This window comes from Rhinopithecus roxellana, chromosome 7 (genome assembly GCF_007565055.1).
Source record: "Rhinopithecus roxellana isolate Shanxi Qingling chromosome 7, ASM756505v1, whole genome shotgun sequence".
Lineage (NCBI taxonomy): Eukaryota > Metazoa > Chordata > Mammalia > Primates > Cercopithecidae > Rhinopithecus > Rhinopithecus roxellana.
The window spans coordinates 58006821-58073615 of record NC_044555.1 but is presented as its reverse complement, the minus strand read 5'-3'; the positions used below and the strand labels follow the sequence as shown (position 1 = coordinate 58073615).

The following is a 66795-nucleotide window of genomic DNA, read 5'->3' as shown; positions in this document are numbered from 1 at the left end:
TCAAGTGATCTGCCCACCTCGGCCTCCCAAACTGCTGGGATTACAGGCGTGAGCCACCACGCCCAGCCTCATTATGATATTTTTAATTTGCAACATATGGAGAGTGCGTGTGTGTGTGTGTGACTGACTCTAGTTCAGTAGCTTGTGCTCTGAAAATGTGATCTGTCTGACTCCAAGTCTTAGAACTGAGTTGCTTCTTGCTTTGTAGCTCAGATACCACCACTGCCTCTAGATGCCACTTGTGGACATGGGGAGGTGTGTTTTGCACCCATGCAGGGTACAGACTGCCACACTTGTCCGTCAAGGTGCCTTTAATCATGGGCCTGCTCACACTGTCTGTGTCTTCATGGAACTGTTTTTTTGTTTTTGTTTTTGTTTTGAGACGGAGTCTTGCTCTGTTGCCCAGGCTGGAGTGCAGTGGCCGGATCTCAGCTCACTGCAAGCTCCGCCTCCTGGGTTCACGCCATTCTCCTGCCTCAGCCTCCCGAGTAGCTAGGACTACAGGTGCCGCCACCTTGCCCGGCTAGTTTTTTGTATTTTTTTTAATAGAGACGGGGTTTCACTGTGTTAGCCAGGATGGTCTCGATCTCCTGACCTCGTGATCCACCCGTCTCGGCCTCCCAAAGTGCCGGGATTACAGGCTTGAGCCACCGCGCCCAGCCGATGGAACTGTTTTTGGTTTGCCCTAAATCTCTTCCAGGAAAGCCTTGTAGAAACCTTCCTCTATGGGCCGGGTGCGGTGGCTCACGCCTGTAATCCCAGCACTTTAGGAAGCCAAGGTGGGTGGATTACCTGAGGTCAGGAGTTCAAGACCAGCCTGACCAACATGGCGAAACCCTGTCTCTACCAAAAATACAAAAATTAGCTGGGCGTGGTGGTGCGTGCCTGTAATCCCAGTTACTCGGGAGGCTGAGGCAGAATTGCTTGAACCAGGGAGGCGGAGGTTGCAGTGAGCCCAGATTGTGCCACTGCACTCCAGTCTGGGCGACAGAGCCAGACTGTCTCAAAAAAAAAAAAAAAGAGAAACCTCCCTCTATGATGCTTCATGTGCCTATTTCTCCCTAGAGTTCTGTCAACTTTTGCTTAAGATATATAGAGCCTATTTTAACATCATTCCTAAACTGTTTTTGTTTTATCCCAAAGCCTATTTTGTCTGATGTTAATATAGCCACGGCAGCTTGATTTTGGTAGTAACTGCCTAGCATTCATTCTTTCACATGTAATATTTCCATGGACATATGTTTGAGGTGTGTCTCTAGTAAACAGCATATGCTGGAAGTGGGGGTTTCCATCCAATCTGACAATCTCTGGAATCTCTGACAATTCCTGATCTGAAGTCCTCAGAGGGGGCTACATCTGCTGTTTGTTGTGTCTGTCCCAGCAGAAGCCCCGCAGCGGGGCCGGCTGGGCAACCTGCACATCTCAGCTCCGTGTGGGAGCTGCAGGCTCAGCTTCTCCACCTGTTGGGGCTGCACTCTATACAGAGCCAGTGGGGAAGACAGCCCATCTGGACAGCGAGATGGAGAGCTTCAGGCAGCAGGGGCGGGGAAGTCCCTGGGGAAGCTCAGATGCAGGGGCCGGGTGCAATGGCCTCCCTGTGTCCACATTTGACCTGTGGTGCAAATGAAGGGTGGTTTCCAGGGGCTGCAGGAGGGGGACTGGGGAGTTAGCATTTAATGGGGACAGGGTTTCAGGTTGGAAGGATGAAAAGAGTTCTGGAGATGGTTGATGGGGTTGGTTGCACCATATTATGAATGTCTGTAATACCACTGAACTAACCACAAAACTGGTTAACATGGTACATTTTACGTTATTATGTATTTTACCCCAATAAAAAACATCGGGCCAGGCATGGTGGCCTGTAATCTCAGCAACTCGGGAGGCTGAGGTGGGAGGATGGCTTGAGCCCAGGACAACTGGACAACATAGCAAGACCGCATCTCTACAAAAAAAAAAAAAAAAAAAAAAAGAAAAGAAAGAAAAAAAGAAAAAGAAAATTTCACTGTGTTAGTCAGGATGGTCTCGATCTCCTGACCTCGTGATCTGCCCGCCTCAGCCTTCCAAAGTGCTAGGATTACAGGCGTGAGCCACCACGCCCAGCCTCTAAAAAATTTTTAAAAATGAAAAAAATATATTTTCAAATGAAATTTGGATTCCAAGTCACAGTGGTCATGGTGGAAGGGCTCCCTGGAATGAGCGAGGAGCAGCTCCAGGCAAAGTCCAAAGCCCCAGGGCAAAGCCCACCGCAGCCACTGTGAACTTGGCTATTCAATTTCTCTCAACTGACTTTTCTCGACAGTAAGCCCTCGACCGCTGCTAGCCAGCGTGGCCTCCGTCTAGTCATCTATGAGACAGCAGTGGTGAGGGAGTGGCCCTGCAGAATTACCCGTACGAGATTTTATGGTGTCGACCTAAAGGAACACACTGAGGCAATATTAATATAAGGAGAGTGTATTTGGGCCAAATTTGAGGATTGCAACCTGGGAAACACATCCAAACTAAGTTTTGGTATGTATTCTGAGTTGAGGTGGTTACAAGCAGATATTAAGGACAAAATGAGGAGGCTGGGCCCAGTGGCTCATGTGTGCTATCCCAGCAACTGGGGATGAGGCATGAAACTGAGGCATGAGGATCACTCGAGCCCAGGGGTTCAAGACCAGCCTGGGCAACATGGTGAGACCCCATCTCTACAAGAAATAAATAAGTAGAGACCAGGCGCGGTGGCTCACGCCTGTAATTCCAACACTTTGGGAGGCCGAGGCGAGTGGATCACTTGATGTCAGTAGTTTGAGACCAGCCTGGCCGACTTGGTGAAACCCCGTCTCTACTAAAAATACAAAATTAGCTGGGCGTGGTGGTGCAGGCCTGTAGTCCCAGCTAATTGGGAGGCTGAGGCAGGAGAATCACCTGAACCCAGGAGATGGAGGTTGCAGTGAGCCAATAGCATGCATTGCACTCCAGCCTGGGCGACAAGAGTGAAACTGTCTCTAAAATAAAATAAAATATAAAAAATTAGCTGGGCATGGTGGTGCAGGTGCCTGTAGTCCCAGCTACTCCAGAGGCTGAGGCAGGAGAATCACTTGAACCAGGGAGGCAGAGGTCGCAGTGAGCAGAGATCGCACTAACCATTGCACCTCAGCCTGGGTGACAGAGTGAGTCTCTGAAAAGAAAGAAAGAAAGAAAGAGAGAAAGAGAGAAAGAGAGAGAGAGAGAGAGAGAGAGGGAGGGAGGGAGGGAGGGAGGGAGGGAGGGAGGGAAGGAAAGGGGAAAGGAAAGCGGAAAGGAAAGCGGAAAGGAAAAAGGAAAGGAAAAGAAAAAAAGAAAAGAAAGAAAGAAAGACTAACTCCAGGCCGAACACAGTGGCTCAGGCCTGTAATCCTAGCACTTTGGGAGGCCGAGGCAGGCGGATCACGAAGTCAGGAGATCGAGACCATCCTGGCTAAAACGGTGAAACCCCATCTGTACTAAAAATACAAGAAAAATTAGCCGGGCATGGTGGCAGGCGCCTGTAGTCCCAGTACTCGGGAGGCTGAGGCAGGAGGAATGGCGTGAACCCGGGAGGTGGAGGTTGCAGTGAGCCAAGATGGCACCACTGCACTCCAGCCTGGGCAACAGAGCAAGACTCCATCTCAAAAAGAAAGAAAGAAAGAAAGAAAGAAAGAAAGAAAAAGACTAACTCCCCACCACTCTTCCCGCCCTGGCGACCATCATCCTGCAGTGTGTCTCTGAGTCTGACACACGTCCCTCCCAAAAGTGGAATCAGGTACTTTCTGTCCTGGCTTCTTTCACTGATTATGATGTCCTCCAGGTTCATCCATGTGGTAGCCTGTGTAAGGATTCCCTTCCTTTTCATGGCTGAATAATATTCCATTGTGTGGATAAAGCAGATTGTGTTTATCTATGTATTCATCCATGGACACTCGGCCGGCTCCCACATCTTGGCTGCTGTGAATTGCATCCCTTCAAGCTCCTGCTTTCAACTCCTTTGTGCCTATATCCAGCAGTAGAACTGCTGGACCCTATGGGAAATCTATGTTTAATATTTTGAGGCAACCTCGATTTTAAGCTGAAAAAGGCAAAAGAGGACAAAATGAAACTGTCACTCCTGTCAGATCAGCAGATCACCCTGGTGAGCACATCAAGTGCTGTTGAGGCTGTGGTGCAGTGGGAGCTCTGCCCCCACTGGCAAGGGATTTGGCAAATTCTACTTGAGTTGAAGTGCGAAGCTCTCACACTTGGTGCGAAGCTCTCACACTTGGTGCGAAGCTCGCACCAAGAGGCGTGCGCAGGAGTGTGAGACTGGGGACATGTGCCATCGGTCACGTCCTGCAGCCGGGTGGGGAGGCTCTGCAGAATGTGCATGTAGAGAAACACAAGGAGGCCGGGCGCAGGGGCTCAGGCCTGTAATCCCAGCACTGTGGGAGGCCGAGGCGGGCGGGTCAGCTGAGTTCAGGAGTTCGAGACCAGCCTGGCCAACATGCTGAAACCCCATCTCTACTAAAGATACAAAAATTAGCCGGGCGTGGTGTCGGGCGCCTGTAATCCCAGCTACTCAGGAGGCTGAGGCAGGAGAATCACTTGAACCCGGGAGGAGAAGGAGGCTGTGGTGAGTCGCGATTGCGCCATTGCACTCCAGCCTGGGCGACAGAGCAAGACTCCATCTCAAACAAACAAACAAACAAACCACCACCAACAACAAAAACCACCCGCAAGGGCAGCCACACACTACTGTGCATGGGCCACACGCAGGAGAGGCATGGGAGGACCACAGAATCTCCCAAAGAAACAGACCTGAGCTGGCCAAGATGGCGGTGGCGCACGCACGCTAGCCCCGGCCCCGGTGGAGGTCAAGTGGGGCCAAGAAGAGGAAAGACAGAACCAGAAGTCAGTGGTTCTGAAGAGAAACAGACAGCAAAGATCAAAGTGAAAGGCCGGCAATGGAAGGAAAGGCTGGGAAACCACAGAAGCAAACCACCCATCGGGTGTGAGGCTTACTATTGAATACTTGGGTGATCAAATCATCTGTACACAAAACCCACACAACATGCAATTTGTCTATGGAACCAACCTGCACATGTAGCCCCGAAACTAAAATACAATTTAAAATAATAATAAAATAGGGCAGGTGTGGTGGCGCATGCCTGTCATCCCAGCTACTCGGGAGGCTGAGGCAGGAGAATCCCTTGAACATGGGAGGCAGAGATTTGCAGTGAGCTGAGACTGCGCGATGCACTCCAGCCTGGGCAACAGAGTGAGACTCTATCTCAAAAAAAAAAAAAAAGAAAGAATAATAAAATAAAAACATGAAAGGTTTGAAGGACCTGGCGTGCCACCACAGCAATCAGGCTCTAGTGACCCTGGGAACAAGATGGTCACGCACCGGGCCAAGGCAGTGCCCTCCAGTCACAGGGTCACTGAACGGAGAAGCAGCCCCCAGGACCAAGGCAGAGGAGGGCTCCATAAACCCGGGTCCCCAAAGACCCCCTTTGAATGGGAAGAAGTGCTCCTCAATCACATGATGGCGTGGGGACCCACTGGAGGACACGAACTGGTCAGTGGACATTTACCCGGTATTTCTATTCCTGAAGGACTTCGGCATGGGAGGGAAATGCCTTGCCCACCTTTGTTCTCCCAGGCTGCAATGAGGCACCTTGCGCAAGTGTGCTGGCATTTCCCTCCCTCACCAAGTGCACCACTTCACTATAGTTACATGAACCGTCATGTTGGCAATGTGACAGCTGCATTTTTTTCTTTATAAACATAATTTTTAACTATCTAATAATTTTATAATGAAAATTTTATAATAAAAAGATCTGAAGCATCTACAGGAGATGCTAAGATTCACATCTGTAATCCCAAAGTGGGAGGACTGTTTTAGCCCAGGAGTCCGAGAACAAAATGAGGAGGCTGGGTACAGTGGCTTATGCCTGTCATCCCAGTGCTTTGAGGGCAAGGCGGGAGTGTGGTCCTGGGCAATACAGAGAGACCCCGTCTCTAGAAAAAACTTTTAAGAATTAGGCTGGGCTCTGGCTAGGCATGGTGGCTCATGCCTGTAATCCCAGCACTTTGGGAGGCTGAGGCAGACGGATCACGAGGTCAGGAGTTTGAGACCAGCCTGGCCAGCATGGTGAAACCCCATCTCTACTAAAAATACAAAAAAATTAGCCGGGCTGGCCAGGCGCAGTGGCTTACGCCTGTAATGCCAGCATTTTGGGAGGCCAAGACAGGCGGATCACGAGGTCAGGAGATCGAGACCATCCTGGCTAACACAGTGAAACCCCGTCTCTACTAAAAATACAAAAAAAAAATTAGCCGGGCGTGGTGGCGGGCGCCTGTAGTCCCAGCTCCTCCAGAGGCTGAGTCAGGAGAATGGCGTGAACCCGGGGGGCGGAGCTTGCAGTGAGCAGAGATCATGCCATTGCACTCCAGCCTGGGCGACAGAGCGAGACTCCGTTTCAAAAAAAAAAGGAAATTTTTATTTTTAAGAATTAACCAGGGAGGCTGGGCGCGGTGGCTCACGCCTGTAATCCCAGCACTTTGGGAGGCCGAGGCGGGCAGATCCCCCGAGGTCGGGAGTTCAAGACCAGCCTGACCAACATGGAGAAACCCCGTCTCTACTACAAATACAAAAATTAGTCAGGCGTGGTAGCGCATGCCCGTAATCCCAGCTACTCGGGAGGCTGACCCAGGAGAATTGCTTGAACTCGGGAGGCAGAGGTTGCAGTGAGCCGAGATTGCGCCATTGCACTCCAGCCTGGGCAACAAGAGCAAAACTCTGTCTAAACAAAAACGAAAAGAAAAACAAGAATTAGCTAGGTCCCAGTTACTTGGGAGGCTGAGGTGGGAGGATCTCTTGAGCCTGGGAGTTGAAGGCTGCAGTGAGCCATGATTGTGCCACTGCACTCCAGCCTGGGAGACACAGGGAGACCCTGTCTCAAAAATGCACACACATTACTTTTGGGGGGGTCAGAGAGAGGGGAGGGGGTCTGAGTTAGTCACAGTGAAATCTCACATCGCCCCCATCAGATTGGCACGCCATGCAAAAGCACCCACTCTGACATTGCTGGTAGAACTGTGAATCATGAACACCTCTGGGAAAAGCACTCCAAGGATTTGACACTGAAGTTCCCTTCAGCCCTACAGTCCCACTCCTGGGACCTAACTGGAAACGGGCCTGCTCCAGGGTGCAGAGGCCAGTGTGTGCAGTTTCTAGCAGACCTTGGCATGTCACCAAGCCAAAATGGGGCCCAGAAAAGTGAATGCATGACAGGGTGTGCCCTATGCTGTCATTTTTTTTTTTTTTTTTTTTTTTTTTGAGATGGGGTCTTGCTCTGTCACCCAGGCTGGAGTGCAGTGATGCTATCTCATTACAGCTAACTGTGTCACTGCAGCCTGGATCTCCTGGGTTCAAGCGATCCTCCCCACCTCAGCTTCCTAAGTAGCTGAGACTGCAAATACGCACCATCATGCCCAGCTAATTTTTTTTATTTTTGGTAGAGATGAGGTCTCCCTATGTTGTCCAGGGCGGTCTTAAACTCCTGAGGTCAAGCAATCCTTCCTTCTCGGCCTCCCAAAGTGCTGGGATTGCAGGCATGAGCCACTGCGCCTGGCCTAAAACTATTTTTGTTGTTGTTGTTATTTTTGACATGGAGTTTCACTCTTGTTGCCCAGGCTGGAGTGCAATGGCACGATCTCAGCTCACTGCAACCTCCACCTCCTGGGTTCAAGCGATTCTCCTGCCTCAGTCTCCCAAGTAGCTGGGACTACAGGCACCCGCCACCATGCCTGGCTAATTTTTTTGTATTTTTAGTAGAGACGGGGTTTCACTATGTTGGCCAGGCTGGTCTCAAACTTCTGACCTCAGATGATCTACCCACCTTGGCCTCCCAAAGTGCTGGGATTACAGGCGTGAGTCACCATGCCCGGCCCTAAAACTATTTTATATGGGGAGAAAACACCCAGGCCATGGCACCAGAAAGCAAGGAAGAAGCCACGTGGAAGCCCTCCTGGTGCTTCTTCAGGGAGGCCAGCAGAGAGCACCTGGGGCCAGGAGGCGGCATGCCTGGGTTTCTGCTCCTCCTCACTGTAACTTTCAGCCAAGTCAAACTTCTAGAGTTTCAGTTTATCTGTGAAATGACGGGGCTGGCACAGATGGTTTCTAAGATCCCTCCCAGGCCTGGAACTTCTAAACCGTTAGGTCAAAGGTGGGGGAGAGGCCCCATCTGGCAACCATTGGCTCCCCAGCTGTGGTGGGGACACGGTGGAGCAGCGACACTGAGACCAAGACCAGTAACAACAACGGCTGCCCTGACAGCCAGTCCCCCTGGGCGAGGCCGAGCTCCTCTGCGGGCTGCAGAGCTGGAGGGAGGCACAGCCACCAGCCTCCTTCCTCCGGTGGCTCAGGGGTCGCTGGCACTCGCAAACTCCGGGCCAGGGCTGAGGTATTCTGAGGTCCCGGCCCCAGAAAGGGGCAGGAAGGGATGCAGGAAGCTGTGTGACTAATGGCAGCTGGCCACACTTTGAGAAACGCTAATTTAAAAAAGGGCCTGGGGAGTGCAGGTTCCAGGCCGGGGCCTGCCTGGAGCCTTCCGGGCCACCTGCTCTGCCTTGCACAGGTTCTGGGGCTTCTGGCTCTGCTTGGGCTGGCTCAGTGCATGCTTGTTGGATTTAGCAAATAACAAACAGAATGCCCAGTTACATCTGAATTTCAGGTAAACAATACTTTTTAATGTAGGAGAAATGTCTCGTGCAACATTTGAGACACACTTGTGCAAAACCATTGTTCATCACCTGGTGTATAACCTGGTGACTCTGGGTGGTACCTGGCAGGAGAGGGGACCGTGGAGCCAGGCTCCCTGCAGTCTCTGCCCCTCTGGAGGTGTCCCCTCCACATAAGCCTCTCCTTTGGGTGGGGTCCACTCTTCCAGGGGTTCCACGAAACCGCCCTGAATCACCCCAATCTAAGTACACCACCTGTTTCCTGTGGGACCCCGCCTGACCCAGGAGGCTCCCAGGGCTGTTTATTACACAGGTATTGGTAGGAAGAAAAAGTAAAATCGTGATGAGTGCTTGTAGCTGTGAGATGTGGCATGAACAAAAGGGGGTTCCCACACTGCTGGATGAAGAGCCTGTCCCCACCCTGTCTCTGAGCCCACATGGAAGCCTGCCTTCTCTTCGCCCTCCCTCCAGCCTCTGTGAAGTAAAGGTGGCCTCTCTGGTGATGTGTGCAGCCTCTTCCCTCTTCTAGGGCACGTGGTGCTTTCGAGACAACCTCAAATGGAACCAGGCTGTTTTCCAAGCAGGTGCTGTCCTTGCTCTCCCCTGCCAACCACATGCCCTGCCCCCAGGCCCCAAGCCCTGGGTCAGGCCCTGCCATTTGCCCCAGGTCCTTAACTGGTGGCGACGTGCTCAGCCAGCCAGGACAGAACATCCAGCCCAGGTGCCCAGTTCCAGAAACATATCAGTCATCACAGCCATGGGCCAAATGCCAACCTTGAGGGCACTGAGCAGGTGCACACGGGTGGCCCATGCTGAGATGCCATTTGGCAGGGACAGGGCATGCTCTCTCCTCTGCCCTCACCTTTGGAGCTGATCACTTCTCCATTTAATTTGTGGGATTAAAGCAGACCCTCCTCAGTACTTAAGGCTCCAGGGACAAGACTATGGAGTCTGGGATGAAGAGCCCATGAGTTAAATGACATTAGCTTTCTTCAGGAGTCCCCTTTACAGGCCAGGCGCAGGGGCTCATGCCTGTAATCCCAGTACTGGGAGGCCAAGGCAGGTGGATCACCTGAGGTCAGGAGTTAGAGACCAGCCTGGCCAACATGATGAAACCCCGTCTCTACCAAAAATACAAAAATTAGCCGGGCATGGTGGTGGGTGCCTGTAATCCCAGCTACTCGGGCAGCTGAGGTAGGAGAATCGCTTGAACCCAGGAGGCAGAGGTTGCAGTGAGCCAAGATCACACCACTGCACTCCAGCCTGGGTGACAGAGCAAGACTCTGTCTCAAAAAAAGGAAGTCCCCTTTACAGACCAGATGCCTTCAGATGAAAGGAGGTGAGGCAGGCCTCTAAGTAACATAGTGACCGGCAGGAAGAAGGACTGCCCTGGGAGTAGAGAGGGTGGCATGGAGTCCTCAGTGCTTCTCTGGCTGCGGCCAAGGATGACCCAGCATCCTCACCACAAACTAGAGTCTGGGCCTTGGGCTAGAGGGCTCAAAAACTGTTGCTTGCATGAGAAGCACGTGCCCCCTCTAGCACCCTGCCTGGCGATACTGTCAGCAGATCGGTTCACAAGGACCTGGGTGATGGGCACATGGGGACTGTTCAGACTGTAGCCACTAAGGACATCTAAGCCACACCCCGACTCCGAGGGGAGACCCACAAAGCAACTTTCTGTTGAGAGTTCAACTTTTGACATTCGTGTGTTTCCTCATCTGGACACACCCTGCCTGGTTCCACAGATGATCTGAGGTGATGTGGCTCTCACGTGACCTGCCTACAGTTAACAGTCACAGATGTCATGGAGGTAACTAAGTGATTTCCCCGTCAGTCTGCTGGGCACGTATTTAGTGTGACTCAGTCTCCCTGAATTCAGCCACCTCTAAGGACACTCACTGGTACCCCACTGACTGGCCTGCCTCGCTGCGGCCAGTCCACACCCACAGCTGACACCCCAAAGATACTCCAGACGGTCGCTCTGTCCACCCACGAGCACGAGGGGCCTCTTGGTGTCATTTCCACTCCCCTTGCCAATATTTATTTGGAAACATTTCAAACTACAGAAAAGTTATGAGAATTACATCAGGAACACCCACATCCCTTGTGCCAAGATCTTTGCTTTATGTCTTTGAAAGTAAGTTGTCGAGATCACAGCACTCCATCCCTCCACACCAAAGCCCGTAGCTTCTCAGGAAAGGGCAGTCTTGTGTGATCAGTTCGTATCATCACACGTAGGATGCCCAACACTGGCACCACGCTGCCATCTCAGAGTCCGTTTCAATGCCGGGGGTCGTCGGTTTTCAGCAGGTTCTTCCCACAGTTCAATGCGTCTTCCCGCCAGAGGGACAGAATCTTGGGTGAGTGTTGAAATGCGTCAGAAACAAAAACGCAAAGTGGAACTGGAGCACGTCACAGACCTTGGACCAGAAGTGGCCTGTGAGGCGCTGGAAGAGATGCCACCGTGCGAGCTGATGGTCACACAGCTTGAGGACCACAAAGCCCAGGCAAGAGAGCACCCCCAAAGCTAAGTAGGTGGCCGAGGTGGTGCTGCCATAGTGCCTGTGGGTGCGCAGCGCCTGCCCCACAGCGGCCACCACGTGAGCACCCAGTGCAACCTCGAAGCCCTGGGGATGCAGCAGAGCGAGCCCGTAACTGGCCAGGGAGATGCACTCAAGGGAGAGGAACAGCCAGGGCCGCCAGCCGCGGTCTAGGTAGAGGCACCATGCGACGGGCCACGCAAAGATGGGCAGGGTGAGCCACTGGTCCAGCACGGCGGTGCGGTGCCACTGCGTCCACAGGCGCAGCCACTGCACGGGGCCGTAGAGCAGGGCCATGGCTGCGAACACGTCCTTCAGGTAGCGGGGACCCGGCCCCACCGCGCCGCCCCTGTGCAGCCAGAATAGCCCTAGTAGCATGTAGGCCACATTCACCAGTGAGTTGAACGGCATGGCCAGGAAGGCAGGGAGACCAGCCACCGGCGCTTCGGCATAGTCCTCATAGCCCACTTGCACGGAGACACTGTCAAAAATGCCTGTGAACACGGCCACAGCACAGAGGCCGCCGGCCACGGCCACGTGCATGAAGGCCTGCCCCCACTCCGGATTCATCTGGAACTGGCGGCGTGACCTGGGGCAGGGAGCTTCAGAGAGCGGCCTTCGATACGCAGCCTCTGCAGAACACTCTGGGCCTCCAAGCTGAGCCAGCAGGAAGAAGCCCCGTGATTTCCGAGGCAGATGCTGCGACCTTGCCCCGAAGGAAGGCAGGAGTCCTGCTGATTGGCTGGCGCCAGCGGAGGAACGTTCTGCCTTTTTCCTTTGTGGTTACAAAAGGAGTGTGGTTAGAAAACAAACCGTCCCCAGCACCGCCTCCATGTTCCTGACCCCCGGCCTCAGGAGCTACCAACCATATTCACGGTAAGAAGCAAATCAGAGTGAAACCACCACACACCGGCTCTCTCATGCCGGGCCTCTACTATCCTCTATCGCCCCTTTCTCCTGGCACCTAAGAAAATCCTGCCCCTCGTCCTAGTTTCCTTAAAGCCACTGCATCTACAGACAAGACCCTGCCTAGCTCTGTCATTACAACTTAGAACGTGCCTTCCCATGCCGGTGTGTTATAAAAGTGGACGTCTCCAGCCCGGAAGCCCTTTTCACCAAATACCCAGTTGAACCAGAGACCATTAGATGGAGCCCGAGCTCTGGCCTCTGACACGAGCTGGGGGAGGGAGGAGGAGAAGAATTCACCATCTGCCACTCAAGCACCAGGCCGGGAGGCAAGGGGGTGACCTGTAGGCCTCCCAGGCCAGCTTCCCTGGCTCACTCACCTGCCGTCTCCTCAAGTGCCAAGCCCCAAATCACCTGCTTTCCTCAGGCCACCATAAAGCCTTCCGTCTCCTTCAGTCACAGAACCAGAGAGACAATTTAATTATCACTGACTGTCAACTGCTTTGGGGCCAGTGGTGCTGTGAGTGAGCCTAGTAGCTGAGAAACACATTAATATGGAAGGGGAGAACAGCTTTAATGCTCTGAAAATGACTCCAATCATTAAAGCTCTTCTCCCTTCCATATTAATAAATTTCGCACTCAAGAGGGTGGGCAGGCAGGCGGGCTCAGGGAGAAAGAAGGGTGGGCTCCAGTTCCTGGTCAGCTGATGCCAGACTGTTCAAACCTTGGCTCTCCCACCGACTAACCATGTGATCTTGTACCTTAACTGTCTTGGGCCTCGGTTTGCGCACCTTTTGTTTTTTTGTTTTTTTTTGAGACGGAGTCTCACTCTGTTGCCCAGGCTAGAGTGCAGTGGCACAATCTTGGCTCCCTGCAACCTTCGCCTCCCAGGTTCAGGTGATTCTCCTGCCTCAGCCTCCCTAGTAGCTGTGGTTACAGGCACGCACCACCATGCCCAGCTAACTTTCCTATTTTTAGTAGAGATGGGGTTTCACGACGTTGGCCAGGCTGGTCTTGAACTCCTGACCTCAAGTGATCCACCCGCCTCAGTCTCCCAAAGTGCTGGGATTCACAGCCATGAGCACCGTGCCCAGCACGGTTAGCTCATCTTTGACCTAATGGTTTAGAAGTTCCAGGCCTGGGAGGGATCTTAGAAACCATCTGTGCCAGCCCCGTCATTTCACAGATAAAGAAACTGAAACTCTAGAAGTTTGACTTGGCTGAAAGTTACAGTGAGGAGGAGCAGAAACCCAGGCATGCCGCCTCCTGGCCCCAGGTGCTCTCTGCTGGCCTCCCTGAAGAAGCACCAGGAGGGCTTCCACGTGGCTTCTTCCTTGCTTTCTGGTGCCATTGCCTGGGTATTTTTATTTAGACATGGAGGTCTTGCTCTGTTGCCCAGGTTGGAGTGCAGTGGCACAATCATAGCTCACTGCAGCCTCTACCTCCTGGGCCCAAGCTATCCTCCTGCCTCAGCCTCCCAAGTAGTTGGGACCAGGGGTATACCACCACCTTGCCCTGCTAATTTTTGTGAAAAAATGTTTGGGGCCAGGCATGGTGGCTCACGCCTGTAATCCCAGCACTTTGGGAGGCTGAGGCGGGCAGATCACGAGGTCAGGAGATCAAGACCATCCTGGCTAACACGATGAAACCCCATCTCTACTAAAAATACAAAAAATTAGCCGGGTGTGACGGCGGGCGCCTGTAGTCCCAGGTACTCGGGAGGCTGAGGCAGGAGAATGGCGTGAACCCAGGAGGTGGAGCTTGCAGTGAGCCGAGATCTCGCCACTGCACTCCAGCCTGGGCGACAGAGCGTGACTCCATCTCAAAATAATAATAATAATAATAAATAAAAATTTAAAAATTTGTAGACAGGGTCTCACTATGTTGCCCAGCCTGGTGTCGAACTCTTGGCCTCAAGTGATCCTCCTGCCTCAGCCTCCCAAAGTCCTGAGATTACAGGAGTGAGCCACTGCACCCAGCTAAACCCCTCTTAAGTTGAAAGTCCAGTTCCAATATTTTCAACTTATGATGGGTTTATCTGGACATTACCCTGTTATACGCCAAAAAGCATATGTAGCTGGGCATGGTGGCTCACATCTGTAATCCTAGCAATTTGGAAGGCCAAGGTGAGAGGATTGCTTGAGTCCAGGAGTTCGAGACCAGCCTGGGCAACAAAGTGAGACCCTGTCTCTACACAAAATACATAAAATTAAATTTAAAAAATAAAATAAAAATTAGCCAGGCATGGTGGTGCACCTATAGTCCCAGCTCCTCAGGAGGCTGAGGCAGGAAGATCTCTTAAGCCCAGGAGGTGGAGGTTGCAGTGAGCTATGATCATGCCACTGCACTCTAGCCTGGGCCACAGAGCAAGACCCTATCTCAGAAAAAAAAAAAAAAAAAAGGCCAGGCGTAGTGGCTCACACGTATAATCCTATAATTCTAGCACTTTGGGAGGTCGAGGTGGGTGGATCATCTGAGGTCAGGAGTTTGAGACCAGCCTAGCCAACGTGGTGAAACCCTGTCTCTACCAAAAATACAAAAAAATAAGCCAGGCACAGTGGCTCATGCCTGTAACCCTAACACTTTGGGAGGCTGAGGCAGGCAGATCACTTGAGATCAGGAGTTCCAGACCAGTCTGGCCAACATGATGAAACCCTGTCTCTACAAAAATACAGAAAAAGTAACCAGGCGTGGTGGCGCACGCCTGTAATCCCCGCTACTTGGGAGACTGAGACGGGAGAATCACTTGAACCCAGGAGGCAGAGGTTACAGTGAGCCAAGATTGTGCCATTGCACTCCAGCCTGGGTGACACCGCGAGACTTCATCTCAAAAAAACAAAACAAAACAAAACAAAAAATTTGCCAGGCGTGGTGGCACACGCCTGTAATCCCAGCTACTCGGGAGGCTGAGACAGGAGAATCGTTTGAACCCAGGAGGCGGAGGTTGCAGTGAGCCGAGATCGTGCCACTGCACTCCAGCCTGGGCGACAGAGCAAGACTTCATCTCAAAAAATAAAAAAATTAGCTGGGCGTGGTGGCACACGCCTGTAATCCCAGGTACTCGGGAGGCTGAGGCAGGAGAATTGCTTGAGCCCGGGAGGCAGAGGTTGCAGTGAGCCAAGATCGTGCCACTGCACTCCAGCCTGGGCAACAAAAGTGAAACTCCTTCTCCAAAAAAAAAAAAAAGGGGGGCCAGGCACGGTGGCTCACGCCTGTAATCCCAGCACTTTGGCTGAGGTGGATCAATCAGTTGAGGTCAGGAGTTCAAGACCACCCTGGCCAATATGGCAAACCCCATCTCTATTAAAATACAAAAATTAGCCAGGCATGATGGCTTGCACCTGTAGTTCCAGCTACTTGGGAGGCTGAGGCAGAAGAATAGCTCAAACCCCGGGAGGCAGAGGTTGCAGTGAGCTGAGATCATGCCACTACACTCCAGCCTGGACCACAGAATGAGGCTCCGTTTCCCAAAAAAAAAAAAAAAAAAAAAAAAAAGTATCTGTATATGTAGACCACTTAGCACTATTTTATTATTATATTTTGTTTTGGTTTTTTGAGACAGACTCTTGCTCTGTTGCCCAGGCTGGAGTGCAGTGGTGTGGTCTTGGCTCAGTGCAACCTCCGCCTCCTGGGTTCAAGTGATTCTCCTGCCTCAGCCTCCTGAGTAGCTGGGATTACAGCTAAAATTGGCCTGGCTAATGTTTGTATTTTTAGTAGAGACGGGGTTTCACCATCTTGGTCAGGCTGGTCTTCAACTCCTGACCTCATGATCTACCTGCCTTGGCCTCCCAAAGTGCTGGGATCACAGGCATGAGCCACTGTGCCTGGCCTATTTTATTTTTTATTCAGACGCAGTCTTGCACTGTCTGCACTGTTGCCCAGGCTGGAGTGGCGTGATCTCGCCTCACTGCAACCTCCGCCTCCCGTTTTCAAGGGATTCTCCTGCCTCAGCCTCCTGAGTAGCTGGGATTACAGGCACCCGCCACCACACCCAGCTAACTTTTTGTATTTTTTTTTTTAGTAGAGACATGGTTTCACCATGTTGGCCAGGCTGGTCTCGAACTCCTGACCTTGTGATTCACCTGCCTCGGCCTCCCTAAGTGCTGGGATGACAGGTATGAGCCACCACACCTGGCCTATTTTATTTATTTTTTGGGATAGAGTCTCGCTCTGTGGGGCAGGCTGGAGTGCAGTGACAGGATCTCGACTCACTGCAACCTCTGCCTCCCGGGTTCAAGTGATTTTCCTGCCTCAGCCTCCCAAGTAACTGGAACTACAGGCGGGAGTCATCAGACCCAGCTAATTTTTGTATTTTAGTAGAGATGAGATTTCGCCATATTGGCTGGGGTGGTCTTGAACTCCTGACCTCAACTGATCCACCCACCTCAGCCTCCCAAAGTGCTGGGATTACAGGCACGAACCACTGTACCCAGCCTATTTTATTATTTTTAATAGCATATAGAGTGACATTTTGATACATGTATATAATGTATAATGATCAAACAAGGTACTTAGCATATCCATCACCTGGAACATTTATCATTTCTTTGTGTTGGGAACATTCCAAATCCTTTCTTATAGTCTTTTGAAAATACACAAGAAATTATAGTTAACAGGGCTCACCCTACAGTGCAGAACAGCAGGATCCATTCATGCTACGAAGCTGGAATTTTGTATTTGTTATCCGACTCCTCCGAATCTTTCCCTACTCTCTCATCTTTCCAGCTTCTAACACCCACTATGCTTCTATTTCCATGAGCTTGATTTTTAAAATATTTTACATAAGAATTAGTACATAAAATATTTATCTTTCTGTTCCTGGCTTATTTCACTTAACATAACATCCTCTAGGCTCATCCATGTTGCCACAAATAACAAGACTTAACTTATCAGTTTGTTTATTTCTTTGAGACAGGGTCTCGCTCTGTCTCCCAGGCTGAGTGCAATGGTGTGATTGCAGCTCACTGCAGCCTCCACCTCCCAGGCTCATGTGGTCCTCTGACTTCAGCCTGCCAGGTAGCTGGGACCACAGGCATGTTACCATGCCTGGCAAATTTTTAAATTTTTTTTTGAAAGATAGGGTCTTGCTATATTGCCCAGGCTGGTCTCAAACTCCTAGGCTCAAGCGATCCTGTCACCTTGGCCTCCCAAAGTGCTGGGATTACAGGCGTGAGTTACTGCACCCAGCCAATAGTTTTGTTTTGTTTTGTTTTGTTTCCTGAGACAGGGTCTCACTCTGTCACCCAGGCTAAAGTGCAGTTCCACAATCTTGGCTCACCTCAGCCTCCGCCTCCCGGGTTCAAGCAATTCTCCTGCCTCAGCCTCCTGAGTAGCTGGGATTACAGGCCCCCGCCACCACACCTGGCTAATTTTTGTATTTTAGTAGAGATGGGGTTTCACCATGTTGGCCAGGCTGGTCTCGAACTCCTGATCTCAGGTGATCTGCCCGCCTCGGCCTCCCAAAGTGCTGGGATTACAGGCTTGAAACACCACGCCTGCCAACAGTTTATTTTTAAATGGCTCAATAATATTCCATCATGTGTATATACCACATTTTCTTTACATATCAATCCACTGATGGACACTTAGATTGCTTCCATATCTTAGCTATTATAAGTAGTACAAAGGCACAAATAACCTACATTGGGGAAAGGACAGTCTCTTCAATAAATGGCACTGGGCAAACCGGATAAGCATGTGAAGAAGAATGAAAACTAGACCCCATCTCTCACCACACACAATAACCAACTCAAAACGGATTAAAGACTTAAATGTAAGACCTCAAACTAGAAAGCTACTAGAAGAGGCCACTGTGGTGGAGCTGGGCGGGGTGCCTCACACCTGTAATCCCAGCACGTTGGGAGGCCCAGGCAGGCAGATCACTTAAGGTCAGGAGTTCTAGACCAACCTGGCCAACACAGTGCAACCCCGACTCTACTAAAAATACAAAAAGTAGCTGGGCGAGGTGGTGCCCGTCTGTAATACCAGTTACTCGGGGGGGTTGAAGCAGGAGAAATGCCTGAACCCAGGAGGAGGAGGTTGCAGTGAGCCGAGATCACACCACTGCACTCCAGCCTGGGCAACAGAGCAAGACTCTGTCTTTAAAAAAAAAAAAAAAAAAAAAAAAAACTTGGGTACGGTGGCTCACACCTGTAACCCCAGCACATTGGGAGGCTGAGGCGGGCGGATCACCTGAGGTCAGGAGTTCCAGACCAGCCTGTCCAACATGGTGAAACTCCATCTCTACTAAAAGTATAAAAATTAGCTGGGGTGGTGGCATGCGCCTGTAATCCCAGCTACTTGGGAGGCTGAGGCAGGAGAATCGCTTGATCCCAGGAGACTGAGGTTGCAGTGAGCTGAGATTGTGCCACTGCACTCCAGCCTGGGTTTCAGAGTGAGACTCTGTCTCAAAAATAAGTAAATAAATAAATAAATACAAATAATAAAATAAATAAATAAAATAAAACTACTAGAAGAAAATGGGGAAATGCTCCAGGATATGGGTCTGGGGAAAGATTTTATGGCTAAGACCCCAAAATCATGGGCAACAAAAACAAAAACAGACAAATGGGAGTATATTAAAGTAAAAAGCTTTTGCACAGCACAGAAGCAATCAACAACGAAGAGACAATATAGGAGAAAATATTTGCAAATGATTCATGTGACAAGCACTGTTTATTTTTGAGGTGCAATGTCCATCTGCTCTACTGCAATTTAGGCCCCAAATGGGTGGGAAAGGGTCTGATTCCTTGCTCTTCCTCAGGTGCCCAGTGAAGCCCTGCTCAATTTCAATTCAATTACATTAAAGTACAAAGCCGGCACCCCTGCTCCCTTTTACCAGTCCTGTTTGCTATTTCACTCCTCAGGCAGGTCCTGGGGCCCACCTGCATCCTCCTGGGCCTCATTCTCAGTCTTCTTGCCTTGGAGTTCCGTTGCTGAGGAGGACCACCAGGCTTGGCATGTGGGTGGCCCACTGTCCTCTGAAGCATGGTGTTGCCACATAGGAACCACAGCCCTCACTATCACTCCATATGTCCTTGCTTCACACAAGCCTGCCATCTCAGCATGGGGCACCCGAACTCCTCCTGCACCCTCCTCCCAGTCAAAAAAGCCTCTGGGTCCAGGAGTGTGCATACAGCAGCCTCAGCATCTTTGCTGAGCAGTCCTGGATGGGATCATGTCTGCCCTGGCTTTCCACCCTTCCATGACCAGCTTCCCATTCCATGCCCTGGATCATGTCCCAAACATCCCCATCCAGCCCTGTGAGCTCCTCAGGCTCAGCTCTGTCCTGAAAGCCCTTTGCTCACTGCGCCTGGCCACTGCCCTTGACTCAGCTGTTATTTCCTCTCAGGCACTTCCCCGTTCAGCTCCTGACTCCAGCTGAGACACCAGCTGAGGCCCCGCCTGACGTCTACAGGTCCTTCCCTGCACCCACCTAGGGCTCCATGGCACCGGTGCTAGCCTGACCCTCCTGCCTGCCAGTAAGCAGGGCGGAGAGCTGGAACAGGAGTCAAACACTGTCAACTTGATCAAGGAAGAACTCCAGGAAGGACATGGAAAGCAACTCCTCTTTCCGGCTGCAGGGGTTCAGTCTACCTGACCCAGGGTACAGGCTGACAGTGACAATGTAATCAAAGCACCTGTCCAAGACCCCCAGGAAAACCGAGCTGGTTACCTTATAGCCTAGCTTCCCTGTACCTTTGAATTGCCATGATCCTTATTATGTGACACTCAAATCTCATCACAGCTTCCCCCCAGCTCCTGGCATGGGAAGGCCAACACCTCAACAGCACTGGCCCCTGGGTCTGGGGTCTTTCAGGGAAGCCCTGGAAAGCCTGATAATCTCCTGGCTAAAGGCCCCAGACTCTCCTGCACACATTTAAACTGCAGGCACTATCACCTCCAGGCCTTTAGCATTTATAGTTAGTTATGCCCCCCCCCCCCCCCCATGACCTTCCTTGCATTCTGTGGATAAGAGGGGACGTCAATTAACATTAATTTGGCTTCTGGACTGATTCCAGGCAAGGCCCTTGGAAACCAGCAGCTGTTTTTGTGTGTGTGTGTGTGCGTGTGTGTGTGGCTTTTTTTTTTTGAGACAGGGTCTTGCTCTGTCGCCCAGGCTAGAGCAGTGGCGCGATCTCAGCTCACTGCAGACTTGAACTCCCTGGCTCAAGCCATCCTCCCACTTCAGCGTCCCAAGTAACTGGGACCACAGGCGTGTGCCACCATGCCTCCAGGTCTCGCTATGTTGCCCCGGCTAGGCTCAAGCGATCCTCCCACCTCATCCTTCCAAAGTGTTGGGATTACAGGCATGAGCCAACGCGTCAGGCCTTAGTTTTCTTATTTACTATGGGTGGGAGACTTGGGGACATAGAAGTGAGGTAACTATCCAAGGTCATAAAGAGCAGGTGGTGGCACAGCCAGACAAGCAGGAATTCTTCTTTGTCCCTTCTCAAATGGATACTTCCAACTGCATGAACTAAAACACAGAGGATTACAAAATTCATGCAATATGTTGACAGGTGACTTTAAAAATATTGTTGAAAATGTGTGAGACAGTGATATGTGCTTCTTTAATAACGCATTAAATTACAAGGTCTTCCAGCAGGACGCATAACTTCAGTAACTTCAAAGTAATAATTCTGCCCGCCGGTAGATCAGGTAGATCTTGTAATTTAATTGAACTTCTAGACGTTTACAACAAAAGCCATAGGTTCTTACAGGACCTGTCTGTCCAATTCTACTGGCGACTGCCGCTCGCGGGCAGCAGCTTGGGTCCCCGCGCTGCGGCCTACGCGTGGCAGAGAAGATGATGCCGCCGCCGCCGCCGCCGCCGCCGCCGCCGCCGCCGCCGCCGCCGCCGCCGCCGCGCCCGGGCAGCCTCCTGGAGGAGGCGGAACGTGGGGGCGAGGCTAGGACCCATCTCCCGGGGATGCGGTAAGCACTTACAGTATTGGCGCGAAAAGGCCAGCGATCACCATACGGGTATTTCGCCTCACTCGCCTCGCTGGGGAAAATTCAAATATCCGAAAAGGGCGGACCCAAGCAGCGCCGGTGCGCCTGCGCGCAGGGCGGGACTCGGGGCCTGGGAAGTGGGCGGGGCGAGGTGACGCGAGGTGACGCGAACGCCTCCCGCGCTCGCCCGCCCGCCCGCCCGCCCGTCTCGGGCGCCACCGGCCCGACTGTGGGCCTCTCGGCGGTGGGGGCGGCCGAGCGCGCGGCGGTCTGGGGCGCGCAGCCCGGCTCATTTTGCTGCGGCTCGGGCGGAGGTGGTGGCGCCCGAGGGCGGGACCGGCGGCCTGGGAGCCGGCAGAGGCTCCACCCCCGGGCACCGGCGCTCGCCTGCGTTGCCTCCCACTCTAGCCCCGCCCCCGGCCCCCCCGCGGCGCGCCTCGGCAGCCTCCTGCGGCTGCTGTGTGTGCAGGGCGGGAAAACGCTCGCTCCCCGGCCGCAGGCACGGCTGCAGTGGCTCTTCGCCTCCCCCGGCCACCAACGTTCCCTTGTCCCCACTGCCAGTTAAAGGCAGTTCCTCGGGCGTGCGTCCCTTCAGCGACCGGAGAGACTATTCCCAAGGGGGGCGGGGCCGAGCGCGTCGGAGGGGTTAGCACTCTCATCCGGGCATTTCCGAGATGCTGCCGCCGCCATCTTTGTTTTGTGCTGAAAGTCGCTATTGACGCCCGCGGACGGCCGGGCGAGGGGAAGTGGCAAGATGGCGGCTCCCAGGGCGGAGGCGTGGAGGCTCGCCCTGTTGGGGGGGCCGTGGGGCGGGGCGCGCCTGCACCTGACCTGAGCGCGGCTCGAGCTTTAGCCCAGCGCGCGGCCGCGCCGACCCCCACCCCCGCCGCGAGGAAGCGCAGGGGTCCTTTAAGAGGCTTGGGCCTAGGGGCTAAGCGGTGCGAGTGGGGAGAAGCGGTGACGTCACCCGACTCCGCCCCCTCGCCCGACCGCCGGCTCCGCTGCCGCCATGTTTAGTTGTTACTTCTTCACACAAGATGGCGGCTCCCAGGGAGGAGGCATGAGCGCCCTGCCGTTACCGCTCCTTCTGCCGTACAGTTGCCGCGTCGGGGCCTAACTCTAGCTCTTTGAAGCGGCTCCTGTGGGAAGGAGTCATAAGGCGGGAAGGGAGGATCGGACACTGCCTTGAGTTTGGTTTGCAGTGGAAGAACTGACCCAGGAGAAAGAGAATAGGGGGGAACGGGGACCTAGTCTCAAGATGGCGGCTCCCACGGCGGCAGGCGCAGCCTGAGCAGCAGAGGCGGACTAAGGGGAGAGGCGCGAGACTTCACAAGCCGTACGGCGCGAGTCCCCAAACGGTCCTCAAGAGCTCGAGTTGGTTCCACCGGCCTCCGGCCCGCCTCCATTCGTTAGGTGTGTCGAGGCTGTTTCGGGAGCGGCGGCTGCACTAAGGCGCTGGGCGGGGAAGCGGGACGGTCTCAAGATGGCGGCTCCCACAATTGTGGTCTGAGCGCCGGCGGGGCTGCGACGACCGCGGCGCTTGTGGCTCCTTTCCACCCGCCCCGGAAGCCGGCCAGTGCTGGGGACTTGGGGGTGTGGGAACCGGGCCGGGGCTCCGCCATTTCCGGCGGGGGAGGGCTACGACTGAGGAAGGGAGGAGAGAGAGGCGGCTCAAGATGGCGGCTCCCAGGGCCTCCCGCCCGAGCTTGTAAGCGGGAGCGCCCGGGCAAGTAGTCGGGGCGACGGGACTCGGCGGCCTCCAGCTTCTTGAGCCTAGGCGCTCGACAGTTTCGGGCGGCCTTTGAGGAGACGGGGTGAGCGAGAAGAAAGGGAAGAGCCAAAGGGAAGGAGGGCAGTTAAGATGGCGGCCTCCATGGAGTCGTCTACCGCTGTGTGAGGAACCGCTTCTCCGTGAGAGCTGCCTTAGACGAAAGGGGGTGTGTGAAAGGAATTGAGGGGCTCCTTTCCCGCTTGTTGACTTCTCCCCACCGCACCCTTTCCCGGAACTATGGCTTCGGCCGTGTCGCCCGCCAACTCGCCAGCGGTGCTCCTGCAGCCCCGCTGGAAGCGAGTGGTGGGCTGGTCGGGTCCGGTGCCGCGGCCCCGCCACGGCCACCGCGCCGTGGCTATCAAGGAGCTCATCGTGGTGTTTGGCGGCGGCAACGAGGGAATAGTGGACGAACTGCACGTGTACAACACGGGTGAGTGCAAAGCCCGCTGGGTTCTCGGCTCTTTCCCTCCCTCCATCTCCTCCCTCTCCCTCCTCTTTCCTCCCTCCCTCCCTCTCCTCCCTCTCCTCCCTCCCTCACCCTCTACCCTTCCCTCGTTCTCTCCCCCCTCCTCCCTTCCCCGTCCCTCTCCCCCCCTCGTCCTCCTCCCCCTCCCTCCCTCCTCCCCCTCCCTCCCTCCTCCCCCTCCCTCCCTCCTCCCCCTCCCTCCCCACGGATCGGCTTGCCCCTCCCCTTTGCTGTGCCGGGCTTCAGTGCTTTCCTCTGATCTTCTCCCCGTTCCCCTGTCTCTCCTGTGTTTGAGGATTGGTTTTCGTTCGTTAAAAGAAAGCCCCTAGTCCGACTGGTGAGGGAGAGGGGCTGTCGCCAGCGGTGGTGACTTCAGACCCACACCGTTACCCAGCGGGCTGGGGCTGGGGCTGGGGCTGGGGCGGGCGGATGTGTCGCCTTGGCGCAGGCAGAGCTCTGCTCCCTCCCTCCCTTCTCCTGCGCCTGCTCAGCTCTCCCTCATCTCGAGTGCCCATTCTGGAGAAATGACCATTTCTAGATTACAAATTCGTTCTCTGTCTCTCGAAAAAGGGAGGGAAGGGAAGCGCTCTTAGGGCGCAGAGTTTAACATCCGCCGACCCGGGTCATGCTGGAGCCTTGGGGACCCCCTAGGACGGGCCGGCGGCAGGGCCGCGTCTCCCTTTCGACATTGACTTCTGCAGCATTTCTTTCCAAGTCGCCCCTTCTCCTAATGTGGTGACTTCTGGTTTACAAGCTGAATTCCGGTTACCCCCCAGCGGCCTGCGTAGTCCTGTGTCTCTCCGCTTCTGCGGATCCAGGGGGTTACCCCACCCGCTCTTCTGCCTCCCTGCAAAACCCAAGCCCTTGTTAGTTGGGAGGAGAAGGAACCTCTCTCTTCAGGTATGGCTGATGCACCATGGCCTTCGTGGGGTCTGTTTGTTGTTGCCCCTGCCTAGTAGCCTTGCCTAGTCTCTAGGGCAGAAAGCCTACTGCTGTCCATGACAGCTTTGTGGCATCCTTTTTCTTGGTGGCCTCTTGGTCCGTTTTGAGCCCCTAGCACAAGGGTCAGCTGCCAAGTTGCCTACTGACTGCCCGTTGGCCCACAGGACCCTGGCCTTGCCCAGAAGGCAGAGTCAGGGTGAGTTCTGTCCCAGGCAAGACCTGGAAGAGTGTGGGTGAGGGAAAAGCCCCCTGCAGGCGGGTGAGGGGGGCTTGGGAAGCCCTAGTCCTCAGTGGCAGGTATGCCTTCCAGCACTAACCCCTTGCTCCGCGGCCGTTCTCTCCTGGGGGCTCTGGTGATCTCCTGGCCTCGGTGGTGGCCCCACAGACAAACCCTTGCTGGGTGGGCTTTGTGTCCTGGGCGGTGAGAGGCTACTGTCTTTTGACTGAGCTCCAGCGCCTCGATGCTCTGGGGATGGGAAGTTGGAGCTGCCTGGAGGGAGAAAGTTGGTTGAGGGAGTTGGGAAGGCTGGAGCGGGGCTCTTGGGTGCTGCTTCCTTCCCCACCCCCCAAGGCAGAAAGTACTGGTTTCTCCACATCTCGGAGATTATCGCCACCTACCACGTTGACTTTGAAAGGCTGGGGGTTGCGGGTGGCCCTTTTTCATTCCAGGTCTCTCAGCACCTGTTGCCTCCAGGGAGCAGGGCCTTTCTCAGCACCCCCTGGGCGGGGGCGCTTGGTGGTTGGTGGTGCCCCGTGCCAGCCCAGGCAGCTGCAGTAGCAGGAATTAGCTCAGTAAGCTAAGGCTTCTCCAGTGGTGGGGCTGTTTATAGAGGCACCGTCACCATGAGCAGCACCTTCTCCACTCTTTGGACCGACTTTCTTCTCATAAGGCCTGGAGCAGGCTTCCTGGCAGGGAAACGCAATTTTAGAAAGTAGGGCAGGGGCCTAATTACAATCGGCTCCAAAGTCCACCGCCACTGCTGCCTTGGCTTCCTGAGGCCTCTGCATATTCATTTGTTTATTAAAATGAATTGACCACTTTGGCATAAATTCATTACCAGTCTGCAAAGACAGGTTGTGCATTAGAGGGTAGCCTGCCTTCCAAAAGGCTGCTTAAAATGAAGCTCTGGGATCCTCCAGGGTAGCAGTTTGGAAACTGTCATCGGCAATTCCTCAGACTTCTTGAGAGAGCAGCTGGCAGACCCGACGCCCTCTTCCTCACCGAGGTTTCTGCCAACAGGAATCAGCAGAATCGGTGGGAGTTGCCCCTCCCGCCAGCCCGGCCTCATCACCTTTGTCTTGTCTCCTTTTGTTGTGTTTGGGATGAGGTCAGGGCATATTCTCATGCCTGTGCCCCTTGCACTTCTGCGGGATCAGTCCTCAAAAAGCCTTGCACCTTTGGAGAGAGCTGATCTGGAAGGGGTCCCCGGCTAGGATAAGAAAGCTTCGGGGGGTGTGTGCTTTGAGAGGTCTTAGGGTAGCTACTGTCCTTGTCCTTAGGGAATTTTAGTTCCATGTGGCAAGCCAAAGGATTCAGAGTGCTGCCAGGTATTGGGGGGTGGGGGGGAAGCGAGAGCTTTGACCACGGTGGCTCTGTAATGTCCATAGGCTCTTGGAGCTGGAGGGAGCCTTGGAAAACATCGAGTGGAACTACTTCCTTGTTTCTGCAGATGAGGAAATTGGGGTCCAAGAGGGGAAGTGACAGGTCCAGGGTCGCCCCCCCAGCTGGTGGCGGAGTTGGGCGGGAGTGCAAACCTTCATAGAGGCCGTTCTGCCACCTGTCTCTTGGGGCCCATCACCTTTGAAACGCCTCCCTTCTTCTCTGTCCCTATATCTAATTGGTCATTGCGTCGGGCAGGCATCAGATCTGTCCCCTTCCACACCAAGCTCTCCTCTCCTCTTACTAGACTCTTGCAGTCACTTCCTGATTGGCCCTACTAGTTTCATTTGTCGGGAAATCCTGTTCACCCTTCAAGGCCCCGCTGAAATGTCACCTCTTCTGAGAAGCCCTTTCCACTCCTGCCCTGCCCTCTCCAGCAGTCACCCTGCTGTGTGCTCCCAAGGGCCGGGCTTGGGTCAGAGCTCTTCTAGGGTGTTTGTCTCATCGTGGGAGGGGGGCACGCAGCCTTCCTACCCCATTGGGAGTATGAGCACAAGAGTGGTGTCTTCTGTGCCTCTCAGCACGTCGTGTGCCACACAGGAAATGCTCTAATGTGACAGGTGTAACAGAGAGGAAGGCAGCTCGTTGAACTTGACCGGCCACCTCACTGCATGGGCACCAGTCTCTAAGTGGTGATGGGACAGTGGCAACAAGGGATGGATCTGGCAGAACATGAAGTGAACAAGGGATGGAGCTGGCGGAGCATGAAGTGAATGGGGGAGCTGATGAAACACGGAGAGGCCAGGGCACGGCCTTGCTTAGGAGAGGAGAGCTGGAGTGGTGTTCATCTAGGGCAGGGTCCTTTCCCCATCTTCCCCTCCCAGTTGAAAGCCAGCATTTCCAGGATGAGGGGCCCAAGGATTGGGTTACATGACACCCCCCAGATGATTCAGAGGTGACTGAGAGCAGCTGTCACATTCAAAAGCTGGGAGAAGGGAGGAGAGCTTGCTCGTGTGCTTTCAGGGGGTAGAACCCGGACTCGTGGGTGAGATGAGGAGCCGCAGGCTTGTCTTCACACCAGGAGCTGTGCTCCCTGACAGACCTCTCTTGATGGGGGTGGGGAGGGCCGCCGCCCTGCATGGAGTGTTCTAGAATGAGATCGGCACCTCTTGGGTCCTGTAGAAGGATCCAGTGAGCAGGAGCCCCGAAGATATCACAGGGCGCTTCTGGCCTGGCCTCCTGGCTCACTGATCAGCGTGTGATAGGAAAGCTGCCAGCTGACCCCATGTGCCATTTAGCTTTGTCCCAAACTCTGACCCAGGGCCCCATAGCTGTGAGCTTTGACCACGAGGGTGGGTGCTCGGGAGTGAGGGTGGCTGCTTGGACATGGGACCGTTGGGCAGGCACAGATCGGTCACTTCAAGTCAATGACAGGGCTCTTGTCTCTGTCTCTGTTTTACACTGTGACCTCAGGTGTCGCTTGCCCTCCTGGGCTCTGCCCCTTTACTTACCGAGAGCAGTTGACCCAGGCAGCCTTGGGTCTCGTTATGCATTTACCCTGGTGGCTTGCATGGAGCTCCCTCCAGGGATTGGTCAAGACGGCTCTCCAGTGCGCAAGGCTGTTGGCCTTGGCAGCTCTTGCTTTTCTGGGGTGGTTTTGCACTGGGAATGAAAAAGAGGCAGAGGGCCAGGATCCAAGCTTGCACATGCGGGGGGGACAGGTGTTGCCCCTCTGCTTTAGGGAAATGGCAGGGGAGCTCTAGTGCTTGGCATGTCCGAGGCCCAGTGACTCAGCTGGATGGCTGCAGAGACTGTCAGCCTGCTCGAAGCCTACCATCGGAGTGGGTGCTGAAGAGCGGGGTGGGGGTGCTCTTGCCTCAGGAGGAGTGGTGGTGGTACAGTTGTGCTGTGGGGGTTTTTGTGTTTTTGTTTTTGTTTTTGAGGTTAGGTCTTGCTCTGTTGCCCAGGCTGGGATGCAGTGGTGCCGTCTCAGCTCACTGCAGCCTCGAACTCTGAGGCTCAGGCAGTCCTCCCGCCTCAGCCTCTTGAGTAGCTAGGACCACAAGTGTATGCCACCACACTCAGCCAATGTTTTAAAATTATTTGTAGAGACGGGGTCTCCCTGTCCTACCCAGGCTGGGAGTTGTGCTTTGGATGAGGGCTAGCCTTGCACACAGTTCTGCACCGAGCCCTGGGGGTGACAGCGTGAGACTGGGTGGGACCAGAGTGCAGTGGGGCATGCATTCCCAACCATGGCCAGCCGCCTGGCCCCGGGTGCACACCTGAATACGGGAAAAAAACACTTTGTTTTTTCTCTTCTATGGTCTCACAGCACTTTTGGCCACCAAACTGAATAGTCTGTGTTATATCACAATATCACAGCATCCCTGTGTGGAAGCCTTCCCAGTTCCCACCCCACAGGAATCCCCCCCCATGCCCTGTCATGTCCTGGGGGACCCATCTTGCATCGAGTCACGTGGAGGGGGCCTCAGCTCCTTCCGCCATCTGCTCGCTGAGATCTCACCCAGGCCAGCTCAGAGGCACGGAGTCAGGGTTGCACCTGGCCCCCAGTTTGGGGTTTCTGGAAAGAGTGTGGCAAATCCTCTGAGGGTCCGGACCCCTCATGGGATTTCGGGGAAGCCCTGGCCTGCCAGGTGTGAGGGGTGTCAAGTTCGAGGACATGAGGGAAGGGCCTGGTCCCAGCTGAAGGCTGGCCGTGGCATCCTGCGGAAGCAAAGCAGTGCCTAGGGTCTGATTCCCCTCTTTCTTGGTGGTCTCCTAACCCCCACGAGCTTTTGAGAAGCTTCTGTCACGGCTCTGCTGAGACTGCCACCTCTGGCTTGCAAGAATGTTCTGGAGTAGCATAGGTGTGACAGCAGGGGCAGGGAGGGATGCTGGTGGACCATCACCTAGGAGACCAGAGGAGGTCCAGGAGGTCAGAGCAGAGGCTGGGTCTCATCCCCGTGGCTCTTCGCAGCCTGCAGCGGTCGCTGTTTTCGGCCACTTGAAAGTGCTGCTCTGGGCTCTGGCTCTCCTGATCCTGTGATGAAGGGACAAAAATGTGGGCTCCAGAGAGGAGGAGCCCAGGCCCGCCAATAGGGTATTTTGGGGAGAAGTTCATGTCTGATCACTGAGTGCTAGGGAAGGAAGGCAGGGGCTAGATTCCCAGTAGCTGACGAGGGATCTTGCACAGTAACTTCCCACTCATTAAGATGACCTTGGCTAGAAGCAGGGTGGTCACAGGCTCTTTTGCAGTGGCCTGAAGTCGAGGGGTTTGGAAGATGGCCCAGGTAGCGCAGCTGGAGTTGCTAGAGTGCCTGCAGGGATGGTGCTGGCTCAGCCCCTCTCACCAAGCTTGACGGTTGGCAGATTTGGGGAATGAGAGGAATGGGGCTCCTGGGTGTTCTGACTTCTGCCTCCTTCTGTTCCCCAGCAACTAACCAGTGGTTCATCCCAGCCGTGAGGGGGGACATTCCCCCTGGGTGTGCAGCCTATGGCTTCGTGTGTGATGGGACTCGCCTCCTGGTGTTTGGCGGGATGGTGGAGTATGGAAAATACAGCAATGACCTCTACGAGCTCCAGGTAAAGCAACTCCAGGTTCTCACTTTGTCTCCTTGGCCTCATGTGACCTGATGGTAGTAGCTTCAGGGTTGAGGCAACTGGGAGGTGAAAGGGATGCTTGAGAGTCTGCCAAGGCCGCTCTGAACTTGGCCCACCTCAGGAGAAGGCAGGGCCCGAGACCCAGGACCTTCTTGCTCCAGCAAGGCACCGAACTCACCCCCAGCCATTTCCTCCTCCACCACAAGTTGCCCTGGGCCCCCGGTGGTGGCCTTCTCATCCCACGGTTCAGTCTCCAGGTCTTGATTTTGCAGGCGAGCCGGTGGGAGTGGAAGAGACTCAAAGCAAAGACGCCCAAAAATGGGCCCCCTCCATGTCCTCGACTTGGGCACAGCTTCTCCCTTGTGGGCAACAAATGCTACCTGTTTGGGGGTCTGGCCAATGATAGCGAGGACCCAAAGAACAACATTCCGAGGTGAGGCTTGGTCCTTTTCTCTGTGGAACCCCCCAGATGGGTGTGCTCTCACATGCACAGGGCTCCGTGGTGTCCTAAAGAATGTGCACAGCAGAGCCCCGCAGCTGGGTCCCTTTCTCGTGGTGGGTTGTAAATGGGAGAGCAGCACCAGATGCCCTCTCAGGAGCTTTCAGGCTCCAAAATCACTACTGACCCTGAGCAGGCCTCGTGGGAGAAGGGCCAAGCCGGAGGTGGAAGCCACTTTGCTTTGGGCTGGCCCAGCTCTCAGACTCGGCTTAGAGCTGCTCGCGTTCCTTGTCGGCCTCCGCTGCCTACAAGTTTCCTGATGGGTATTTTCCAAGGCCCGTGGCCAAGGACTCTTTGTCTGGAGGTAGTCCCAAGACGGCGCCCCCTCTTGCTCTGTGCAGCCCTTGTATAATGCCCAGCTTTGTGTGCATGGTGGAGGCCTGCTGTTGGGTCTGGACTCGGGGCTGCTGTGCAGCCTCATCCACCCTGTCCCCTGTTCCAACTGGATTCATGCTAGGGAGCTTCTGGCAGCCCCTGCCTCAAGAGCCGGAGCAGAACTTCAGACCTCCCATGGCCCTAGCCCCTTTGTGTTCTGGGGAGGCTGCCACTCACTGATAGCCATCCAACGAAGCCTCTGGCGTGAGGAGTTGAGACTTGCCGTAACTGATCTTTCCTCGTCAGGTACCTGAATGACTTATATATCCTGGAATTACGGCCAGGCTCCGGAGTGGTAGCCTGGGATATCCCCATCACTTATGGGGTCCTACCACCACCCCGGGAGTCACATACTGCCGTGGTCTACACCGAAAAAGACAACAAGAAGTCCAAGCTGGTGATCTACGGCGGGATGAGTGGCTGCAGGCTGGGGGACCTGTGGACCCTAGATATTGGTGAGCAGGGTGGTAGCACCCCAGCAGCCGTGGGACAAAGTGGGTCTGCCTCTTGGCTGGCCCCATGGGTGGCGCTGTTGTATGGTGAGGTGGGGCTCGTAGGGAGCTGGAGCGTACCGCTTTGTGCTTTCCTCTTGTCATGGTGGGCCAGGGTGGGGAACCCTGCATTGTCCCTAGGTTTGGGGTTGTTATCTCTGCCCTGTGCTGGCTCAGTGGGCTGAATTGGTCTGTGGGCCTAGAAGAGAATAAGACAGTAAGGCTTTCTAGAATGGAATTATCTGGATCTTGGTAGCGTTAGTCCCCCTTGACTCGTCAGTGGTCAGACTCTGTGTGGAGTGCTGCATCCTGGTCTGACTGCTGTGGTACCATTGGATGGCGGTAAACCGTGAGGCCTTCGGGGACTGCTTGGGCAGGTCACCAGGTGGTGGTATTAGGAGTGGTTGGGGAAGATTGCTAACTGTGGATCTCCGGAGGCCTCTTCCGCTGGGAGAGAGGAGATGCCGATGTTGTCCTATAGATCAGAGTCGGCACTCCATAGAAACAGTTTCCTGTGAGAGAAATTTCCAACAGTGTTTGCCAAAATGTCTGTAGCCTAAGGTGGTTGTGGCAATGAACGTATTTCATGGAGAGTTCGGGGTGCGCTCACCACTCCTCCCCCAGCACAGAGTGCAGTGCTGGCTCAAGGCAGGTGCTCAGGATGTACTGAAGGAGCGCTATTGCTAGGCTGGTCAAAACCGCCTGGGTAACACGGGAATCTAGCTACCATGACAACAGTCAGAGGGCCTGCCATGGGCTGTAGGGAAGCCAGGGATGGAATTCTCTCACTGAGACAGATCCTACCTTCCTGAGCTAGCTTGAATCCAGGGAACGGCCTGTATGCAGTCTAGCTTGTGTAACCCTTTCTCCTCCGTCTCTCTGCAGACACATTGACGTGGAATAAGCCCAGTCTCAGCGGGGTGGCGCCTCTTCCTCGCAGTCTCCACTCAGCAACCACCATCGGAAATAAGTGAGTGGCTGCTCGCCTGCGTCTCTCTTTTCTAGACTGGCGTGGCCCCTCCCCCAAAGGGCTCTCACTCAGTTTTGTCCTGTCAGACCCTAAGGCCTGAGGATGCCTCTTTCTGGCTGGGCTGGCATTCGGCAGCCCTGTTTTTCCATTACGACCCTGGGGGACCAAGGAAAGACAGATTCGGGGGGAGAGGGCCACACACAAGCTGAGTCTGAGACCCTCCCTGGGCCTGTGAGGCTCCGCCCCCTCGGATGCAGAGTGTTATAGGTCCTCTGTGCAAGCACCTGGGTGTCTTTGTGAATGCCCAGGTCCTAAAGGGAACCTAGGAACTGTGAACAGGAAGGTGAGCTTTAAATGAGCCGAACAGCACTTTTATGTGGTAGAGGTGACACAGTTCTCCTGAGGGCTGAGCCACCAGGCAGGAGAGGGCCACGTCAGGAGGCTTCATGCATCCTTGGGGACTCTCCTGGGGAGAGCCAGAGGACCGAGCTCTAGAACTGGGGTAGCAGAGGTGGCCTCTAGCTTGGCACCAACTCTACAATCCTTTCCCACTCTTCCCTCCTCACTCCCAGAATGTACGTGTTTGGTGGCTGGGTGCCTCTCGTCATGGATGACGTCAAAGTGGCCACACATGAGAAGGAGTGGAAGTGTACCAACACGCTGGCTTGTCTCAACCTGGGTATGGCCTCCTCGGGCTCCGAGTGGCCTGTGGGAGGCTGCAGGAGGCCGGCCCTTCCCAGCCTAAGAGCTGTGTGGGGTGTGCGGGGAGCAAGCTGGGCCCGCGGCTCCCTTTCGAATCCACTGGAAGGATCCATTGGGCAGAGCTCTCTGAAGCAGTGTTCTGCCTCTGAGTTTTTTGAATGAGTTCTCCATCCAAATGGCCCAACATCCAAAAGTGCAAAAGCCTCTACAGCGCAGGGCCTTCCTCCTTCCTCCTGGTTCTGCTTCTCAGAGGCAGCTGTGTGGGTGGTTTCCTGTCCACCCTGCAGGGGCTCTTCATATCCAAGCATTAGCTATAGGTCCCTTTAAAAACAAACAATGGCAGCCTGGCGCACGCAGGGCCGCACCTGGCCTTTCTCATCCGCCGTATCTTGGAGATCACTCCACATCCCTGCCCCGCAGCAGCCTCCTTCGAGTTGCGGTTGTGCTGCTGTAACTTGTACAGGCGCCGCTCCGTGAGTATCCTTGCACCGTCTCCACCCGTGTGCAAGTGTATATCCTAGGGGTGAAAACCTAGAAGTACGGTTGCTGTCCGATGCAGCTGAACTGCCCTGCACAGAGGCTGTGCCCACATAGGCATCTCTGGTGGTGCCCTCACGGAATGGTCAGGCCACTCTTTGCCAAGCCTGATGGGTGGCCGAAGCTCCCCTCCGGGTCACCTTGAGCCCCAGCTGCTGCAGGCCCAAAAATCAAAATCCCTGGCGCCAGTGGCTGAAGTTTAGATTTCTTCTGTGTGAGGGTGTGTGTTTTTTCTTAAGATTTTTCTATCATGTTTTCCCTAAACCGCCTTCCCCATTGCCGTCTCTTTCTGTGAGTTGTAGTGTTCCTTAACGGGCAAGGAGGTAAACCTCTGACTGTGTTTCTCATGGTTTTCTTAGTTGGCCATTGGTGGTTTGTAATTTTATTTTTTGTGTTGCTTTTTGCCACAAAGGGTTTCTTTGTTTTGTTGTTTTTAATGTAATAATCCAATAACTTCTCGATTTTAATTCCCATCCTTGACAACAAAAGAACCAAGGGTAACCAGGGGTGGCGGGTTTCCTCCATCCTCCCTGCTGACCTCCCCTGTCTGCCCTCCCCCAGATACCATGGCCTGGGAGACCATCCTGATGGATACACTGGAGGACAACATCCCCCGCGCTCGGGCTGGCCACTGTGCAGTCGCCATCAACACTCGCTTGTACATTTGGAGTGGGCGTGACGGCTACCGCAAGGCCTGGAACAACCAGGTCTGCTGCAAGGACCTCTGGTACCTAGAGACAGGTAGGCCCAGCCCAGGCGACCCCCCTCCTCCCGCAGCCTCCCACCCCTTCTCACCAACTGCGTTCTCCCACAGAAAAGCCACCACCCCCAGCCCGAGTACAGCTGGTACGCGCCAACACCAACTCCCTGGAGGTGAGCTGGGGGGCAGTGGCAACAGCCGACAGCTACCTTCTCCAGCTCCAGAAATATGACATTCCTGCCACGGCCGCTACTGCCACCTCCCCTACACCCAATCCGGTCCCATCTGTGCCTGCCAACCCTCCCAAGAGCCCTGCCCCAGCAGCAGCCGCACCTGCTGTGCAGCCGCTGACCCAAGTAGGCATCACGCTCCTGCCCCAGGCTGCCCCCGCGCCCCCGACCACCACCACCATCCAGGTCTTGCCGACGGTGCCTGGCAGCTCCATTTCTGTGCCCACTGCAGCCAGGACTCAAGGTGAGCCAGGGGACCAGGGACATTTGAAAGTAGGGGGCTGGCCTCCAGGGAGAGGCAGTGGCCAAGTAGGGGCTGCGAGACAGCAGCCTAGACAGCAGGCCAGCAGCCGGGAGCTTTGGGCTCGTCTCCAAGGGTCGTGGGGGGATGCTAAAGCCTGGCCTCGCTTGTGGAGATGATCACCTTTAGGGCACAGGGAAGAGCCAGACTCCCACACAAGCAGGCCAACAGAAGTGGCTCAGGGCTGCCTGCTGAGCCTCGGCAAAGGGGCTAGGGACTAGGGACGTCATGCAGAAGGTGATGGCTGACGGCTGGCCCCTTCTCTCATCAGGTGTCCCTGCTGTTCTCAAAGTGACCGGTCCTCAGGCTACAACAGGAACTCCATTGGTCACCATGCGACCTACCAGCCAGGCCGGGAAAGCCCCTGTCACCGTGACTTCCCTGCCTGCCGGAGTGCGGATGGTTGTGCCAACGCAGAGTGCCCAGGGGACGGTGAGGAGTGGTCACTGGGGCGGGTGGGACTTCCTGCTGATCCAGTGGACTAAGGTGCAAGTGTACTGAGGGGTTCACATCCCTCTCGGGCTCTGGTACCACGCACCTCACGCCTTTCTCTCCTGGGACGTGCAGACGGGACAGCGCTCCTGTGAGGTCGTGGTGGGAATTAATAAGTTAATGCTTAGAAGGTCTAAGGGCATTTGTCACGTGGACTTTCTTGTCCTGCAGCCTGAGAGGAGGATCTAGCCAGCTGGGCTTGCCACAGGCCAATGAGAATGAACTGGACCTGACTCTGGTCTTTAGAAAGGATTCAGAGCTCCCAGCCGCCTCTTGCCGCGGGGGTTGCCGTGCATGGTCGATGGTGGAAGCCCTCCGTGTCTGGGGCCAGGAGAGCAGGGTCTGGCAGTAGAGAAAGCTGAGCCATGCTGGCGGGATGAGGCTCCCCAGAGCAGGGCTGAACCCCTGGGCAGGTTCCGTTGAGGTCCACCAAGCAGGGAGGTGGGTGGCACCTGTGACCTGGCCTCACATGCCTGTGCCCGCTGCAGGTGATTGGCAGTAGCCCACAGATGAGTGGGATGGCCGCACTGGCCGCTGCGGCTGCTGCCACCCAGAAGATCCCCCCTTCCTCGGCACCCACGGTGCTGAGTGTCCCAGCGGGCACCACCATCGTGAAGACCATGGCTGTGACACCTGGCACTACCACCCTCCCAGCCACTGTGAAGGTGGCCTCCTCGCCAGTCATGGTGAGCGTCTTCCGGGGCTTATCACTGTGATCAAACAAGCATAGTCATTCCCTCCGGGCTCTTTAGAGCTAGCCGTTGGACCATGGGCTGCAGAATAAGCTGTCTCCATTAAGGGCATCACCACCTCAGGCGAGACCTGCGGGCTCAGCCTCCTCCCTTGCCTGTTAAAGGAAGGGGGAACCAAGCTGTTCTTGGGCTTGGGAGCGGGAGGGGGAGGAAGGTGAGTGTTGAGGCAGGAGCTGTGGGCCCGCCGTGGACCTCTCAGGTCGTTTCCCCATCTCTTTCTCTTCCTGGCCCATCACTCGTCTCTGCCTCCTCCAGGTGAGCAACCCTGCCACTCGCATGCTGAAGACTGCAGCTGCCCAGGTGGGGACATCAGTTTCCTCCGCCACCAACACGTCTACGCGCCCTATCATCACAGTGCACAAGTCAGGCACTGTGACAGTGGCCCAGCAAGCCCAGGTGGTGACCACAGTCGTGGGTGGGGTCACCAAGACCATCACCCTGGTGAAGAGCCCCATCTCTGTCCCAGGAGGCAGCGCTCTGGTGAGTGATGGGTGCTGCCAGGCTACAGCCACTGCCAGTGGCGACTGGCTGCCCTGGGCCAGCTCCAGGAGAGTCTCAGCCAGGCCATGCCCTTGTTTGGTTTCCAGATCACTCCCTGCTCCATCCCTTCCTTTTTAGATTTCCAATCTGGGCAAAGTGATGTCGGTGGTCCAGACCAAACCAGTTCAGACTTCAGCAGTCACAGGCCAGGCGTCCACGGGTCCTGTGACTCAGATCATCCAGGTGAGCTCTCAGTCTCTACACATACGCAAGAGTGGGGGCCTGGGTGCCAGGCCACAGGAAGAACTCGCGTCCCTGCCCATGGAAGATCCCATGAGCACACATGGCTCAGAAAGTTCTGCTGCTCAGTCCCCTCGCCCACAGCCTCCAGAACATTCCCTGACCCACCAAGGCTGCCAGCGGAGAGTAGCCAGACCACACTTCTCTTCCTGGCAGTGATGCCGGCTCATGCACCTGCTTTCCCCTTTCAGACCAAAGGGCCTCTGCCAGCGGGAACAATCCTGAAGCTGGTGACCTCAGCAGATGGCAAGCCCACCACCATCATCACTACCACGCAGGCCAGCGGGGCAGGGACCAAGCCCACCATCCTGGGCATCAGTAGCGTCTCCCCCAGTACCACCAAGCCCGGCACGACCACCATCATCAAAACCATCCCCATGTCGGCCATCATTACCCAGGCGGGCGCCACAGGTAGGGGCCTCCCCCGACATACGGATGTCTGCAAGTCCTCGCTGGAGGGGAAATGGAGTCTGGGTTATGAGGCATGCTGTGTTTCCATTTAGTTTACCCTTTTCTACCTTCTCCTTGCCACCTTTGGTGTCTAAGGTTGGTGGGGAGATGGGCCGGGCTATGACTGTGACTTGTGGATCTTCATTATAATCTAGGGGCAGCAGGGGCAGCCCTCACAGAACCTGTCTTCCCTGGGCCCCCACTCTCCCATCCAGGTGTGACCAGCAGTCCTGGCATCAAGTCCCCCATCACCATCATCACCACCAAGGTGATGACTTCAGGAACTGGAGCACCTGCCAAAATCATCACTGCTGTCCCCAAAATTGCCACTGGTCATGGGCAGCAGGGAGTGACGCAGGTGAGGCACTCCCAGCCGTCTCTCAGTCCAGTGTCCTAGTGTAGTCCACCCCAGCATGCCACGCAAGTCCTCCCGACGGGCCTGGGAGGGGCAGCGTTGGCGGCATCCACCAGCCTGGTGGTGACGTTGTTGGCACTTTCCTCTGGTGTTCCAGGTGGTGCTTAAGGGGGCCCCGGGACAGCCAGGCACCATTCTCCGCACTGTGCCCATGGGGGGTGTTCGCCTAGTCACACCCGTCACCGTCTCCGCTGTCAAGCCAGCTGTCACCACGTTGGTTGTGAAAGGCACCACAGGTGTGTACCCACAGGCCAGGGCCCCTGCTGCCCCTAGATTATAATGAAGCAGGCTGGCCTCCAATCCCTGTGGCACAGCTGGGGGGCACAGCAGCTGCTCTCTCCCGAGCCGTCTGTGCAAGCAGCTCCAGAGTGCCCCAGCCTGTGTGGGAGGAGCCGCTGGGAAGGAGACAGCAGCAGCCTTGGCCCAACTCTGCCTCCTTTCCTTTAGGTGTCACGACCCTAGGCACAGTGACAGGCACAGTCTCCACCAGCCTTGCCGGGGCGGGGGGCCACAGCACCAGTGCTTCCCTGGCCACGCCCATCACCACCTTGGGTACCATCGCCACCCTCTCAAGCCAGGTGATCAACCCCACTGCCATTACTGTGTCTGCCGCACAGACCACGCTGACAGCGGCAGGCGGGCTCACGACCCCAACCATCACCATGCAGGTAGGGCAGGGCCTGAGGGCACGTGTGGGCGAGGGACCCCACACAAGTGGAAGCACATGAGGCTCACACCGTCCAGCCACAGGCCTTTCCTTCCTGGTGTCGCACTGCTGCCGGGCACAGCCATGGCAGGCCTTTCCTCACCTGGGGTATTTTTCCTGGTGTCACATGGTCCCTGTGTCATAGTCTGTGGTTTGGCCGTCATGTTTTGGCCATGCCTGGTGTTTGAACACCGAGTTCTTCCTCTCGCTGTGTTCTAGAGGACACCGCAGCTCGTCTGCACGTGTGTGCGGTGTTCTCTTCATATGTATTAAGGAAAACGCTGAAACATTTGTTGTTGGCCTTTGGCCACTGAGGGAGATTTCCATTCTCTGACAAAGGACTTGACTCCAGCCAGGCTCCTGCCTTCCCCTTGCCCTGTCCCCACAGAGCCTCTTCCTCATCCTAGTTGCCTTTGAGGCAAAGTGGTGCCTCTTCCTTGGCGTCTGAGCAAGTCAGTGTCTTGGGGGCAGGGGCAAGTGGGTCTTACGTTTGCCAGGGCCATTGAGAAGTGGTCAGTGGTCCCAGCCTGTGCGGTGACAGTGCAGGACAGTGGGAGGGACAGGCAGACAGCCAGCTGTGGCACTAACTCTCTTCCTCGTATGTCTCCCCAGCCCGTGTCCCAGCCCACCCAGGTAACTCTGATCACGGCACCCAGTGGGGTGGAGGCTCAGCCTGTGCACGACCTCCCTGTGTCCATTCTGGCCTCCCCGACTACAGAACAGCCCACTGCCACAGTCACCATCGCCGACTCAGGCCAGGGTGATGTGCAGCCTGGCACTGTCACCTTGGTGTGCTCCAACCCACCCTGTGAGACCCACGAGACTGGCACCACCAACACAGCCACCACCACTGTTGTGGCTAACCTTGGGGGACACCCCCAGCCCACCCAAGTGCAGTTCGTCTGTGACAGACAGGAGGCAGCTGCTTCTCTTGTGACCTCGACTATGGGGCAGCAGAATGGTAGTGTGGTTCGAGTCTGCTCAAACCCACCCTGCGAGACCCATGAGACGGGCACCACCAACACCGCCACCACCGCCACCTCCAACATGGCCGGGCAGCATGGCTGCTCAAACCCACCCTGCGAGACCCATGAGACGGGCACCACCAACACTGCCACTACAGCCATGTCAAGTGTCGGCGCCAACCACCAGCGAGATGCCCGTCGGGCCTGTGCAGCCGGCACCCCTGCCGTGATCCGGATCAGTGTGGCCACTGGGGCGCTAGAGGCAGCTCAGGGCTCTAAGCCCCAGTGCCAAACCCGCCAGACCAGCACGACCAGCACCACCATGACTGTGATGGCCACCGGGGCCCCGTGCTCGGCCGGCCCACTCCTTGGGCCAAGCATGGCACGGGAACCTGGGGGCCGTGGCCCTGCTTTTGTGCAGTTGGCCCCTCTGAGTAGCAAAGTCAGGCTGAGCAGCCCAGGCAGCAAGGACCTGCCCACGGGGCGCCACAGCCATGTGGCCAACACCGCTGCCATGGCCCGTTCCAGCATGGGTGCTGGGGAGCCCCGCACGGCACCTGCATGCGAGAGCCTCCAGGGTGGCTCACCTAGCACCACGGTGACTGTGACGGCCCTGGAGGCACTGCTGTGCCCCTCGGCTACCGTGACCCAAGTCTGCTCCAACCCACCATGTGAGACCCACGAGACAGGCACCACCAACACCGCCACTACCTCGAATGCAGGCAGCGCCCAGAGGGTGTGCTCCAACCCACCATGCGAAACCCACGAGACGGGCACCACCCACACAGCCACCACCGCCACTTCAAACGGGGGCACGGGCCAGCCCGAGGGTGGGCAACAGCCCCCTGCTGGTCACCCCTGTGAGACACACCAGACCACTTCCACCGGCACCACCATGTCAGTCAGCGTGGGCGCCCTGCTTCCCGACGCCACTTCTTCCCACAGGACCCTGGAGTCTGGTCTAGAGGTGGTGGCGGCGCCCAGCGTCACCCCCCAGCCTGGCACCGCGCTGCTGGCTCCTTTCCCAACGCAGAGGGTGTGCTCCAACCCCCCCTGTGAGACCCACGAGACGGGCACCACTCACACGGCCACCACTGTCACTTCCAACATGAGCTCAAACCAAGGTGAGTGAAGGCGGATAGCTTGGCTTTCATGGTGTCCCAGCCCCACAGGCTGAGAGGCCAAGACAACGGTGGCGGGGGTCCGTCCAGAGTCTACCAGTGAGGCTCCTTGGTGCCCAGTTTACCAGTGGGGTGGGCTGGGGCGTCCTGGCTATACCTGAAGCAGACGGAGGTCTCCAGGAGCCCGTCCTGCACTCTCTGGCCCTCCCTTTGGTGGCAGAGGAAGTCTGTGGTGGTCAAGCCAAGTGCAGGCCTGGGGGGTTTCTGCTGAGCAGCCGCCTGCCTGTCGCCCCCACAGACCCCCCACCCGCTGCCAGCGATCAGGGAGAGGTAGAGAGCACCCAGGGCGACAGCGTGAACATCACCAGCTCCAGTGCCATCACAACAACTGTGTCCTCCACACTGACGCGGGCTGTGACCACTGTGACGCAGTCCACGCCGGTCCCGGGCCCCTCCGTGCCGGTAAGAGCCCAGGGGGCCGTTTTCCTCCCTGCCTTGCACCCCTATGCCCGTGCAGTTCCACACTTAAACACCAGATGTCGTTCTTGTACCAGGCATGGGGCCGCTGCTGGTCCCTTTTCCGAACCATAAAAGGGCAGCTTCGGTGCCTGCTGTGGCAGGAGGCAGGAGCCTCACCGTCCCCCACATCCCTGGGGCGCTTTTATTTCTGTGACTGGTTCCCATCGCGTGTCACTTCACCGCAGCCTGTATAAGACATGGTGGGGATCTAAGTGCCCATATGTCCAGGCCAGGACGACTGAGGACAGGTTAAACCTGACCGGGGGTCTCAAGGGCCTTTGTCCTCATGCTGCTCGGAGAACCACTGTTCCCTCCCTATATAACAGGGACTCGAGCTAGCCCATCAAGAATGAAAACTTAGGCCCACAAGGAAAGGTGAAGGCTGGCTTGCTTCTCAGCCCTGCTGCCTGGCTCTGGCCCCTCTCCTCCCCTCTGACAGGGGCTTCTCTCCCTTTCTAGAAGATTTCATCAATGACTGAGACTGCCCCAAGGGCTCTGACTACTGAAGTCCCCATCCCGGCCAAAATAACAGTGACCATAGCCAACACAGAAACTTCTGACATGCCCTTCTCTGCTGTTGACATCCTGCAGCCCCCAGAGGAACTCCAGGTGTCACCAGGGCCTCGCCAGCAGCTGCCGCCACGGCAGCTTCTACAATCGGCTTCCACAGCCCTGATGGGGGAGTCCACCGAGGTCCTGTCAGCCTCCCAGACCCCTGAGCTCCCAGCCGCCGTGGATCTGAGCAGCACAGGGGAGCCATCTTCGGGCCAGGAGTCTGCCAGCTCTGCGGTGGTGGCCACCGTGGTGGTCCAGCCACCCCCACCCGCGCAGTCCGAAGTAGACCAGTTATCACTTCCCCAAGAGCTAATGGCCGAGGCCCAGGCTGGCACCACCACCCTCATGGTAACGGGGCTCACCCCTGAGGAGCTGGCAGTGACTGCCGCTGCAGAAGCAGCCGCCCAGGCTGCAGCCACGGAGGAAGCCCAGGCCCTGGCCATCCAGGCGGTGCTCCAGGCCGCGCAGCAGGCCGTCATGGGTGAGCACTGGTGCCACCTTGGGGGAGCAGTAGGCTATGGAGACATCCTGCGAAGAGGAGCCCATTTCCCTCGAGCGTGGCATGAGCCAGATGTGATGGGCAGGACAGGCACGGGACCCCAGGCAGACCAGGTAGTAGGGACTGCCATGTAACACAGGCTGGCCGGGGTTAGCGCCCGGGAAACAGACAGGGCCCCTCAGCCAGGGCTTAGCCTACAGTGGAGCACAGTGGGAGGTGAACAGGGTCTCTGGGACAGGCTCTGGGGCCTCCGCCCGGGCTGCCCGCTTGCAGCCAGCCTTCCTAGTGAGTAGTGTTTCTCTCGACCCTGGAGCAGGCACTGGCGAGCCTATGGACACCTCCGAGGCAGCAGCAACCGTGACGCAGGCAGAGCTGGGGCACCTGTCAGCCGAGGGTCAGGAGGGCCAGGCCACCACCATCCCCATTGTGCTGACACAGCAGGAGCTGGCTGCCCTGGTGCAGCAGCAGCAGCTGCAGGAGGCCCAGGCCCAGCAGCAGCATCACCACCTCCCCACTGAGGCCCTGGCCCCTGCCGACAGTCTCAACGACCCGGCCATTGAGAGCAACTGCCTCAATGAGCTTGCCGGCACAGTCCCCAGCACTGTGGCGCTGCTGCCCTCAACGGCCACTGAGAGTAAGCGACTGAGGGCAAATTGGTGCTGGGGTGGTAGGGGCACCCAGGGAGGTGAGGGCAGGATGGGAGGCTCAGTCCCACTTGGGAGCCAGGTCTCCAGAGTCTTTCCTGCTGACACCTTCTTTCTTCCCAGGCCTGGCCCCATCCAATACATTTGTGGCCCCCCAGCCGGTTGTGGTGGCCAGCCCAGCCAAGCTGCAGGCTGCAGCTACCCTGACTGAAGTGGCCAATGGCATCGAGTCCCTGGGTGTGGTGAGTCGGGTGTGTTGGGGCTCCTGAGGCCAGGGCCTGGGGGGCAGCACTGCCTCTGGGTACTGAAGGCCTGATCTCGTCACACCGATTCTGTCTTCCAGAAGCCAGACCTGCCACCCCCACCCAGCAAAGCCCCCATGAAGAAGGAGAACCAGTGGTTTGATGTAGGGGTCATTAAGGGCACCAATGTAATGGTGACACACTATTTCCTGCCACCAGATGATGCTGTCCCATCAGACGTAAGTGTCCCCAGGTGCTGATGTCCTCAAGTGGGTGAATCTTGGCTCCACCGCCCTGTGCGGGGCTTACAGGAAACTCTTCCATCTTTGGGCCAAGCTGAGTAGCCAGGAAGCCTGAGGAAGGTGGGCAGAGACCATCCCCCCTGAAGCAGCAGAAAAGGAGAGCTTTGGTTCCTTCCCTCCAGTACCTGGCCACAGTCAGCCTTGCCACATCCCTCCTTGCTGTGAGGGGCCAGCCACCGCTGACCTCTTTTCCCTCTGGCCCGTAATCACCATGGACCTGCAACGTTCCTGGGGTGGCTCAGAGCTGCCTTCTCCACAGTGGAGTTCATGCCACTCCTCTCTTCCCAGGATGATTCGGGCACCGTCCCCGACTATAACCAGCTAAAGAAGCAGGAGCTGCAGCCAGGCACAGCCTATAAGTTTCGTGTTGCCGGAATCAATGCCTGTGGCCGGGGGCCCTTCAGCGAAATCTCAGCCTTTAAGACGTGTCTGCCTGGTTTCCCAGGGGCCCCTTGTGCCATTAAAATCAGCAAAGTGAGTCTTGCCATCGGGTGTCCGTCTGTCCCTGGTTGGTTCCTGCACATGAGGTGGCCGGGGGGGGATAGGAGGGCTAGGTTTTGAGTCCCAGTTTGTCTTAGTCCTTCCACTTGGGGGAAGATCTCTTTGAAGCCCCTTGAACTATGACATGGAATATCTCTACTGTGTTAGAAAATGGCTTATGGGAACCATGATCAGTTATGGAAGCTTCTAGCCTGTTCTGTTGTTGACCTGACCCCCTGGGTTCTAGAGTCCGGACGGTGCTCACCTCACCTGGGAGCCACCCTCTGTGACCTCCGGCAAGATCATCGAGTACTCGGTGTACCTGGCCATTCAGAGCTCACAGGCTGGGGGCGAGCTCAAGAGCTCCACCCCGGCCCAGCTGGCCTTCATGCGGGTGTACTGTGGGCCCAGCCCCTCCTGCCTGGTGCAGTCCTCCAGCCTCTCCAACGCCCACATCGACTACACCACCAAGCCCGCCATCATCTTCCGCATCGCCGCCCGCAATGAGAAGGGCTATGGCCCGGCCACACAAGTGAGGTGGCTACAGGGTGAGTGTCCTTTGTGGGACTCCTCAGGCAGCTTCTAGGGAAGGCACAGGAAGCTGGGTGCAGCAGGAGGAACTGTCACCACCTGAGATTTCTTCCCATGTGCGGTGTCTCCCTGCTTCCTTTGGTGTGCACACAGCCCCCCATGGGGGCAGCCATCGAGTGGAGCAGGGGACCCAGCTCCGGGCCTGGAGGTGCAGGGGACACTGCCTCAGGATGTTTGAGGGGACAAGCAGTGAGAGAGCTGGTATGAAAGTGTAGGTTTCCAGGCCTGAAAACAGCATGTCCCACGTCCCTGGAGTGCAGCAGGTGAAGGGTGGAGGCCAGCCTGCCTCCTGTCAGGTCATGCTTCTACTCCAGCTCTCCTGGGCTCTGGGACATGGGAGGACAGTGAGAGGTGGAAGCTGAGCTGAGCTGAGTGGGTTTCTAACCTACGTCCAGAGGGGAGCGAGTGATGGTGTGTTCTGGTCCCAAGGTGTGGCGTAAAAGGTGACCACCCACAGGGCAGGTGCCCCACCCTTGCCAGCTGCTGGTCATGCCATGTGGCACCAAGAGGCTCTGCGGGCGGGCAGGGCGCATGTGTTCCTTGCTCTTGTTCTGTTACAGTGTTGCTCACCCATCTCTCTCTTTCCTTCCAGAAACCAGTAAAGACAGCTCTGGCACCAAGCCGGCCAACAAGCGGCCCATGTCCTCTCCAGAAATGTAAGCAGGAAGCCCCTTTCAGGAACCTTCGAGGCTGGGGGGTGCAAATAGCCGGGCTCAGCCTCTCTTCAAATGACTGGGGGCCCGTAACTGGCCCCACACCAGGCCCTGCACTGGCAGGGCCTCCAGTGGAGCGGGGCCCACACTAACTTTCTCTTTCCTTTTTCTGCCTTCCAAGGAAATCTGCTCCAAAGAAATCTAAGGCCGATGGTCAGTGAGAGGAAGCTGACCAGCCCCTGGATTCTTCTCCAGAACCCCCTGCTTCAGGAACACCCACCAGGGCCCACCCCTCCCGCCCCGTCCTGGCATTCGCACTTCACCCTCGCGAGCCGCTGTTCACTCCTCTCCCCTTTCTCTTTCTCTCTGTTTTTAAAATAATCTAAAGAAAGCACATTTTACCATTGCTGTTGGGAGGAAGCAGAGGCAGATGGGAAAGCAGAGGAGTGCGCTTCCTTTCCTCCCTGCTGCTGCCCACCCTGGGGAGAGACCTTTGCGGGGAGGGAAGGCGGAGCTGAGGACAGCCAGCTCCGCCCTCCCAAGGCTGTGCGTTCCTGAGGGCCAGGTCAGGGGCGGGCATGGAGTGAGGAAAGGCCCCCCTCGTGGCCCTCCCCAGAGTGGCTTTCCCAGCACCCTGCCTGGGTGTCTGGTTCTGTTTTCTTTTCTTCCCCTGTGTTTCCAGTCACCTAACTTCCCTTCCTCAGACTCCCCCGGCCCGCCCTGCTCAGTGACCCCACAGGAATCTTACACATTTTCTCAGAGGCCTTTGTGCTCCCACCTCTTCTACCCTCCCCCTCTTCTTTCCCATTTTAAAAAAGAAAAGAAGGAAAAAGAAAAAAGGGGCAAGGAGCCCCGCGGCGGCCTAGGCAGCGCCTGTGCAGACCTCCCTGCAGGCCGCACTGCCAACTGCTGCATTTGTTGTGTTTTTTAGGTTGAAATTGGTGAAGTTCACACTTTCATTGTAATTTTAGCGTGTGGGGTTTTGTCCCTTTTTTCTTGTTAGCTGTGTACAGAATGTGTAATTTTTTTTTTGTTTTTTTTGTTTTTTGTTTTGTTTTGTTTTTGTTTTTGTTTTTTTTTCTTCTTGGCTAATTCTTGGCAGGGATCTTTCTGGAGGAAAAGCTGGGGCCAGCCAGGGCAGGAGAGGTGTGAAATCTGCTATGTGGGGCGTGCTGTTTGCCACCCAGCCCAACTTCCTGTTGCTGGCCCCTGCCCTCTGCCCTTTTGCCTGTCCTCAGGCCGCTGGAACAAAGGAAGGACAGCTTATTCCTCATGGGCGATCACTCTGCATCTATAGGGTCGAGGCCGGGGGAGCTTGAGGGAGGGCTGGGGCCTCCTTGTCCTGGGTTCCCAGCTCTCCCCACGCCCCCTCCCTAAGCACCCCCGGCACCGCCTTCCACACAGGGCTGCTGCTTTCCGCAGGCACTGCTCCACCTCCCCCAAATTGTCATGGAAAGGGTGGAGAATGGAGGAGAACCAGGTGTCCTTGGAGGCAGCCCAGGAGGGCAACTGTAGTGTCACCCACAAGGGAGGCTAGGGCAGTGGAGCAGGCCGCCAGCAGCAGCTGTGCAGCTTGGAACCCAGGCCAGCCTCCATGGCTGGGGGATCTGTGTGGAGTTTTCTGCCCCCGACCCTGAACTTCCGTGGAGGAGCAAGGCTTGCCAGCAAGTCAGAAGGATTTAAACTGAGCAGCCAATCTTTCCAGCCCTCCCCCACTGACCTCTGCCTGGAGATGCAGCGGCCTGTGTCCTCCAGGACCTCTGGTTTGTTGTATTATAGTATATTTCGCTGTGGAAAATGTCACGTTTAGTCACCTTGGAGCCCACTCACCTGGTCCTGTTGTTTTACCCCATCCCTTCTCTCGCGCGCCTATTGATTTGTTTCTGAGGAGAGTACACCGTTCACTATTGTAGAGTAACCCCTGTGACTCAATATTACCATAGTGCGATGTCGTTTTGTGCTATTTTGAACAATTAAAAGACTTTTTTTGAAATAACCACTAGGTGTCTCACTGTGTCCCGGCATCCTCACAGGAGGCCTGAGCAGGAAGGCTGAGACCTGCCCTAGGCTCACGGGAGGCCCCTGGAGGGGAACTTGAGCTCTGGTGAAAGTGTAGAAGGCCCCAGAGTGAGGCCCCTGCTGTGGCCTGCGGTCTTTGGACCAAGTCGGACCAGGTTCCAGCAGGTTGCTTGGCAGCTGCCTTGCAGGGCAAGGGCCAAAGGATCTCTTGGGCAGCTGCTGCTGACTTCCTGTGTCTGGGGCCAGATCTCCCTCCCTCCCCTCCTACACTAGAGGATAGGATGGGGCAAAGGCCTGGCAGGTCACCAGCGGCAGCCGCCTCGGGTGGGTTGGGGGTAGGTGGGCTGAGTCAAGTACACCATGGGTACTGCAGAGGTGGATCCCTTCTTCTGGCTTCCTCTTACATGTGAGCCATGCCCCCAAGGGGAAGAAGCAGAGCTTGTGATCCAGACTGACCACCTAGTGGCTGGGTCGGTGGGACAGCTGGGATCCTGTGGGCTGAATTTGTACCAGGAGGCCCAGAAAGCCCCAAGGCAAGGCGGCCAGAGCAGCATAGGCCTAGGCGAGTCCGAGGGGAGTGACATCCCGCTTCTGGGGCCTGGTGCTCCTGGTGCACCTGTATTCCTGCCCCCTCAAAGCCCCCCGCCTCCTGCCTTTGTTTCCCCCACACGCCTCTACTGCCCAGCCTTCTTCAGAGCACCCAGGCACTGTGCTACCCCAAGCTCCCGGAGTAACAAAAGCCTCCACGTCTCCACCTGTGGCATGGGTGTGTGTGCAAGGCCCTGTCGAATGCGACCTCTTCTGGGAAGCCTCTGTCATGTGGGGTGTGCTGTGTCATGTGGGGGTGGGGAAAGCAGACTGGCCAGGGCTTGACACCAGGAGCCATGGCTCTGTCTTACCCACTGCAGCAACTGTGACCTGCCTTGGAGCCTAGCCTGGCAGAGGCCTAAGGAGAGGGGTGGGAAAGTGTCCTTTAGAGCAGAGTGGTAGGAGTCATGGCTGGGGCTGGTGGAGGCCAGGGTCCACATGGGGCTGGCCGCAGAACCAAGGGGCCTTGCGGATTTGCCATACCTTTGGCAAATGACTTTGGGTGCTTTGCCTGGTGGGGGTGGTACAAGGGTTCTTCCTACCCCACTCCTGTAGCTGGCACCTGCGGGCATACCCACCCTCTGCCTTCCTTCAGCTCACCTGTCTCACTGCGGCTGCATCACACTCCAGAAGGCAAGGGCCACATGAGTCATGCCTCTGGTGTTTATCTGAAAATACCGAGTTTCCGTCTGAGGGCACCACTCAGCCTGGGGAGGCAGGAGGGAGGCTGGACATGAACATGACAGGCCTGTGAGCAGGGCAGGTAGATACAGCCCGGCTGGGCACAAAGCTCATCCCCTGAGCATGAGCCAAGGCTGAGGGTGGGTGTGAGCACACAGAGGATGACTCCCCAGCTGCCAGGGGCGTCAGCCTCATTACCAAGCACCCTGAAGGGGAACTGTTTGGGGTTGGGTGGGTCAGCCTGCAGCAGGGACTGAGACAGTCACTGTGGCATCAAAGACCAGCAGTGCAGCACCACGCCCAAAGGCTGGAAGCATTCTGTGGGCTGTTGGCCTGGAAGGTAGGGAACAGCTCAGCCCAGCTGCCTTGTAGCATCATCGGGTCAGTCATAGAGCTACAGACAGATCTGGGCAGCTGGAAAACAGGCCCAGAGAAGGGGGGTGTGGGCTCACCTGCAGTTACTGTCTGGCCTTAGAGCTGTGTCACTTGTGTAAAGAAGTCAGTGCCGAGGCCGGGTGCGGAGGCTCACACCTGTAATCCCAGCACTTTGGGAGGCCGAGGCAGGTGGATCACAAGGTCAGGAATTTGAGACCAGCCTGGCCAACATGGTGAAAACCTGTCTCTACCAAAAATACAAAAAAAAAAAAAAAAAAAAAAAAAGCCGGGTGTGCTGGCAGGCGTCTGTAATCCCAGCTACTCCAGAGGCTGAGGCAGGAGAATTGCTTAAACCCGGAAGCAGAGGTTGCAGTGAGCCAAGATTGTGCCACTGCACTCCAGCCTGGGTGACAGAGCAAGACTCCATCTCAGAAAAAAGAAGTCAGCGCCAATGGCTGCCCATTACTGACTATTGAGGTAGTTGGTGACAAACTGATTCAAAAGAGAGGACTTGCTAGGCTGGGTGCGGTGGCTCATGCCTGTAATCCCAGCACTTTGGGTGGCTGAGGCAGGAGGATCGCTTGAGCTTAGGAGTTCGAGACCAGCCTGGGCAACATTGCAAAACCCTGTCTCCACTAAAAATACAAAAATTAGCCAGGCGTGGTGGCCCACAACTGTGGTCCCAGCTACTCAGGAGGCTGAGGTGGGAAGATCGCTTGAGCCTGGCAGGTCCAGGCTGCAGTGAGCTGCCTGGGCGACAGGACACTATCTCAAAAAAAAAAAAAGAAAAGAAAAAAGAGCTTGCCTCTTGTCTACCCTATGTGGTGACAGGTCAGAGGGACCTGCATTCAGGCCCACTAGCTGTTCCCTGTCCTGCTGCACCCCTGCCCTACAGGCTTGGTAGGGCCAAGGCCCTCAGCCGCCCTGCCTGGGCCCCTGACACATTAGGGGGCACATTAGAAGGGCACATTAGGGCCCCTCTCAGGGCTCCCTTAAAGGTAGCTGGTGTAGGGCGGGGTGGGTGGCAGCCCCGTTTCCCCTTCCCCCTCATCCCAGACCTCATCCCAGACCGTCCGGCCATCCCAGCTTTTCCCACCAAGCAGGATCTTGAGACCAGGGCACCCAGCAGGGGCCCTGGCGGGACTGGCCCATTCTAGGGGAGGGTCGCGGCAGGAACAAGCGCGGGGGCGGGGCCTCAAAGCCCCGCCCCCAGGCCCAGCGGAACCTGAAGAGGAGGGGGTGGGTGAGCCCGGCGCGGCTCTGTCAGCTGAGTGACAGTCACGGGACCGCGACCAACTCTGTCTGGCTTCCTAGAGGAGAGGGAGGGATGAGCAACGGTCTCCGAGCGCGGCAGGCCAGTGGTGGGGTGCGTGCAGGGAGTCCTGCCTTGGAGGGTCCCGGGGATGGTGACGTCGGAAGCCCCGTGCAGAGGTGGGGGGATCCCCGAGGGCTGGTTCCCGAGGCTGGGGGGCCTAGGTCCCATGCGGGGGCTGCGCCTTCAAGCCCCAGTTCCCCTAGGACATGGAGAAAGAGCGAGAGACTCTGCAGGCCTGGAAGGAGCGCGTGGGGCAGGAGCTGGACCGTGTGGTGGCGTTCTGGATGGAGCACTCCCACGACCAGGAGCATGGGTACTCGGAGGCTTCTGGAGTCCTCGGCAGGGTTTTTGCCCTTCCTGAGGCCCCTCCTCACTCTCAGGCACCTCACAGATTTGCTGACCCCGGAGAGGCAGGAGGGGCTGGCAAGGCCCCTTCCCGACTTTGCTAATCCCGCGTTCCCACAGGGGCTTCTTCACGTGCCTTAGCCGCGAGGGACGGGTGTATGATGACCTCAAGTACGTGTGGCTGCAGGGGAGGCAGGTACGGTGTTCCCAGTCTGGAAGCTTCAGGCACACGGCCCATTGCCTCAAAGGTCTCCCCACCTCACCCCAGCCGGCCGCTTAGGCCACGTTCCCTCCCGTATCCGCAGGTGTGGATGTATTGTCGCCTGTACCGCACTTTCCAGCGCTTCCACCACTCTCAGCTTCTGAATGCAGCAAAAGCAGGTGCTCCCTTCCTGCCCATCTCCCAGTGACTCTGTCCATGTTTACTCAACAGGGCACATGTGCAGAGTTCCTAGAGGGGTCTAGAAGCAGGGATGGACTGGGGAGGCTCAAGGGTGGTGTGTGCTGGGCGTCCTGGCCTTACTCCTGGCATGCCAACCCCCCAACCTCCAGGTGGTGAGTTCTTGCTGCGTTATGCCCGGCTGGCACCTCCTGGCAAGAAGTGTGCCTTTGTGCTGACTCGGGATGGCCGCCCGGTCAAGGTGCAGCGGACCATCTTCAGCGAGTGTTTCTACACCATGGCCATGAACGAGCTGTGGAGGGCCACAGGGGAAGTGCGGTACCAGGTGTGTGAGAGGACGGTGCCCCTGAGGACCCCACCCTGGGACCCTGCCATGGCCACCTGATGCATTCCCACTCACTACGCAAGTCCACTCCCATGGACCCATCTGTGGGCCAAGTCCCCTTCACCTCTGAACGCTCCCTTAACCCCACAGGGGCGCAGACAGAGAGGGCCCTATCCATGCCCTGTCCCCAACTGGGAAGAGGCCCCTCCCTCCTCCCTGGGCTCCCTGTGCTTCCAGACCTTGACCCCACAGCCTGGAAGGGACTGCACCCCCAGACTGGGAGCCCCCAAGGCAGAGTGGACGGATCTGCCTGGTCCCTACTGGATACCAGGTGCCAGGCCCCGAGTAGGCCCTGGGTGAAGGTGTCTCTGGGGTTCAGGAGAGGAACTGACTCTCCCATCCCGGGGCTGTGTCCTGGGGGATGGGACAGGATGTAGCCTCAGCCTGGGCCTCCCCTCGTCTCCTGTACTCCCAGACAGAAGCGGTGGAGATGATGGATCAGATCGTCCACTGGGTGCGGGAGGACGCGTCGGGACTGGGCCGGCCCCAGCTCCAGGGGGCCCCAACTGCGGAGCCCATGGCAGTGCCCATGATGCTGCTGAACCTGGTAGAGCAGCTTGGGGAGGCAGATGAGGAGCTGGCAGGCAAATACACAGAGCTGGGGGACTGGTGCGCCCGGAGGATTCTGCAGCACGTGCAGGTGGGGGATGCCTGGGGAGCTGGGGTGGTGGGAGGCCCTCCACTCCCCCACTCCCCTGGGTGCCCTGGGGCTTGACACACCTGGAGAGACAGAGATTCGGGGAGGTCCCCACCTGGGGAAGGTGGAGGGCCTGAAGGCTGGCGGGAGGGTGTGGAGCCCCAGGCAAGGCCTGACAGAAGGAGACCCCTGCCCCACCCAAGTCCCTTCCAGGCCTCTGGGCCGTGAAACCCACCGTCTGTCCCCATTCAATGTTTCACCCTCCTCTGCTGGAGAGGATCAGGCCAGAAGCGAGGATTACAACTTCCTAGGCCCTGGCTGGACTCGGTGGCTCCTGGCTGTAATCCCAGCACTTTGGGAGGCTGAGGCGGGCGGATCACTTGAGGTCAGGAGTTCGAGACCAGCCTGGCCAACATAGTGAAACCCCGTCTCTACTAAAAATACAAAAATTAGCCGGGCGTGCTGGTGCATGCCTGTAATCCCAGCTACTAGGGAGGCTGAGGCAGGAGAATTACATGAACCCAGGAGGTGGAGGTTGTAGTGAATCGAGATTGTGGCCTCTGCACTCCAGCCTGGGTGACAGCAAGACTCTGTCTAAAAAATGAAAAAACAACTTGCTAGGCCCAAGGGAGTGAATCAGCCCCTCCTCAAATGCCCCTCTGAGCCTGGCCCACCCAAGCCAGCAGGTCCAGGGGCTTGGGTGAGAGGGAGGGAGGAAGGGATTTCTGGGGCTGGGTCTTTCTAGTTGGGTGGCTGGGTGAGTGAAAGGGCTGGAGGCAACACTCTTTTCTGCTCCTTCCCGGTAGAGGGATGGACAAGCTGTGCTGGAGAATGTGTCAGAGGATGGCAAGGAACTTTCTGGCTGCCTGGGGAGACAGCAGAACCCAGGTGAGGGGCAGGGTAGGCTGGGGGCCACCCAGGAGGAAGGGAACACTGAGCCTTGCGTTCTGGGCTTCAGATGTGGGAGTGCCTGGGGGGACGCCTTGAGGAGGCAGAGGAGAGAGGATGGGCTTCCGGAGGCTGGGGGTTTCTGCAGAGGAGCAGGCTTCCAGGGCCAGGGAGCTCAGAGCCTTGCTCACTGTTAGGGAGGGAGCAGAGAGGTGCCAAGGGCTTTTGCTCCCTCTGTCCCCTCCCTCAACCCCAACCCCGCTCTTCCGTACTCCAACCCTCACCAGGCCACGCACTGGAAGCCGGCTGGTTTCTGCTCCGTCATTGCATTCGGAAAGGCGACCCTGAACTTCGAGCCCACGTGGTTGACAAGTTCCTGTTGTTGCCCTTCCGCTCTGGATGGGACCCTGACCATGGAGGCCTCTTTTACTTCCAGGATGCTGATGACTTCTGCCCCACCCAGGTGGGAGAGCGCCCAGGGCCATGTGTGACACATGCTGATCTAAGGCTTTCTGCCTGGGGAGGTGGGTGCTTCTCTAGAGGGTAACCTGGGGCTGGATTGGAACCTAGAGAGGCCTGCTCTCAGCTTCTGTGCCAGTGTTACAGGAAAGGGGTTGTGATCCAGACCCCAGAAGAGGGTTCTTGGATTTTGTGCAAGAAAGAATTCAGGGCGAGTCTGCAGTGCAAAGTGAAAGCAAGTTTATTAAGAAAGTAAAGGAATAAAAGAATGGTTACTCCACAGGCAGAGCAGCCCTGAGGGCTGCTGGTTGCCTTTTTATTTTTTATTTTAATTTTAATTTAATTTTATTTATTTATTTGAGGTGGAGTTTTGTTCTTGTTGCCCGGGCTGGAGTGTGATGGCGCCATCTCGGCTCACCGCAACCTCTGCTTCCCGGGTTCAAGCGATTCTCCCGCCCTAGCTTCCCGAGTAGCTAGGATTACGGGCATGGGCCACCATGCCCGGCTAATTTTGTATTTTTATAGAGACAGGGTTTCTCCATGTTGGTTAGGCTGGTCTCGAACTCCCGACCTCAGGTGATCCGCCCACCTCGTCCTCCCAAAGTGCTGGGATTACAGGCGAGAGCCACCGCACCCGGCTGGTTGCCCATTTTTATGGTTATTTATTGATGATATGCTAAACCAGGGGTGGATTATTCATGCCTACCCTTTTTAGACCATATAGAGTAACTTCCTGATGTCGCCATGGCATTTGTAAACTGTCATGGCATTAGTGGGAGTATAGCATTGAGGACCACCAGAGGTCACTCTCATGGCCACCTTGGTTTTGGTGGGTTTTGGCCGGCTCCTTTACTGCAACCTGTTTTATCAGCAAGGTCTTTATGACCTGTATTTGGTGCCGACCTCCTATCTCGTCCTGTGGCTTAGGAATGCCTCAACCGTCTGGGAACGCAGCCCAGTAGGTTTCAGCTTCATTTGACCCAGCTCCTATTTAAGATGGAGTTGCTCTGGTTCACACACCGCTGACAGCAGTGCTCCCCAGTCCCATGTCATATGGAGGCCACCAGGGAGCTGGTGAAACGCTGATGCTCGTCTGGAGCCCTGGTGTCTATGCAAGGATCTACAGGTCAGGAAGCTGATGTCACTGGGAGGGGTCCTTCAGAACCTCCAAAGATGTCCCACAATTCACCTCCAGTAGCTTGGGTCAATGGAGACACAGCCAGGTCTGGAAAGTTGGGGAGGGGAATGTCCTGCTGAGATGCCTGCCCCTGCTCTCCCCTCAGCTGGAGTGGGCCATGAAGCTCTGGTGGCCACACAGCGAAGCCATGATTGCCTTCCTCATGGGTTACAGTGAAAGTGGCGACCCTGTGCTGCTGCGCCTCTTCTACCAAGTGGCTGAGTACACCTTCCGCCAGGTGAGTGCTGCCTCCTTGTCCCCTCTAGAGGCTGAGTGGGGTAATGGGGGGAGTCTGGCCAGGCTGTGCTCTTGCCCCCTTGCTGAGCACAGTCGCTCAGCTGGTCTGAGAGTTTCTGGAGCCCCAGTGCTGTTCGTTCAGTCAACAAAGAAGCCCCTGTCCTCCTAGAGCTCGAATTTTGGTGGTGGGGGCCGGGAGAGCAGACTGTTAGCAAGCAGACCTAGGTGGTGGTGAGAGTGACAGCTGTGGGAATAATACCACTGGAGAGGGTTGTGGGGGGCTCTTTCCTATGGGGTGGCAACGGGGAAGCACTGAACAGGGGCCAAGTCAATCAGGGGTGTGTCTGAGGGACTGGGAATCTGGGCATGTGGCACAGCAGGGGGGCCTGGCAGCCTGGAAGGATAAAGGCAGAGTGGGCAAGGGACGGACTCCAGCCGCCTGGTCTGATTCCACTGTTACCTGGGTCCTGGGGCTTGGAGGGGGAGGGTGTTATGGGGGAAGCCTGTAGGGTACAGGGCAGAAACTGGGACAGCAGAGGAAGCTGTAGCTGTCATCCCAGTCAGTGAGGGCTGGCCCAGGTGGGAACTGGTGGGGACAGAGGGTTCAGAGTCTGGTGGAGCAGCAGTGGGATTCCTGGGTCTCTAGTTCAGATGGAGAGATCTGGATTCACCATGAATGTTTTCAATATCATAACAATGTAGATGCTGCCTGGCACAGTGGCTCATGCCTATAATCCTAGCACTTTGGGAGGATGAGGCAGGAGGATCACTTGAACCCAGGAGTTCAAAACCAGTCTGGGCAACGTAGTGAGACCTGGTCTCTACAAAAAATTTTTTAAAATTAGCTGAGTGTGATGCACACCCGTACTCCTAGCTACTCAGGAGGCCGAGGCAGGAGGACGGTTTAAGCCCAGGAGTTTGAGGCTGCAGTGAGTTATGATCACACCACTACACTCCAGCCTGAGCTGGGCAACGGAGCAAGACTATGTCTCAAAAAAAAAAAAAAGGCCGGGCGTGGTGCCTCATGCCTGTAATCCCTGCACTTTGGGAGACTGAGGCGGGCAGATCACCTGAAGTCAGGAGTTCAAGACCAGTCTGGCCAACATGATGAAACCCCGTTTCTACTAAAAATACAAAAATTATTCAAGCGTGGTGGCGGACGCCTGTAATCCCAGCTACTTGGGAGGCTGAGGCAGGAGAATCGCTTGAACCCAGGAGGCAGAGGTTGCAGTGAGCCGAGATCGCACCATTGCGCACTCCAGCCTGGGGAACAACAGCAAGACTTGGTCTCAAAAAAAAAAAAAAAAAAAAAAAGAGTACAGATGCTGCTGAGATCTATGAGGCAAAAAGGGAAATGGAGGCCCAGCAAAGGAGACAGGAATCATTGGTGACGTAGGAAGAAGACCAAACCAGGGGCCCCCTGAGGCCCAAGTGCTAGAAGCAGAGTGATAAGCTGTCCTGACTGCTGCCCAGGAGGCACCTCGAGCTGCTGAATGCAGGAAAGGACATGGCACCCGGTGGTGACAAGGCCTGGGTGGTGAATGAATGAAGATTCATCATGTGTTTCTAAAGCCACGACTCCGACTCCACTGGTAAACCCTGGTACTGGGAGGACTATAGCAGGGGATCTTATTCTGGGGTGTGTGGGCTTTGAAACCGGGGGCGGAGAATCACATCTGTATTTGTACTAACCTCTAACGGAAACTAGCATTTGCTTCCATTATGAGTGGAGGCAGTGAACCACATTGGTAATAGAAGTGCCTGGCTTTGTCACCGATAGAAATCCCAGATGTGGCCGGGCGCGGTGGCTCAAGCCTGTAATCCCAGCACTTTGGGAGGCCGAGATGGGCGGATCACGAGGTCAGGAGATCGAGACCATCCTGGCTAACACGGTGAAACCCTGTCTCTACTAAAAAATACAAAAAACTAGCCGGGCGAGGTGGCGGGCGCCTGTAGTCCCAGCTGCTCCGGAGGCTGAGGCAGGAGAATGGCGTAAACCCGGGAGGCGGAGCTTGCAGTGAGCCGAGATCCAGCCACTGCACTCCAGCCCGGGCTACAGCGAGACTCCGTCTCAAAAAAAAAAAAAAAAAAAAAAAAAAAAAAAAAAAAAAAGAAATCCCAGATGTGTTTATATTGCATTGCAGTTAGAGAGACATCTCCAAGTATCACATATGCTCATCACTACTTCAAAACCACCAGGGTTGTTAGACCTGCAGCTATATCTTAATATTTAATGCATTCATAGAGTATGTATTAGGGGCTACCAGTTATAACTCAAAAATGAAATAATAAGATATAGATGACATTAAACAATTACAAAAGCTATGATTAACAGGTAAATCGGCTGGGCATGGTGACTCACACCTGTAATCTCAGCACTTTAGGAGACGGAGGCGGGTGGATCACCTGAGGTCAGGAGTCCTGGACCAGCCTGGCCAAGATGGCGAAACCCCGTCTCTACTGAACATACAAAAATTGGGCTGGGTGCCTTGGCTCACTCCCATCATTCCAGCACTTTGAAAGGCCGAGGCAGGCGGATCACTTGAGGTCAGGAGTTCGAGAACAGCCTGGCCGACGTGGTGAAACCCCATCTCTACTAAAAATACAGAAAATTAGCCAGGCGTGGTGGCGGGTGCTTGTAATCCCAGCTACTCAGGAGGCTGAAGCAGGAGAATCACTGGAACCTGGGAGATGAAGGTTGGTGAGCTGATATCACGCCACTGCACTCCAGTCTGGGCGACAAGAGCGAAACTGTCTTTAAAAAACAAAAACCGGCCAGGCGCGGTGGCTCAAGCCTGTAATCCCAGCACCTCGGGAGGCCGAGACAGGCGGATCACGAGGTCAGGAGATCGAGACCATCCTGGCTAACACAGTGAAACTCCGTCTCTATTAAAAAATACAAAAAGCTAGCCGGGCGAGGTGGCGGGCGCCTGTAGTCCCAGCTACTCGGGAGGCTGAGGCAGGAGAATGGTGTAAACCCGGGAGGCGGAGCTTGCAGTGAGCTGAGATCCGGCCACTGCACTTCAGCCCGGGCGACAGAGCAAGACTCTGTCTCAAAATAAATAAATAAATAAATAAATAAATAAAAACCAAAAAAACCAACCAACAACAACAACAAAAAAAAAAAACCAGGTAAGTCTTTATGCATCAACCAACATAACAGAATACAGAAGGCAAAAATCCAGACATTGAGGGAAATTCTTCTTTACCTTCCTGTGTCATGTCAAGTAGTCAAAAAATAAGTAAGGACTTGAACAATGTAACTCAAAAGATAGAATGAATACACACAGAACTAGTATTATTAATTATTATTTTTTTATTTTTTTGAGACAGGGTCTCTATCGCCCAGACTGAGTGGCTCACTGCAGCCTCAACCTCCTGGGCTCAAGCGATCCTCCCACCTCAGCCGCCCAGGTAGCTGGGCCTACAGCTGTGTACCATCACACCCAGCTAATTCTTTAATTTTTTTTTGTATAGATGGGGTCTCACTATATTTCCCAGGCTGGTCTTAAACTCCTGGACTCAAGTGATCCTCCCGCCTCGGCCTCCCAAAGTGCTGGGATTACAGGCATGAGCCACTGTGCCCGGTCCAGGACTAGTTTTACTTCCTACGAAGAACAATACACCAACTCTTATGGGCCATCATTTAAAGAGACATTTTCATACTGGACTTCAATGTAATTGATTCCATGATTCCATGATCCTTTTGAGAAGAGGCTGAACTGACAAGCCTCCCTGAGACAGGTGCCCCATGGAATGCTAGTGGAGAGAGAAGGAAAGAGAGTGGAATGGGCACTGGGCAGGGGCAGAGGGAGGACGAGATGCATTTGGGACCAATGGTGAGCCAGGACAGGAGTCAGATGAGATTGTACATCTACTGGAAGACAGGCCTGTGAAGCTGGGAACGGGAGCTCCAAGGGAGTCACTTCTTAAAGAGTTTCGTGACAGGTCGTTGCCTCCATCAGGGTTCTTTGTTTCTTTAAATCAATGTAACCACCACTACAATCACGATAGAGAAACTTTCTCTTTCTTCCTCTCTTTCTTTTCTTTTCTTTCTTTCCTTTCTTTCTTTCTTTGAGATGGAGCCTCGCTCTGTCACCCAGGCTGGAGCCCAATGGCGTGATCTCGGCTCACTGCAACCTCCGCCTCCTGTGTTCAAGCGATTCTCCCGCTTCAGCCTCCCGAGTAGCTGGGATTACAGGTGCGCCACCACGCCCAGCTAATTTTGTGTTTTCAGTAGAGATGAGGTTTCACTATGTTGTCCAAGGCTGATCTTGAACTCCTGACCTCAGGTGATCCGCCCGCCTCGGCCTACCAAAGTGCTGGATTTCAGGCGCGAGCCACAGCGCCTGGCTTGATAGAGAACGTTTCTACATCCCAGGGCAGGGTTCTTTCATTCCATCTAGCAGTGTCTCGTTCCCTTGCCCAGTCGGTTATGTAGTTGTAGCCTGCTTGCTGCGCCCACCTCTGCTTTCATCTTTGTGGAGGACGCAGTGTCGCGGTTCACATCGCTGGTTCTGGAGCCACGTTACCTGGGATCAACCCAGGCTCTGACCCCTGGTAGCGATGCAGTGGCATCTGGGCGGGTCCTGCAGGAGCTAGCTGTCACTGTCTCTGTTATTCCAGTTTCGCGATCCCGAGTACGGGGAATGGTTTGGCTACCTGAGCCGAGAGGGCAAGGTGGCCCTCTCCATCAAGGGAGGTCCTTTCAAAGGTGAGTGGGGGACAGGGCGGGGCCGCAGGGGTTGCGCCTCTCGGCTGCCCCCGGCCCTCACTACCTGCCCGCCTCCACCCGCAGGCTGCTTCCACGTGCCGCGGTGCCTAGCCATGTGCGAGGAGCTGCTGGGCGCCCTGCTGAGCCGCCCCGCCCCCACCCCCACCCCCACGCCCGTCCCCACCCCCGCCCGTCGAGGCGCGGAATAAAGGCTGACTCTGCTCCACCTGCGGCTGTGCGCGCGTCTGTGGGCTCGCGGGACTGGGGCTGCGGCGCCGAGGGAGGGGCCTGCTCCAGCTCCGGGGCAGCGCCCGCCCCGCCCCCAGGCCCGCCCCGCGCTGACCGGCTGCGCGCATTGGCCCGCCCCGCGCGCTGGCCTCTCCCGCGCATTGGCCAAGCGGCCGGGAGGACGGGCCCGGCGGCCGTGCACTTCCGGCCGGTGGCCGGCCCGGCGCGCACCGCCCCTTCCGCCACCGCCCAGCGAGCCCAGCCCCGGTCCCAGCCCCGGCCGTCCCGGCGTCGCTTCGGAGCGCGGCGGCAGCTGACTGCGCCTTCACGATCCGCTGGGACCCGCGAGCCCCGCCGCCGTTATGAACATCCGCAATGCGAGGGTGAGCGCCCGGGGCGGGAGGCTGTCCGCGCCGCGTGGGCGCCGGGCCCGGTGGCTGCTGCGCATGCTCCCGAGGGCCCTGGCCGAGCCTGGCCCGGTGGCCCTGCGTGTGCCTGCGACCGCTGGACCTATGGGGCTGGCCCAGCCTGCCGAAGAGGCCGGGGCGCGGGGCCGGGGCTGCGATTCCCTCCTGTTTGCGTGATGTCGGGCCTGCGTTGGGTGGGCTCCGGGGACCTCCGGGCGCCCACTCCTGTTCCTGTACTCCGGGCGTTGTGCAAAGTCAGATCGTCACAGCGCCTGCTCAGCCCCGAGGGAGGGGGGCCGAGCAGACCGAGGGGGAGCAGACTTCTCACCCGTGGTCACCGCCGCCTTGGACTGAGCGAGTTCCACTGCCCTCCTTCCCTGCAGCCAGAGGACCTAATGAACATGCAGCACTGCAACCTCCTCTGCCTGCCCGAGAACTACCAGATGAAATACTACTTCTACCATGGCCTTTCCTGGCCCCAGGTGGGCAGCTTCTGAATTTGGGCTTGGGGGAAACCAGGCCGAGGAAAATCCAGTCGGGCCATCTTGGAGGGAGTGGACAAGTCTGTCAGAGCCCAGGGGGCTGTATGGTTGGTGACGTCCCTAGTGTTTTCAGCTGGCAGGCCGGGGCAAAGGAAAAGAAGGCGCCTGAAGGGAGCAGAGAATAGGGGCAGGATCCCCACTTTGCGTCTTCTTTCTGGGCATGAGCAGGGCACGGTGTGGCGCGGGGGAGACCAAGTCACCCAGCCTGGAGGTCATGAGCCATCACACAGCTGGCCACTTGTCCAGCTTGTGTCCCTCTAAAGGGCTCCTCCAGCTCCGACATGAAGTTTTCTCACTCCCTTTTCCTCTCTGTCACCAGCTCTCTTACATTGCTGAGGACGAGAATGGGAAGATTGTGGGGTATGTCCTGGCCAAAATGTGAGTCACCAAGGAGGAAGAGAGAAGCTACACGTGTCTGGTGGATGCCTCTGTAGGCTTTAAAAAAATGAATAGGCTCTTTCTTTTCAGTACAGTTGAAAGTTTATAGAAAAATTGAACAGAAAGGACATGGAGTTCCATAGAACCCCTCAGCATTCCCTCCCTGTCAGTTTCCTCTATTAGTAGCTTGTTGGATTTGTGTGGTCCACTTGTGACAAGTGATAAACTAATGTGATATATTACTATTATTATTATTCATTTTTTATTTTTTGAGACGGAGTCTTGCTCTGTTGCCCAGGCTGGAGTGCAGTGGCGTGATCTCGGCTCACTGCAAGCTCCACCTCCTGGGTTCAAGTGATTCTCCTGCCTCAGCCTTCCTAGTAGTTGGGATTATAGGCATGTGACACCACACCTGGCTAATTTTTTAATTTTTTTAGTAGAGATGGGGTTTCACTATGTTGGCCAGGCTGGTCTCGAACTCCTGACCTCAGGTGTTCCACCCACCTTGGCCTCCCAAAGTGCTAGGATCACAGGCATTAGCCACTGCACCCAGCCAATATATTCATATTAACTAGGCCGGGCGCGGTGGCTCACGCCTGTAATCCCAGCACTTTGGGAGGCCGAGGCAGGCAGATCACGAGGTCAGGAGATCGAGACCATCCTGGCGAACACGGTGAAACCCGTCCCTACTAAAAATACAAAAAAAAAATTAGCCGGGCGTGGTGGCGGGCGCCTGTAGTCCCAGCTACTCGGGAGGCTGAGGCAGGAGAATGGCGTGAACCAGGGAGGCGGAGCTTGTAGTGAGCCGAGATGGCGCCACTGCACTCCAGCCTGGAGGACAGAGCGAGACTCCGTCTCAAAAAAAAAAAAATATTAACTAAACGCCCCTGCACTTCTCTTTGTGTTGTAAGCCCCATGGTTTTGACCAAATGATATGTTTCCACCTTTATATTATCACAGGAGGCCGGGCGTGGTGGCTCAAGCCTGTAATCCCAGCACTTTGGGAGGCCGAGACGGGCGGATCATGAGGTCAGGAGATCGAGACCATCCTGGCTAATACGGTGAAACCCCGTCTCTACTAAAAAAAAATACAAAAAACTAGCCGGGCGACGAGGCGGGCGCCTGTAGTCCCAGCTACTCGGGAGGCTGAGACAGGAGAATGGCGTGAACCCGGGAGGCGGAGCTTGCAGTGAGCTGAGAGCCGGCCACTGCACTCCAGCCTGGGCAGCAGAGCAAGACTCCGTCTCAAAAAAAAAAAAAAAAAAAAAAATATTATCACAGGATAGTTTCACTGTGTTCCACGCATTTATCCCTTCCTCTCCTTAATCCCTGGCAACCACTGATTTTTTACTGTCTGCATAGTTTTTGCCTTTTCCTGGATGTCATAGAGTTGGAATCATACTGTATACAGCCTTTTCAGGCTGGCTTTTTTTCACTTAGTAGTGCACATTTAAGCTTCTGCCTTGTCTTTACGTGGGTTGACAGCTCATTTCTTTTTTTATTTTTATTTTTTGAGATAGGGTCTTGCTCTGTTGCCCAGGCTGGAGTGCAGTGGCATGATCATGGCTCACTGCAGCCTCAACCTCCCAGGCTCAAGTGATCCTCTCACCTCTGCCTCCCAAGTAGCTGAGACCACAGGCATACGCCACCACACCCAGCTAATTTTTTGATTTTTTTTTTTTTTTTTTTTTGTAGAGACAAAAAAAGTGTTGTCCAGGCTGGTCTCGAACTCCTGGGCTCAAGCATTCCTCTTGACCCGGCTTGCTGAGTAGCTGGAACTATAGGCGTGTGCCCCATACCTGGCAGGCATGGGGTTTTCAGGCAGCAGAGGGTGGCAGGATCGGCTGCTCTGATCCAAGAGGCTCCTGGCTCTCCCCCAGCTGGGGTCTTAGGGGGCTGTAGGGCCAGCCTAGAATTTGCATATCCACTTTACAGATGGCAGGGGGGTGGGGGTGGCTGTGCCTACACTGAGCTCCTTTGCAGCCTCTCCTTTCTCCCTCTCCAGGGAAGAGGACCCAGATGATGTGCCCCATGGACATATCACTTCATTGGTATGTAAGGTTCACCCAGGCTCTCTGGTGGGGGTGGAAGTGGGGGTTAGTTGAGGCAACCCTCAAGGTCCCAGTCCTTCACCCCCTCTCTGCTCTTCTCCTACCAGGCTGTGAAGCGTTCCCACCGGCGCCTCGGTCTGGCTCAGAAACTGATGGACCAGGCCTCTCGAGCCATGATAGAGAACTTCAATGCCAAATACGTCTCCCTGCATGTCAGGAAGAGGTGGAAGCCGGGCTGAGGGAAGGGGGATTGAGGGGGAGAGATACTGCCTTGACGGGGGTCCTGGGGTACCTCGGCTTTTGGTGAAGATCCAGGAAGTGGGATTGGGGTGAAGGAGGGACCAAGAGGAGGGGCAGGCACTGGACGTGCTACCCCTCCCTGGCCATGTCCGTGCAGCTCAGCAGTGCCTTGTTCCCCTGCAGTAACCGGGCCGCCCTGCACCTCTATTCCAACACCCTCAACTTTCAGTAAGTAGATCTCGAGTTTTCTCATGGGCTGGGGTTGGCCCCAGGTCTGGCCCATCAGGGCACCTGAGACCGGCTGAGTTGCCTTCCAGGCCAGGGGTGGGCCGGATGTGGGGAGGACGCTGTGGACCCCAGTGCTGCCAGGATGCCTCCACATTGACTCGGTGGCTGATGGTTGAAAAGCCGGCATGGAGACAGCAGCTGCCTGCTGAAACGTGCTCCGTGTGTGTTGTGATGGAGGAGCTCTGGCCCATGCTGGCAGAGGCTGGTGAAGGGCACACGGGCTGTTTAGTAATGTTTGGGAATCAAGAGGTGTGGGTCCCTGGCGTGAGCAGATCATAGCATGGCCAAGCACCTGGAAGAATCCAAGAGAGAGCAGAATCAAGGAGAATGCACGTTCAGAAAGGAAGGACCGGCGGCCAGGCAGCCTAGTGGATGGAGCAGGTCTGCCTGAGGACCGGGAGGCCCCGTGTGCCTAGCACAGGAGAGAGAACCTGGCAGTCAGCGTGCCCAGTAGACAGTGGAAAAAAGTGCTTGCAAGTGAAGCTGGGGTGGGCTGCCTGTGGAGGGACACTAACTGCAATCAGCCCCTGTTTGGTAGGGGATGAAGAGGAGGGACTGTTGGGAAGGACGGTGGCCTCTGGGCTGGATGCTGGCAAGAGGGATCTGTGACCCAGATGAGGATGTCTGGTGGGAACTGCTTTATAGCTAAGTCAACAATCCTCATGTCTTAGGCCTGGCAGGGCCAGCCTAGGCCATTGAGTCCAGCTCCCCTTTCAGGGACATGGCCACCCGAGTCTGCAAACATGCCTCCCCAGTGCAGGCATGGCCCCTGAGCTGCTCAGGCAGGGCCCGTGCTGCCTAGGGATGACTCCCCTAAACAGAGCTCACTGTCTTTCCTGGGTTCTGATGGCTGTTGTGAGGCAGCTCAGTAATGGACAGGACGCAGGGCAGGGAGGGAAGGGGAAGGCTGAATTCAGGACTTCAGCTCACAAGAAACCACAGAAATGAATCCTTAGTAGCCAGGCTAAGGACACAGAATGGGGGCAGGACAGGGGCGGGGCGGGCCGCTGTTTCCTGGAGCCTTTGCTGGAGAGAACAGAGGGCAGGTCACACTGGACTTGCTGTCTCAGGAAGGAGCCTTCAGGGAGAAAACATGGCACCTTGCTCCAGTAGCCATGATACCAGGAGTGGAGGAGGGGGCCCCCAGGTATGGGTCTTCCTCCTTGTTCTCTACCCTCTGCCCCCAGGATCAGTGAAGTGGAGCCCAAATACTATGCAGATGGGGAGGACGCCTACGCCATGAAGCGAGACCTCACTCAGATGGCCGACGAGGTAAGAGCCTGTATGAAGCCAAGCAAGGCAAGCGGGGGTTGCATTGGGGAGCCCCGAAACAGTGGCTGGAGTTGCGACCAACTTTGAATGCCAGCCCTTGTGGCTACGTTGCCAGGAGTCAACCTCAGTTTCCTAGGTTGGGCTTTAGAGGAGGCCATCTGCCTAGCAGCCTGGAGGGTGATGGGAAAGGCAGAGGGAGGAGGCTTTTAGAAGGGAAGTGGGGAGGCCTAGGGACCAGTGGGTGGCCTGCCTGCTCAGAGGTAGTTCTGAGTCAGGGTTCTGCCCCAGGCTCCTCGGGTGGCAGGGCTGGTTAAGGGGCAACGCTGTGTCGTGGGGGCCTCCATGGTAGTCAGTCAGCCCAGGTAGCGGTGGACTGGGGCTCCAGCCAGGTGTCCCCACTCAGTCCCACATGTCCTGCCTAGCCCTGCTGCCTCACTATGCCCCTCTCCTCAGCCAGCGACAGGGCCAGGCTCCCTTTGTCTGGAAACTTAGGCCCCATCTCTTTACCTCCTGCTTCTCCCTGGGTTCCTGGTGGCAGCTAAGGCGGCACCTGGAGCTGAAGGAGAAGGGCAGGCACGTGGTGCTGGGTGCCATCGAGAACAAGGTGGAGAGCAAAGGCAATTCACCTCCGAGCTCAGGAGAGGCCTGTCGCGAGGAGAAGGGCCTGGCTGCCGAGGACAGTGGTGGGGACAGCAAGGATCTCAGCGAGGTCAGCGAGACCACAGAGAGCACAGATGTCAAGGACAGCTCAGAGGCCTCCGACTCGGCCTCCTAGAGCCTGCCCCATCCCTTCCTCACCCCACGAGCTTTTACAATAAATTCGCTCCGTGGCACTGGGGAACTTCGTGTGTGTGCGTGTGCACATTTAGAGGGTGTGTTTCTCCAGGTCCTCTGGTGGGGAGGTGAGCCTCAGCCTTCTGACCCAGAGCATCCTGCCAGTCCAAATAGAAGGGAAGAGCTTTGGAGGTGGGACTCCCCAGTCTCATGGCCTTCAGCAGCTGTGGCCCCGGGAAGGAGGCCCTGGGCTTAGGGAGAGACCCTGCCTTGGAGGTCTGCTTGGCCACGCTGAATGTGTTTTGTGGCACAAGCCTGGGCCGCTTAGGCTCAAAGCTCAACAGCAGGACTCCCACTCTTGGTGGCCTTCAGTTCTCCTCCCATCTTCACCTTCAGACCTTTTTTCTCCCTAATCACACCTGCTTTGGGCTGCAGCAGCTGTGCGGCATACCCGTGGGCTCCAGATGTGGACATCTGACTGCTCATTGGGCTTACCTACAGCTGTCCTGAGTAATGACCCAGCCAGACGCCCTGTCAACGGTCCTTGAGTCCTCCCTTCCCTGCCACCCTAATGGTCAGTGAGTCCATGATACCTCTTGAGTCTACTCCCTGAGTTTGCATTTGAAAATAACTTATTTTTAGTACAATTCCCCCCGTTTCCCCTATTGACATTTTGTATTGGTGTATTTGTTATTGTTGATGAGCTAATACTGATAAGTTATTGTAAACTATAGCCCATGGTTTACATTAGGTTTCCTGTCTGTTGTACAGTTTCTATGGGGTTACACAAATACATAAAGCCATGTATTCCCTCAAAATAATTTCATGCAGAATACAAAACTGGGCGGCTGTTGGGTGCGGTGGCTCATGCCTGTAATCACAGCACTTTGGGAGGCCGAGGTGGGCGGATCACTTGAGCTCAGGAGTTGGAAACCAGCCTGGGCAGCATGGCGAAACCCCATCTCTACTAAAAATAGAAAACTTATCCGGGCGTGGTGGTGCACGCCTGTAATCCCAGCTACTCGGGAGGCTTAAGCAGGAGGATCGCTTGAGCCCGGGAGGTGGAGGTTGCTGTGAGCCCTGATCACGCCACCACACTCCAGGGACAGAGACCCGTCTCTAAATAAATAAATAAATAAAATACACACACACACACACACACACATCAAAATCCTGTTTTTCATGGAGTCACCCTAACCGTAACGCGCTCTCCCGTGTCTCCTCCCTTCCTTTCCCTCCCCTCCAGCTGCAAAGCCATCGCTTGCTGTTCCTAGTCCCTGGGCGGGCCCTGTATTCCTGAGCCCTCTGTGTACCCTGCTACTGCAGGTGGCACTGCTCCTCCGCCAGGTTGAAAATTCGCCAAACAGACCTGGAGCTCGGTTCTCTTTGGCTGGCGCCTCGCACGTGACCAGCAGGCAGCCAGCTGCTGTGGAAGCGGAGCCCGGAGACCGGTAGGGCGGGGCCGGGGCCGGAAAGGCGCGTCTGCGCACGCCCGCAGCTCTCCGATTCCCGGCTCGGGCGAGGCTGTGTTCTGATTGGCTTAAGCCGTGGGCTTCCTTTTGTATGGGCCGGAGGCGGAGCTCTGGCCCGCCCCGCGCCTGGCGTCAGTGTCTTCCCGTTCGCAAGCCCGCGGCAAGCTTCGTTCCCAGGCTCTGATTGGTCCGGCGGCTCTGAGTTCTGCGCGTGGGGTGCGGGGAAGGGCAGGGGGATGGGCAGGCTTGCGCACTGCTTCGGCCGCGCCCCGGCGCCGGTGGAAGGGAGCTGGCCCAGGCTCCCACGGCGTCCGCGGCGCCCTCCTTCCGCCCCTGCCCGGCCCGCGGGACCCGGCCCGCCCTCTGCCATCCGTCCCTGGCGGGCCCGATGCCTGTCGGCCGCTCCCTCTGTCCCCTGGCGGACAGGTCCCCGCCTTCTGCGGGCTGCCTGGCT

At 56.2% G+C, this 66795-nt stretch overlaps 4 protein-coding genes and 1 long non-coding RNA gene across 18 annotated transcripts; 3 read left to right on the top strand and 2 right to left on the bottom strand.

The window, feature by feature from the left end:
* Positions 1–10697: 10697 nt before the first annotated feature.
* Positions 10698–21752, bottom strand: TMEM187 (transmembrane protein 187). Of its 2 annotated transcripts, none has more exons than XM_010361725.2 (2): positions 21114–21752; positions 10698–12033 (listed from the first exon to the last, which is right to left on the bottom strand). In XM_010361725.2, the coding sequence occupies exons 1-2, from the start codon at positions 21410–21412 to the stop codon at positions 11043–11045; spliced, it is 1290 nt and encodes a 429-aa protein (XP_010360027.2). In that variant the 5' UTR covers positions 21413–21752; the 3' UTR covers positions 10698–11042. The 2 variants fall into 2 exon arrangements, with proteins under 2 accessions (XP_010360027.2, XP_030789364.1); XM_030933504.1 differs by having other exon boundaries at positions 20886–21215.
* Positions 21753–21929: 177 nt separating this feature from the next.
* HCFC1 (host cell factor C1) lies at positions 21930–46466 on the top strand. Of its 7 annotated transcripts, none has more exons than XM_030933499.1 (26): positions 21930–23320; positions 29332–29480; positions 29771–29931; positions 30619–30827; positions 31749–31833; positions 32406–32512; positions 33634–33813; positions 33887–34246; positions 34575–34735; positions 35284–35481; positions 35803–36027; positions 36166–36270; positions 36519–36738; positions 36993–37135; positions 37290–37428; positions 37640–37860; positions 38511–39987; positions 40283–40446; positions 40963–41539; positions 41871–42191; positions 42325–42452; positions 42545–42682; positions 43034–43219; positions 43473–43773; positions 44409–44472; positions 44651–46466. In XM_030933499.1, exons 1-26 carry the CDS (start codon positions 23128–23130, stop codon positions 44688–44690), a joined length of 6252 nt encoding a protein of 2083 aa, XP_030789359.1. In that variant the 5' UTR covers positions 21930–23127; the 3' UTR covers positions 44691–46466. The 7 variants fall into 7 exon arrangements, with proteins under 7 accessions (XP_030789359.1, XP_030789360.1, XP_010360028.2 ...); XM_030933500.1 differs by having other exon boundaries at positions 21932–23320; positions 41874–42191; XM_010361726.2 differs by having other exon boundaries at positions 21933–23320; positions 42325–42443.
* On the bottom strand, positions 23897–25221 carry LOC104661166. The gene is made up of 3 exons (XR_747807.2): positions 24917–25221; positions 24616–24788; positions 23897–24203 (listed from the first exon to the last, which is right to left on the bottom strand). It is a non-coding gene; the product is annotated as an uncharacterized LOC104661166 (long non-coding RNA).
* Positions 46467–49392: 2926 nt separating the features above from the next.
* Positions 49393–58915, top strand: RENBP (renin binding protein). Of its 6 annotated transcripts, XM_010361764.2 has the most exons (11): positions 49397–49498; positions 49651–49760; positions 49913–49988; positions 50098–50173; positions 50345–50517; positions 50993–51217; positions 52021–52102; positions 52390–52565; positions 53845–53976; positions 58602–58689; positions 58774–58915. In XM_010361764.2, exons 1-11 carry the CDS (start codon positions 49460–49462, stop codon positions 58896–58898), a joined length of 1302 nt encoding a protein of 433 aa, XP_010360066.2. In that variant the 5' UTR covers positions 49397–49459; the 3' UTR covers positions 58899–58915. The 6 variants fall into 6 exon arrangements, 3 of the variants coding, with proteins under 3 accessions (XP_030789356.1, XP_010360066.2, XP_030789358.1); XM_030933496.1 differs by lacking the exon at positions 49651–49760 and having other exon boundaries at positions 49393–49498; XR_004058271.1 differs by lacking the exon at positions 58774–58915 and having other exon boundaries at positions 52390–52626; positions 58602–58686.
* Positions 58916–59142: 227 nt separating this feature from the next.
* Positions 59143–64940, top strand: NAA10 (N(alpha)-acetyltransferase 10, NatA catalytic subunit). Of its 2 annotated transcripts, none has more exons than XM_010361732.2 (8): positions 59143–59300; positions 59708–59806; positions 60186–60296; positions 62250–62295; positions 62403–62518; positions 62719–62763; positions 64011–64095; positions 64634–64928. In XM_010361732.2, exons 2-8 carry the CDS (start codon positions 59787–59789, stop codon positions 64868–64870), a joined length of 660 nt encoding a protein of 219 aa, XP_010360034.1. In that variant the 5' UTR covers positions 59143–59300; positions 59708–59786; the 3' UTR covers positions 64871–64928. The 2 variants fall into 2 exon arrangements, with proteins under 2 accessions (XP_010360034.1, XP_010360033.1); XM_010361731.2 differs by having other exon boundaries at positions 59169–59300; positions 60186–60244; positions 64634–64940.
* Positions 64941–66795: the final 1855 nt, after the last annotated feature.

What these genes read in the sequence shown, in the direction of transcription:
- RENBP (XM_010361764.2), top strand. Translation starts at nt 49,460, where the DNA reads ATGAGCAACGGTCTCCGAGCGCGGCAGGCCAGTGGTGGG. An exon ending in CGCGGCAGGCCAGTGGTGGG is followed by an intron (nt 49,499 to 49,650) that starts GTGCGTGCAGGG and finishes CAGTTCCCCTAG; the next exon opens with GACATGGAGAAAGAGCGAGA. An exon ending in CTGAGTACACCTTCCGCCAG is followed by an intron (nt 53,977 to 58,601) that starts GTGAGTGCTGCC and finishes CTGTTATTCCAG; the next exon opens with TTTCGCGATCCCGAGTACGG.
- TMEM187 (XM_010361725.2), bottom strand. Translation starts at nt 21,412, where the DNA reads ATGAGCCGGGCTGCGCGCCCCAGACCGCCGCGCGCTCGGCCGCCCCCA. An exon ending in GGCCTTTTCGCGCCAATACT is followed by an intron (nt 12,034 to 21,113) that starts GTAAGTGCTTAC and finishes GTAACCACAAAG; the next exon opens with GAAAAAGGCAGAACGTTCCT.
- NAA10 (XM_010361731.2), top strand. Translation starts at nt 59,280, where the DNA reads ATGAACATCCGCAATGCGAGG. An exon ending in TCCCTGCATGTCAGGAAGAG is followed by an intron (nt 62,519 to 62,718) that starts GTGGAAGCCGGG and finishes GTTCCCCTGCAG; the next exon opens with TAACCGGGCCGCCCTGCACC. An exon ending in TCCAACACCCTCAACTTTCA is followed by an intron (nt 62,764 to 64,010) that starts GTAAGTAGATCT and finishes CTCTGCCCCCAG; the next exon opens with GATCAGTGAAGTGGAGCCCA.
- HCFC1 (XM_030933499.1), top strand. Translation starts at nt 23,128, where the DNA reads ATGGCTTCGGCCGTGTCGCCCGCCAACTCGCCAGCGGTGCTCCTGCAG. An exon ending in GCTGGCTTGTCTCAACCTGG is followed by an intron (nt 32,513 to 33,633) that starts GTATGGCCTCCT and finishes GCCCTCCCCCAG; the next exon opens with ATACCATGGCCTGGGAGACC. An exon ending in CACTGCAGCCAGGACTCAAG is followed by an intron (nt 34,247 to 34,574) that starts GTGAGCCAGGGG and finishes TTCTCTCATCAG; the next exon opens with GTGTCCCTGCTGTTCTCAAA.